This window comes from Euprymna scolopes, chromosome 2 (assembly GCF_053919585.1).
Source record: "Euprymna scolopes isolate OS-2025 chromosome 2, ASM5391958v1, whole genome shotgun sequence".
In the NCBI taxonomy this organism is placed as follows: Eukaryota; Metazoa; Mollusca; class Cephalopoda; order Sepiida; family Sepiolidae; genus Euprymna; species Euprymna scolopes.
Genome location: NC_136483.1, coordinates 34,917,988 through 34,990,076, shown reverse-complemented (window position 1 = coordinate 34,990,076; position 72,089 = coordinate 34,917,988). Strand labels below are relative to the sequence as shown.

At 33.2% G+C, this 72,089-nt stretch overlaps 2 protein-coding genes across 2 annotated transcripts in view; both read right to left on the bottom strand.

Moving 5' to 3' along the window:
• Nucleotides 1-14,734: 14,734 nt before the first annotated feature.
• Nucleotides 14,735-46,171, bottom strand: LOC145290890 (uncharacterized). The gene is made up of 7 exons (XM_080136523.1): nucleotides 46,017-46,171; nucleotides 36,654-36,798; nucleotides 28,666-28,794; nucleotides 26,031-26,238; nucleotides 21,357-21,459; nucleotides 19,452-19,550; nucleotides 14,735-16,455 (listed from the first exon to the last, which is right to left on the bottom strand). The coding sequence occupies exons 1-7, from the start codon at nucleotides 46,034-46,036 to the stop codon at nucleotides 14,880-14,882; spliced, it is 2,280 nt and encodes a 759-aa protein (XP_079992649.1). The 5' UTR covers nucleotides 46,037-46,171; the 3' UTR covers nucleotides 14,735-14,879.
• A 23,329-nt stretch (nucleotides 46,172-69,500) lies between these two features.
• Nucleotides 69,501-72,089, bottom strand: part of LOC145303486 (uncharacterized) — a 57,451-nt gene continuing 54,862 nt past the window's right edge. Inside the window, exon 13 of the mRNA XM_080144897.1 lies at nucleotides 69,501-69,638. Within this exon, the coding sequence (XP_080001023.1) occupies nucleotides 69,501-69,638 (138 nt within the window). The remainder of the gene's footprint in view (nucleotides 69,639-72,089) is intronic.

Below are 72,089 nucleotides of genomic sequence, written 5' to 3'. Positions count from 1 at the left end.
GTGTTGGCAAACACATCTCTGCAGCTAAAGAAATTCCCGGCCCCTTTCAGTAGCAGAACCATATACTGCGACATTAAACTGAGCCATCCCAGACCTTATATACCTCCAGCTCTCCGGAGGCAGATCTTCGACCATCTCCATGGAATGTCACACCCGAGCAAACGGGCGACAGGCAAACTTATTGCCGACCGCTTTATGTGACCTAATATGAATTCTGACATCCGGAATTGGGTATCAACGTCTTGAGTGCCAGAAATGCAAGGTACACAGACACACAAAAGCCCCACCAGGCACATTCAGCAATCCCAATGCTCGCTTCAGTCACATCCATGTTGGCATAGTCGGACCTCTTCCAATGTGCCAGAATTATCAATAACTCCTTACCATGGTCGATCATTTCTCCAGGTGGCTAGTAGCAGTACCTATCAAAGATACCTCGGCAAAAACTGTAGCCAAGACTATCCTTCAAGATTGGATTGCTGTATTCAGCGTGCCCGGCACCATCACCACAGAGCGCGGTGCACAGTTCCAATCCTTACTCTTTCAAGAATTCACCCAACTGCTTGGCACCAAACAGATCAAGACCACAATGTACCATCCTTGTGGCAATGGCCTCGTTGAAAGATTCCACCGGACACTAAAGGTTTCCTTAACTACAAAATACCCCACCAACAACTGGGTAGATGAGCTACCTCTTGTTCTTCTGTCGATTCGGAATTCTCTAAAAGAAGACTTGGATTGTACCCCAGCGGAAACAGTTTTCGGTACGTCGCTCTCTCTTCCCGGCCAATATTTTGAGGATGCCATGCCCAACCCTATCACCATAAGTCCTTTCACTCAGAAACTACGCCACAAAATGGCCCAACTGAAGTACTCACCACCAAGGCAATCATCATCACCAACCCACATCCCTCACCAGCTACAGGATTGTGATTACATTTTCATCTGTAACGACGCGGTAAAGAGACCACTAACACCGACTTACCAAGGTCCCTTCAAGGTTTTGAAGCACTCAGAAAAGTATCCCACCATTGACCAAGGAAGTTGGACAGACACAGTTTCTATCGACAGGGTTAAGCCAGCCTTCCTTGAGAAAACTCCACAAGGGACAGAACCCGTCTTAACTCGCCCAGACACCAAACCAGCCTCAACAACACCACCATCTTGGACAGCCTGCCAAGAGACAGACCAAACTTCAGAATCATCCAGGCCTCCCTCCAGACATACCAGGAGTGGTATAAAAGTCACCTTCCCAAGTAGATACAAAACATATATCTACTACTAATGGATCATCCCCATGTTATCCAGGGAGAGGGCCTTGTTTAAAAAAAAAAATCATATGTACAATACATCCCCTGCTAGGACTGTACGTTATATTTACTTTCTTTTTAATTGAGTACGATCAATTATCCAGGGAGAGGGCCTTGTCGTCTTCTCCTCACTCCACGGTTTCACACAACAGAAGGACCGACCGACTTTCCAGCAGAGAGAGAGAAACAAGAAGAGGGTACGCAGACGAATAAACTCCCAACAACAAAGCGAAAGCGAGACTTTGTTTCACCTACTTAGGTTTCTTTTTCTACAACTTTCTTTTTTTACAACTTTCTTGTTTATTTGTGTTTTTTACAAATAAACACAAACTAAATGAACAATGGTTTTTCTGTGTCAAGCGAAATCCATGTAAATACAATCATTGTACCCAAAAACGTAATTCGATTGTAGGGATTTCGCCTAAAATTTAATGACCCTCGTCTATCTCATTTTTGGGAGCAACGTCACTGATAAGAAACTTTCGCCATGAAGACAGCGTTCTTTGGACCAAAAAAAACAACTTTGGCTGGGGGCTAAGAGTCCCCCGAATCAGAGATCCACTTCACTTGCCAAAGGATCTCGTGCAGCGGCAGCAGCAGCAGCAGTAGTTCCAGCAGCAACAACAGCAGCGGCAGCAGTAACTCGAAGAGCCCTTTTCAGGGCTAGGTACTTCGAAAGACCTTTCCCCTTTGATTTACTGCTTGTCGCCTCCTGCACTCCCAGAGTTTCCTGCAACCTTCCTGCCAGCATCTGCCTGCGGCCCGGCCTTCCTGCCAGCACCTTTTCCTGCCTGTGACTCCTGCCAGCACCTTTTCCTGCCTGTGACGCCTGCTTGTGACACCTGCCGGCACCTTTTTCCTGCTTGCGACGACTGCCAGCACTTTTTCCTCCTTGCGACGCCTGCCAACACCTTTTCCTGCCTGCGACGCCTGCCAGCACCTTCTCTTACCTGTTCATCCTGTCAGCAGCCTGTGACACCTGTCAGCAGTCCTTTTTTCCCGCATTTCCTGTTACAGTTTGCCGCGGCCCCGGTTCCTGACGTCCGACCTTCCTGTTGGTCCATTTCGTTCCTGCATTGCGTTTCCTCCATCTACCCGGTCCGGTTCCTGACGTCCAGCAGTCTCGAGCACACCAACATCCAACTGATCGGAACAACACTTACCTTGCATATATAAAAACCTTTTTTTTCTTTAACGAATAAAAGGACAATTTTTGTCGTTTAAAAACGAGCATCCCTTGTCGGTCGTTCTTTCTTTGCCTTGTTCACCATTTTCTTTACCTGTGTCTATCTTCTAGTTGTTGGGTCGACTGTCTCCGGACGATCGGCCCTGCAACATGCTGTAGGAAGCTGCGGCAGGCACTGGAAGACTGTAGTAGACGCTGGAAACTGCAGGAGTGAGCTGGAGTGCACTGGTTGAAGAATGGTAGTCTTGTTATATTATGAATAAGTGTATGGTGGCAGGAAAGAACCAGACAAACAATATAATTTTGTGCAATTCATTGCTCAATTGTTTATTTTAAAAACAAACTCAAGAAAAATAAAATAAAGTGTTCTTCATTTCAACAACAGTTTGTCCCTGTTGTTTAGGTTATTCATTTCAGTAAAGTCTTTATCGGCAATTTGCGTCTTTCTTTGTTGATAAAATATGTCAATATTTGTTATTCCTTGTGGTGTTGTTTTCGATAACAGTATTGAAAGATAAAAGTTTGTTTTTCAATAAGAAATGTCTAAGGTGAGCAACACAGCAGATTTATCGTCTACTTGTTATGAAAATGTTGTTCCTCTCATGCTTATTCTTTGTGGTGGGTGGTTTTGATAACAATCTCGAAGAATAAGAATTTGTTTTTCAATAGGAAACATTATGGGAAGCAACTTAGCAGATTTGTCGTTCACTTGTTATGAAAATTTTGTTCCTCTCACGTTTAGGTGGGATGTTTATTCAGCTGTGCTTCACAGCTTTATTGATCCTAACATGGTGCAGATTTGTCGCCTACCAGTCAGCGATATCGAATTTATCTGCAGCCGTCTCATCTCTTGGACAAGCTGTCAAGTTTCCTGATGTACGTAGTCACAGCATCTAGTAGTAGCGCCTTCAATGGATTTGTTGATCCTTAGGCTGGGAATTTGACCAGTGGTCCGGTGTGGAAGTCAGTATTAGCCGGTGGTAGACTGGTGAAGTTGTAGTACTTCTCACCTTCTCATCTCTTAGTGTTAGTCGAGACCTGTGGCCAAACTGGCCTGGGTTAAAGTTAGTTAGTCTCCTTGGTCTTAGAGTTCGATTCTCAACTGGCAGGGATTCATCTGATGTGCACCGGGCTCTATCGAGCCAGTCTTTATCAGCTTGGCTCCTCTCTGTATGTAAATGCAAATTTAGTAGGTGCCCGGCTTCCACGGCAAGTCTTTTCTGATTGGTTAAAGTTGAATTTTGACAGCCAATCAAACTGTTGGAAATTAACCAATCAAAGTTGAGTATCTTGGTATTTTGTAAAGATTTGTAAATGTTGTTAGCTGCTACTGCTATTATTTATCATGGTTGGGGCTGTCCCTTTCTAATTCCATAATGTATTTGCTGTTGCTACTAATTTGTTATTTCTTTGTGAGAAAGTTTCATAAATCAAAATGAGATTTCGCACTCAACTTCGTAACAGTCTCAAGGAACAGGCAGGCAGTAGTAGTTGCATGGTTGTAGTGGATCACATGAGAGTAGTTTGTGAATCGTATAATTAATGTGGAAAAGGTAGCCCTGAAAAAGGCTAGCTCTGAAAAGAGCTGTTTGAACTATTACTGCTGTGACCCTTCAGTTGCTGGAAATGTCGCATCTCAGGAGGCTCCCTGCTCCCTTGCCTTGGTGCCATTTCGTCCGCAGAAGTGCTGTATTTATGAAATAGCACAGTTACAACAAGCGTAAATAAACAAATGAACAGAATTAATTTCTCGCCGAATCAATCATGATAGGATTTCCAATGTAACTTTATTGTGTTTATGTTCGATTCAGCTTTCAATCAAAGTCTCTTCCTTGCTGCTTGATAGAGAAAAGGTTGGATTTAGGTTTCTTTCTTCTCAGTTCGAAATAAGAAAAGTGGATGTTGCTATTTTTAGCACAGATCAGTAGTTCCACTTGTTTTGCCGCTAGGCGGTGTCTGTGAAATTGTTTACCATTAAAAAAATGGCCAGCGTATTAAAATAAAAATCACGACATAAGCGTACTGCAACAAAATAAATAAAATGCTGGCAGTATAAAATAAACTGTAGACAATGCATGACGAAGCGGACATCATGGCAGCTGATGCAGAAATGGTACTGCGCGTTCATGACCAAAAGATGGTGAATTTTCTTGTGTCGGAAGTCTTTGTTTTAGAACTAAACAGATTTCTGCATGTCACTCATTTCACAAAAAGAAGAGGGAGAAGAACTAGGACATGATCAAACCAAAAAACTGAAACACAAGCTATCATAGCATTATGGCTGAAAGAAGGTTCAACCTAAAATTTATACTGGAATATGACAGAGCAACGTCTATTGTGGACTGGTTGGAAAGAGTGGACCTGATTTGAAAACTGTGGAGAGTTGACAGGACCAAGCAAGTAATTCCCTTGCAACTAGTCAGAAGGGCCTTCGACATTTACCAGCAGCTGTCAGATACAGATAAGACCAAAGTGACATGGATAAAAAATGCGTAGCACAGGGTGTTTACGTTTAACACCTGTGAAGCATACAAACAGTTTTTGAGATGTACCTTATACTTAGACGAGTCGGTAGATGAGTTCTAGGCTGTATTGATGAAACTCTCCAGCCTGTTCGGAGGAGACTCCAGCCAGATACTGAAGTATGCATTCATGGCCAGACTGCCTGCCCATACTCAGGAGTTGTTGTATGCATCTTCCGATATTGACCACATCCAAGCAGAAATCATGCTCAGCCAAGCAAAGACCGTTGGAAACAATAAAAGGGTTGCTGCCATAATCAAATGATCAGTCACAAAAATAGCCTGCAGAGAGCTCACTGCATTGCTTTAATTGCTTCGGACCCAATCATCTGACTAAGCATTGCCAATTTGAATGACTGAGGCAGTGCCATCAGTCAGTCATTTGATATTACAGATGTCAGAGGGAGAGAGGTACGTTGCATCAAAATGTTCAGAAAACAGAGACAGGGGTGATATGTGTGCTACTTTTGTCACAGGAAAATGAACACCAACCTGTCAGTGATATGTGATGCATTGATCGACTTAAGGTACACAGTCTCTTGTGAAGAATTCAGTTAGTGGTTCACCAAATGGGCGCAAGACAGAGGTGCTGATTATTGATGAAAAAAGCATAACCAGCAGCAATGGAGCGATTGAGGTCAATCTGCAGGTGAATAAGAAGATCCCTATAGTGATGGAGAAGCTGGCCATGGATAGAGATCTATTGGGGTTCAATCTCCTGCTCAGACTTTACATCATTCATCTGTTAGTGTTCATATAAATGAATATGGTGAGGCCAGTTTTCCAAATTAAGTTACTTTTTTTTTTTTCATTTTCGTTCAATGCTTGGTATGGGGCAACCAAACCAGCTACCAACATTGCCCTGCTTTTTATTGAAAGCAACCGATAGCTCTTTTTAGTATCCTCGCTGTTCTCTTAAGTGCAATTGTCTGGATCTTTTTTGCACTTGGTTCATCAGGAATATTAGTTAGGTAGAACTTCAGGTTCTTCTTCATAAGCCCTGTAGTACCTATAATAACTGGTATGATTGATATCTCCCTAAGATTCCAGTTTCTTTTCATATCATGCATGAGACTTTGATATTTGGTCTGTTTCTCTCTTTCAGCTCTGTTCAGCCCTCCATCATTAGGGACACTCACTTCAACCAAGGTTGCCACTCTTTCTGACTTATTTCATATAACTATGTCAGGTTTGACATCAGCATTTTAAAGGTAGGTGGCTGTAGGGATTACATGGTCGTAATGTATGGCATATAAGTCATTTCCAACTGTTCTTTCAGGTTGATGTTCCCAAGACTTGCTGCTACACTGGATGTTTAATTTTTTACAGATAGTCCAGTCGAGGTACTTACATACTCCATCATGTCTTGCTGTATAGTAGCCATCCCCCAAAAGAACCTTGCAATTTGATATCAGATGACTCACACTTTCCAATTCTGAATGGCAGAATCTGCATCCGACAAGCAGCAAAATTCCACCCTTTCACAGTAGAGATCCCTAGATGTAAGAAAGCCTTTTACTTCAGTAGTTTCTTCCCCGGAACCGCTAGACTTTGGAATTCCCTGCCAGATCCCTGCTTCCCCAACTGTACTGACATGCAGAAGTTCAAGTGTAACGTTGCTGCCCAACTCCCTACACAGTACCCCTGATGCTTATGTACCTGATAGTAGCTCCCTACAAAGTGGCAATGTGCCTTGTTTGGGGTGAAAATGCAATGAAAAAATTTTTTTTTAAATTACTGATACCTGCCATCTTCTTGAATGCATTGGTCATCAATCCCTGGTCTTGAGCAGCCATTATAATCCTTTCCTGATTGTGGTGGAGAGCTCCCCTCTTGAGCCAGTCCAAGGAATCTTCTTTGTCTATGTATTCCTGAGAAAGTTCCTCCCAAAAGTACTTTGCACGCTGATGTTGGTTCCATTCTTTAAGGTTCATCCTTTGAAAAGTCTTGGCATATTTGTGCTGGCTCTTTCTTGCTATTTCTGTGGCAGGTTTGTTTGGTGCTTCATCTTCATCCGTGAGACAGCATTTTGGTCAACGACTGAGCCTGTACCTCGGACCTGTGCTGTGAGGAGGGATGAAATGACAAGTAATCAGATCATGGAAGTACGTAAGAATAGTGGACATCTAAGCATCCAACGTCCAGCGTATTTCACCTGATGGGTTTGTCCAATGATTACCAAAGTTGATGCGCGATTGGCGCGATTAGAGCATGTGAATAATGTCAGATGATTGATCCAGCTCGGGTTCATTGAACAAAAGGGGGATTAGTGGTAAGAGCTAATTGGCAAAGGCTGTGGATGGATATAACCCACTATAACACAAACACTTTCTGACGGTCACAGATTATGGTCCAGCATATTTTACCATTTGGCAGTCGTTTTCGCAGCAGGACTCCAGAAATACTCTTCAACATCTTAAATCAATATTCTTTAAGCGTGACCCACCACAGGAACTGCTTACTGACAATGATATTGGATTCATGAGTGGGGAATTCAGGGAGTTTACTGCATGCTAGGAAGTGCGCCTGCAGTTTCAGTGTGCCTACATGTCAGCAGGCTAGGCACTGCAGAACAATGCCACTGCAATATTATACCGATTGCAGCTAGAAAGCGGTGCTCTGTTTAGGAAGCAGTGTATTGGTACATCACACTCAAGGATGATACATCATCGTTGACTGCATGTGCCAACAGGATCTACAGATTAGGATGAGGAATATCGACTTAGTGCCCGCAACATTGGCTTTCGCACAAAACCAGTATCATTGAGGCAACTCAGTATGCATATGTCTAAGTTCCAAAAAGGAATGGTAACAAAAATGATTGGTCTGCAAGCCGATATTGTCAAGGGTGCCCCGTGTCATATGAAGAACGTGCAGCCTCGGACAAATGCCATCCCGTTTGGCAAAGCAGATGATGAGATTTCAGATGACACTGGGTATATCACATTGCCTGACTGATAGACAACACAAAATGGAGAAATCTCAGTATCATTGATGCGATGAAGCACATGCCGCAGATTACCAGTGCAACCTTGCACGTGCTGTGATCAGGAATCAGGGGAGAAGTGTAGACAAGGCATGATGAGGCAAATCTCATGGCAGTCAATGCAGAAATGAAATTGCACATGCACGACTGGACTGAAAGTGAAGTTCATACTCGTTTGCATACGTGTTAGCTTCAGCGGCATAAAAGATGGTGAATTTTCTTGTAGGGGCAGTATTTGTTTCAGAGTCAGACAGATTCACGCATGTTTGTTCATTTCAAAAATAGAGGGGGAAAAAGTAGGAGATGACCCAAACAAAAACCTCAAACACATAAGCACATCAGACATTTTTTTGCAGGCCAAAGTACTCTTCCACTAGGGCATTGTCTTTTGAAATCTCACTTTTCCCAACCTTGTGTCACATCTTCCCATCATGAGAGAGAGTTAAACATATGCCACCAATCCAAGACATTGTTAAGGTGGCTTCCTAACAATGCCTACTCACCCTTTGAGAAGAGGCTAGCTTATTGCTAATCACTAGGCCTATGACAAGAGAATATTCTTTTCATTATTTTGACTCTAGTATCAGTTAATATCTTATATGTTTTTAGATAGAGTGATGTGGTTCTCGATTGATTAACTGTGTCGGATATATACTCAAGTCAAAACAATGATAAGAATGTTCTCGTCATAGCCCTACTAATCACCTGTGGCACCTCCCCCAAAGAATGCTAATGGGGCTGCCCAGGCATTTTTATCAAGATGAATAAAATAGATGACAAGAGACAGCATTGAAGGTTAAGAGAAATACCTTTTATTTTGGACTATGCTGAAACGAAATTCAATAAGTGTTTTTCTTTTATTGAAATCACTGCAGACAAGGCATGAAGCCACTTGATGTAAGGAGCTGAAACTAAAAAAAATACTACCTCAATGTCAAAAAAACCACCCAGCGGTAAATGTTAGATGGATAAATTTTGACCCAGAAAACAGCAATTCTCCCCTCACCTCCAACCCTGCTTGTCAGAAACATGATTCGTGGAATGTGAGGACTAAACCAAATAAAGGAAGCAAGAGGTACGGGGCTGAGTTAAAAGTCAATTTTTACAAAATGGCGCCACACAAGGCTGGGAAAGTCAACGACATGTGTTATTTGTATGCCATCTTCTTGCCTATTAGGCAGTAAATACCAGATTGTGTGAGCATTGCAAGTAGTCCAGCAAATTCCTGTATTTCTATGACAAGACCTCTAATTAGTCAGAGGGTCAGCAGTAAACGAAAAACAACAGTGCATGAAAATATGTAACTAGTACAACATTTTGTGATTCCATGTCAGCAGACACTTCTGCAATTGAGCATATAACATAGGTATGTACAAACATAAAAAAAAATTCTTTCATGTCATATTTTCAACATGACTTGTGAAAGTGAATCAGGGCTGCTAAGCCATTTGCATGCCTGCAACAGGCACTACAGTCTTGTAGGGATGGATTTATTCTGCGAAGAAATGTTACCATACATGTGCATATCTTTTCTATTATTTCGTTATGTTCATAGCAGGTGCTCGACTGAGCTTAAATCTATGGTCAGCCCCTCCCTCTCTTTGGTATGTAATCTTACCCAACACGTTGTAACCTCAGTCGCAAAGTAGACAAAGAATAGAAAAAAAATTTCAGCTCACTTTATTTGTTGTACATTTATTTCCTCATTATCCCGCCATGTGTGACTTCTCATTACGGCTGTGATGTCTCTCACGTGATTGTCTTCTGGAACGTGCTCTGTCCTTTTTATAGTCTTCTTTTTTCTTACCATGACATCATTTTTGGTATTTGCAGATAGCCATCTGTCTTTTCTCTCTCTTTCTACCTAAATTTAAACAAAACTTCCATGAGCAAAGTTTCTTCTTTTAGAACTGTCTGTGGAACATAATACCACTGGGTTTATTCTCAGCTGATTACAACATGATTGTTTTCAAGTCCAATGTGAACAAATTCTTTTTGAATTGCCCTCTTAAATAACTAAAATTTGCCCAATCAGCTCTATCATAATCAATCATCACTGCCATGATGTATCACCATCTATCTAACACTCATTTAACCCTTATCCTCGAGTGACTTTTAGGCCTTAATAAGTGATGACTCCTTAGTAAAAAAAAAAAAGAAGAAGAAAATTTGTTCCTCCCAAGATTTAACACAGTAACAGCAGTGAGATTTTTTGGGTGATTTCACGCAATTTCTTTATTAAGTTCCTCAGTATCTATGCATAAGCCAAAATTGTTACTACCTTTTCGAATTTATAACAGGCTGTTGACTCATTTGAATGGTTTACTTATTTTGCTGGTAATGTTTGAATATATTTTTAAGCTCTGCGTTTATTGCATCCCTCGTGTACATGCGGCATTTTCTGTGTAGGTGGATAATAGGCTGTTTATCTTTTTTCAGGATAATATGGAAGACTCCTGAAAAATTCATGATGTAGTCAGTACATGTTGATCAGACCTCTTGCAGACTCGGTCTAAACTGAGACTGTTTATCAGCATTATCATCATCATCAGCAGCAGCAGCAGTTTAGCATGTTTTACATGCTAGCATTTGTTGGATAACTTAGAAAAAATTGGACTGACTCTGATACCTTAATTGTTCTACATCTACTAACAAAAGAACACTAATTCATTCTTTTAATGTGGTCATACCATCAGAGTTTACTGTCCTGCACACATCTCCACTACTGTCGTGATTTCATCTTCCTCTGGGCTCTTTAGATCTAAGCTTGTCTTTAAGACTCATATTAAACATCCATCATATTATTCTCATATAATTTCTCTCTATAAAAATGTATGTCATTAACTCTCACTATCTTTATTTCCATATATCATCACACTACATACTAACCTAACAGATTCTTCCAAGATCAACTGCTGATGTACTGACTGTAATATCACATAGGATCAGTAAATTTATTGATGGAGACTTCATCTCTAGAATAATAGCTTTGGACATAGCTAAGGCTTTGGATAGGGTTTGACAGAAAGGTTTGCTTAACAAGCAAGCTAACTATGGAATATCTGAAAATCTCTTTTCGGTGATCAAATCCTTTCTCTCTGATAGGTTTATAAAAGTAGCTGCTGATGGGCAGAAGTCTGAAACACATAGTTCCAATTCCGGAATACACCAGAGACATATTCTAGCCCCATCCATTCCTGATCTTCATCAATGATCTCCCAACTCAGATCCTAAATTTATTGTTGACATTCATGCAGATGACACAAACTATCTATAGCAACACTTTGAAGAGCATTAGTGATAAAGATCTCTCTGTTTCTCTTTCTTCGGACCTGGAGCATGTGGTGCAATAGGAAAAAAATGGCTGATTAATTTTAACGTGTCTAAAACCAAGCATCTTTCCTTTCATTATCAACACTCCACCCTTCATTAGAAGCCGCCTGTTCTGATAAGCTCTCAGAACTGATGTTCATACCAGATCTCAAATGGAAGACTTACATGGTTGGATCATTCTACTGCTCCAGAAAGTATCTACTTGTATAAGAGTCAAATGCGTTTTAAGAATTGGTACAGAATTTTGAATGGAACTCTTATCCACGGAGGTAGTTTGTTCTTATTACATCATCCATGACCAGGTAGATGTCATAAATAATTTAGAATTGTATTCTTATTATTGTTCACACTGAGGATTGAACCATCAACCATCAGAGGATTGTCACTGGTCCATAGCGTAATCGATAAGTGATTGCTGATGAAATGAGAGCATGCTACTCCTTGTTGATTAAATAAAGGGTTACATTCAAAGTCACGTGCAGATTCTAGAGTTAAACAGAACGATTCCCGAGTTTGACTAGATACACTTGAAGGTCAAAGGTTACATCAGCCAAAACATGAGAATAACACCCAAGATGAGAACAGTCGTCCGAATAATCTGTTATCAAGCCTCATCTAACAAATTCTGAAACAATTGAAAGCAAAACTTCCAAGCAATAACAGTTGAAAGAAATTTACTTGCAAATCTTACAGTAAACATAGCCTGGTAGCTCTTAGCAGTTGTATTCAGATGTAAGCGTGTGGTGACTTGATTGCAAAGCAATTTCTATGAACAATAAAAAGCAAATGGTTCCAATTGCTACACTTTTTTTCTCTCCACTTTGTTGGAATTCGCTTTCCTCTTCACTCCTCAAAACAAGGAAGTTTTCACAGAAATGTGTGAACTCAAACTATTAGCAACCAACGAAAATCATTCCAAACCTCAAAAAAGTAACACACTTATGTGAAAGTAGTAAAGCAGTGCGAACTCAGAAATTCCTGAAAGACTTAGTTGAAAAATCAGTTTTCTCCAGAATCCTTAAGCTGATGCACCTTGAACAGGGCTCCAAAATGTCTACTTAACATCACTCCTTCCAGCATTTGGCCAGAGGAGGCAGAAAGGACTCAGTCACTTATGTTGAAGCCTTCATCAACTTGCATCTATCGATACATGCTCTAACAATGACAAGACAAACCAACATACACACATACAGAATGCCATGCTGTCAAATACTCGCATATTATTAACATACACATATCCACACGATCAACATTGACTTGTGACTGCTAACCCAACTTTCATTAATCAAACATGTTTGTATAACTGACTGAAAATAACTTTTATATTCTTGTCTCTTATATAAAAATATTTTGTTATAAAACTTTTTTCTTACATTATAAAAAAAGTACTTTATTCAAACTCTTTGACTGAACATTCACAAGCAACATGAATTGGAACAAATACACTAAGGTCATTGCTCAGACTGCTGTGAAAAAGGTGGGCTCTACCATGCTAGAAGATTACTCACTCCTGTACCTAAACAAAATCTTCTACTCAAATAGCTTCTTCCTTCAAACTGCGAGACTTTGGAATTCCCTCCCAGATCCCTGCTTCTCTGACTGTACTGACATGCAGAAGTTCAAGTGTAATGTGAACAGACATTTCACTGTTCAACTCCTTACATAGTATATCTATAAATTTAGTCCCAAATAGTAGCCCCTGCATCAAAGTGGCACTGTGCCCTGTTTAGAGTGAAATAACAATAAAAAGAAAAGCCTTTCAACCTTATTCAGGTGTATCTTGTCAAACTTGGATATCTGCGCAGAATTTCAAATGGACCCTTTATTTAATCTATAGGGGCAGCATGCTCTCGTTTCATCAATCATGACCGAGTAAAAGTTTTATGTAATTTTTCAATGGTATTTTTGAATCACCCGCACTCAGTATTGAATCTTCAACCTCCAGGAATGTAATTTTTACAAGTGAATTTTAACAAGTATTCTATCCGCTGCACCACTGGTCAAAGTATAAAAATAATAATACGAAAAATCAAATTTGATCAGTAAATGATTTCTAGCCTATATTGTGATGATTGGGATATTTAAAGTATGTCTCCTGGTCGATTGAGCTTAATGTAAGCAGAAAATGGCAGATGAGACATTTTGCCATTAAAATACATTTTTTAAATACTTCATGAATTTGTGTAATTTTTGGTGTAATCATTTTTAAACCTAATACATAGATGCATAATATAATTTTATGCCAATTTGTTTTCTTCTTACAAGCAGTTTTTAATATTGATGTAAAATTGGATAAGCGCTTATTTTCTTATTTGCACCGATGTGTCTCACTTAACAATTAGCCACCTCCGTTTCAAATCTTTATACACATGCACATCTCACTCACATTATATACAGCAAAACAAATGTGATTAAGAATGTTCCATTGTAAAACAGCATTTTAGAGGATTTTTAATTACTTAATGACAAGACTACACATTTTTTTTTAAAATGATACTGATTTTAGAAATGTTGTTCGATCTCCTGTTTACCCCCCCCCTCATCACTGGCAAACAAAACTTAATTTTCAGTGTACATATTGTTCCCTCCTTTACCCTCTCCTTTTGCTTATGATACTGGTTTCATGTTTGCCAACATGTCTCGGAAAGGTGGAGGGGGGGGGGTCTTAAATTTTTTATAGCAAACGATAGGTCTAATTATATATTTGTTGTTAGTTTGGGATATGTATCTATGTATGATATTTCTTATGGTTTCTTCTTCTAATTTAAAGTTACATTTTATTGCAGTAGAATATGTTAATACCCCCTCCCCCATCTAAAAACATAACTACTCCATCCCGTCCAAAGTCAGACAAATCTTAGTCAAATAAAAAGATAATACATCACAAAACAAATGTAAAAAAATTGAAGCCATTTACATAAAAAGCCTAAAGCCTACAATCAATGCCGTTATGTTACACGCAAGCACAAACATTTTAAAATGCTTATCGTAAAACCTTCATCCCTTCCTCCTCCATGCGATCTAGTTACTCACCCCAATATGTAGCTCACTGGAGGCCTCCCTATGGAACCTAGCAATCTGTGATACTACGCTGTCACTACAAAAACTGCTTCATTGTCTGTCTTTTATAGTGTATCACTCACGCTCTGAAGATTCCAAAGTCTGTTCTTGGTGAAAAAATTTGAAAAGGTACACATGGAATTTTTATCAGCAATTTTGATTCCCATACAAAAAAAAAGATAAGAAAAACGTAAGAAAGAAAAACGATAATTAAAATACTTAAACAGAAGCTTAGTTGTTTTTAATGTTGGTTTAAATGAAAAAATGCTGCTCATATATATATATATGTAAAATCAAGTAATAAAATTTTTTAAAGAATAAGAAAAAAGGCAGAAACTTCAACACGATAGATTTATGAAATTCATTTTTCTTTATACAATCACATATTTCTCTCACATAAAAAAAAATTGCATAATATACATAATTACTTATGAATATTAAGAAAAAAAATAAAAAACATATTAAAAGGAGGGTAAAATACATCAGTCATTGTCCGCAACAACAATGGCAGGTGCCTGCTGCATTTTCCGTTTGAAATATCTTTGCTGTGCTTCAATAAAAGCATCACCAACCGTACGTTTGGCATATTTTGCAAATGGATCCTTACACGCTACTGGCTTTACAGATTCCTCAACTGGCATCTCGGAAATGTCAAGTTGCTGACCGTCTATTTTTTCAAGATCTGCAGCCTTGCTTAGTTGCAAGTCACCATTATTTTCACTTGTATCAACATTTTGTGACGAGGCATTTAATTTCTTCATTTCTGAAGATCTTTTATCATCTTGACTTTTAGCTTCTCGATTTCTTTGATACTCCTCAGAGTGCTGCGACTGGTTCTTAGAATGCAGATTTACTCTTTCTCGAGAAAGAGATCGAGATTTCCTGTTAGTTCTGTCCATTCTATCTCTAGAACGAGACCGAGATTTCCTGTTGCTTCTGTCAATTCTATCTCTAGAACGAGATCGAGATTTCTTGCTGCTTCTGTCAATTCTATCTCTGGAACGAGACCGAGATTTCCTGCTATTTCTGTCAATTCTATCTCTGGAACGAGAGCGAGATTTTCTGCTGCTTCTGTCAATTCTGTCTCTGGAACGAGACCGAGATTTCCTGCTACTTCGGTCAATTCTATCTCTAGAACGAGACCGAGATTTCCTGCTATTTCTGTCAATTCTATCTCTAGAACGAGACCGAGATTTCCTGCTGCTTCTGTCAATTCTATCTCTAGAACGAGACCGAGATTTCCTGCTGTTTCTATCAATTCTATCTCTAGAACGAGACCTTCTGCTACCTTTGTCCATTCTATCTCTGGAACGAGATCGAGGTTTATTGTATTTGTTTATCCTATCTCTAGAACGAGACCGAGACCTTTTGTTGTATCTCTCTCGACGATCTCTGGAACGAGACCGGGGATTCCTGTTAAACCTGTTCCCTCGATTTCTGTCCCGTAACCAAGATCCTTGGTTAGGTCTATCATATCTGCTTCTCTCCCTTGATCGAGAACGTGATTTTCGGTTAAATCTATCCCGGGACCGGGATCTCTTCTCATACCTGACACCACGATACCGATTGTCACGGAAGCTTTGTCTAAAGTCCTCTCTCGATCGGGACCTGGAGTATCTGTCTCTGGATTTTTTATAGGAAGGCTGGGGTTGCCGTTCACGAGATCTGGATCTTGAATGGGAATATTGGTTTCTCTGACTGCGGCTTTTGTTTTCTAGATAGCCAGACTTTGTGGTAGCAGTTGTTTTTCTTTTCTTAAATTCCTGGTCACTCTCGTCGGAATCAGATTGGTAATGCTTCTGACTCTTCAACGGTCGCTTTTTACTATCTTCCCGTATTGAGTGTTGGTTATCACTGGGTCTACTTGATAAGCTCTTCCGTCTGTTGCGCTGATCTTTCTGGCTGTCATTTGAGGAGGATGAGGATGAGGATGACGACGAGGAAGTTGATGATGATGAAGATGATCTGTGTCTTGAACGTTTTTCCCGTCTTGAGTCATCTTCAGAATTATCGTTAGAAGAAGTCGGCTCTGTGTTTTGATCATTTTTCTCCTCATACCTACAAAAAAAAAAAAAAAAAAATCTTTTTATCACCAAAATCATATTGCTATAGCAGTTGTTCTAGTAAGAACATGATTATAGCGCGTGTGAGTGGGATGGGAGGCAATGTTAACAAAAAAGAATCAAAAGTCAAAATATTGTAGCTCGCCAATGGATATTTATTGTCTTATTTATGAACAAAACATGCATGAATTTAGAAAAATAACACATACAGTTGTTTTCTGAATGAGTGTATGTATGCAAGTATACAATGGATTATAGTTATCCTACTCGTCTGTGAATAATTAGCTAAGTCTGTTAAGTCAACATTGGAGATGTATATTTTATTTGAATCTATATATAGCAATACACATGGCCGTTAAAACACTTTGGATAATCACAGATTTCAAGGGGTTTCTGCTAAAATAGTCATATTTTAAAAACCAAAGCACTTTAAGTTTTCAAAATACCACCGTTTTGTTCAGAAATGAATATACTTTCAAATGAATTAGTAAATAATAACATACATTATATATTTTTAGAGTTTTAAGCAAATAAAGTGATAAAAATGTGAACATCATATAACAGCATTTTCGGTAAGATTTTGTAACGACCCCCCCCCCCCATTTCTAAACATTCGTACCGTGTTTCTGTTAAAATTTTTTAAAATGAAATTTGGAAATAAGCCAAAAGAGATGTCATTTGAAATAATTTTGAGTGTCCGAAATTCATTTGACCACTCGTTTTTTTGTTGTGTTAAAAAAAAGATTTCAAAATGATGAGTATCGAAAGTTTTTTCAAATATCTTTGCACTGATCTTATGTGCTCTTGAATTTATATCCAAAGGTAAAAAAGTAAACAAATGTTGGGACTTTCTGAGATTAGAAAATCGAATGTGTTTTCATGTTTCAAAATAGCACATACACTGCGTTCGCATAGAAAATTTACCCTTAGAACACTATAATGCGTTTAGCAGACACATTTCACCAGACGTGAGTACATTTGAAAATAAACTAGTATGACAAGATAGAACAAGGGCCAATATATGCCTGATTCAGAGTCAATACTTTATACTTCATTAAACAACTGGATCTCAAAAATAAAAATAAAAATAAAAAGTAAAAAAAAAATAAATAAGTATTAAAAAAAAAAAATATTAAAAAAAACCTAAATCTCAACGTAATGGAATTAACATTAAAACTTTTACAGGCTTGACAAAATTTGGAAAAACTGTTCATAGAAAAAGCAAAGATTCCACTTAAAGTCATTCAAAAAGCAACTGGAAGTTGGTGAGATCGTCCATGTTGTTGTGCTGCGCAGAAGGCACATTGAACGTCTCATCGAATATTTTTGTTTTTCTGCTGGTTTTGAATGTTTCTTTTAATCAATATTTGTTTTCTATTTCTAACAATTAGATACATGGAAATTATTGTGCTACATTTCCTGCTTTTGTGGCACACTCTAAACTTTGTCAACGATTGAAGTAAAAAGTTCAGTTTTGTTTTATAATATACATTATCCAATCTAAGATAAAGACCGAAAAAGTATTCAAGTGTGAAAACTAATGAATTTAACAAATGCTCAATAAAAGAAGAGCAAGAGACACACACCCACCCACACTTTCATTTGTCATGCAAAAGTTAGTAAATAAAGCATAATTCTTTTTTCTAGCCTCAAAGGGTGAAATCATTTCAAAGGGAAATCAAAAAAGTCAGATAACCACTAAAATTTAGAAAAAAATCCTTCATTCTATAAAAAAAAAAGGTAAAAAAATGAGTGTTTTTTTATGTTTAAAACCTGTCTGAAACCACTATCAGTAATTTTCCCCACTCTTTATCTGTGCCAAATCAAATGTAGATTTCATGAACAAAACTTCTTTCTTAGAAGTGTACACCTGTGAAACTCTCTTCCGTTTGCCTGTTTCCCACCTGACTACAACTTGGATGTCTTCAAGTCCAACATAAACAAGTTCCTGATAAACCGCCCCCTTAATTAAGACACTTTATCAGATCTCCATTACTAGCGATTACTACGATATTATTCCATGGATTACTGTATACGCAATAACCCTTATCCCCGAGTGGCTTCCGGGCCTTGAAAAGAAAAAAAAAAAGGTCATCAGAAATTTATACATAAAAATAATTTAATTCAATTCTTTTTATATGAATATTTAAATAAAATTTGCATGAAATAAATGTAAGACAATAAAGATGGATAAGAATTTAGATGTGGAAAAGTATTTTTGGATGATGAAACTGTTGAGGTTGTCAAGATATTTTGTTACATTAATGATATCATTGGAGTACAGAGTGGAGCAACTGCTGGTGTGATTGCAAAAGTCAGGAGTGGATCGAGTAAATTCAGAGAACTTCTGTCATTACTAATCAGCAGAGCATTATCACTATTGATCATGAGAACAGTTTAGTTTATCAGGCATGTATACACAATGTGATGATGTATAGAAGTGAACATCGCTAGTTAAGGTTGAGGATATGCGCTGCATGGAGAGAAATGAAATGATATGAGAATAATATGATGGATGTTTAATGCGAGCTTTAAGGACAGACTTAGATCTGATGACCTTAGAGAAAGATTAAATCTGGAAATATGTGCAGAAGAGGAGATTTCAATGATATGGCCATGTTGAAAAAATGGATGGGATTTCTTGGGTTAGCAGATTTAGAACAGTTGCAGTAGCAGATTCCGTTCATAGGCATAGGCCAAGGTAACATGGGAGAAAGGGATAGGAATGAACCCAAGGGGAAAGAGGCATAAATAAAGACCTGACCAGAGATAGGTTAGTTTGTAAATCAATTTCTTAAAGCTATTCAATACATGCCAGGATGTAAAAATAAACGTTTGAACAAATATGATGAGGATGATGATCAAGATAAATAGTGCGAAAACTGATGAAGTATAACAGTCATTTTTCATGGAAGATGTTCACTAATTTATGCTATATCAAGATTTATTTTATACTTAATAAACTATGAATAATATTTCCATCAAACTTACTTTGGTAAAATCTTCTTGACATCCTCTTCTATCGTAATGACTTCCTTCTCTTCAGATGAAGCCTTTTCTTCCTTCACAGCGACAGATGAGGATTTTTCGCTACAAATACAGAATAAAAAAAGGGTTCATAAAAATATTAAATGAGTAAATATTATTTTAGATATGTCATTGCATCTCTATGAGAAACTGTGTCCGTCCAATCAGTCAATTACATTTCAGTTTAAAATAGCATTTTCATTGCTGACTACTTGACCCTTTAGCTAAGAACAAAATGTAGAATTTGTTGTGATACTTCATCTTTTCCATCTCCACTCAGTTAAGGAGAAAACCTTCCAGTTTGAGACAATTTTACTTAAGGAAGAGATCACTATCTACCCCATTCGAATCTTTTATGCTAGCCATTGTCTAATCTGTCATAAAAAAAATGCACTTGTTAATCTTGATCAAAACTTTCAAATTCCAATTGATAAATATCAGCATATTGAAATTATCCTACTTTATGCTATTTATTACTTAAAACTTTTCTTTTCCAAATTTACATTCCATTTATCTTGTTAAAATTAGCACACACACATATATATATATATATATATATATATATATGTATGCTAGCAGCGGGGGTACCCGGCTTTGTCCGGGCGTAAAATACGCTTGAATATATTTTAATTTGTCCAGATTTCATATATATTATTATAGAGTCATGATTTCAAAAGTAAAAAAAGCTAGAATTGAAGCCGAAAATGTAGCATTCAAAGCTGGTAATGTTACCACTGTACCAACATAAGCATATGAACTGATTAAAAATTAAAAATAAACTAAGATGAATGTACAAAATGTATATACATGAGAGCTCATTCTTGAAATTCCTTGGCTTAACATTCACAAGCAACAGGAACTGGAACAAATACATTGAGGACATTGCCATGGTTGCTGTAAAGAAGGTGAGCTCTCTCTACTGTATAAGAAAATTATTCACACCTGAGAGTATCCTAGATCTCTACAGAGACACCATTCACCCACACACAGAGTATTGTTGCCACATCTGGGATGCGGCACTTCTCATTAGTCAATCGTTTTTAGACAGGGTCCAAAAGAGTCTCTAACCTACTAAGGTTCCGCACCAACCTCTGTTTCATCACTCCAATGTTGCATCCCTGTGTCTGTTTTACAAATATTTTGATGGAATGTGCTCTGATTAACTCATTGACACACATACCCCCCCCCCCCCGATAAACCTGTTCAGCCTCTCCCCTTTACTGTAGTGATCCCTAGATGCTGGAAAACCTACTCTAATAGCTCCTCCCCTCGCAGTGCTAGACTTTGGAATTCCCTCCCTGTTTCCTGCTTCTGATTGTATTGACATGCAGAAGTATAAATGTAATATAAACCAATCTCTCACATATCTAACATAATTCCCTGTAAACATGGTCCTAAATATTAGCCCCTCACGTTAAAGTGGCAATATGCTTTGCTTGGGGTGAACAAGATTAAAAAGAAAAAAAATTTTTCTCCCAACTCAAAGTGCCCTTTTTTTGGAAATTAGATTTTTCTCACATTAAAATACTGCCTCTATGTCTTACCCTTGTAAGTAAATTATTACTAAATGCTTAGATTGAATGAATGTATCTTATTTAAAAGGTGTCCAATCAACACTATAAAAAGCTGTCGGTTAGTCAATCAGCTCAAGTCTGAAATAGCACTTTACTCGGCCAAACGTGCAATATCATCTTTCAATACATTCGTACATATTTAGAAGAATAAAAAATATTTGCATGAGAAATAAATAAAAAAAATAGATTATAAAATATAATTAAAAAAAGTGATGAACCCCACCAACCATAGCAACCATTGCTGATGTCATAGTCCTAATCAATGCCATAGTCACAAGAGTTTACAAAAACTTACCTTTCCTTTGTTTCTTGGGGGTCAGTTGAATCAGCTGTCTGCTGATGGTAAAGATATCTATAGAAACCGCTCATGTCTTTCTGCTTGGTTACATCCAACAGTGCTAAAAAAGTAAAATAAAAAGAATGTCACTGAAATAAAACTAAGGCAATAAAACATATTTTTTAAAAATAAACAAAAGTATAAAAATAGTTTTAGAGTAAATATTGTCCTTTGAAGTATAGCTGTTTTCTGCAGACAAATTTTGTATTATATAAAGCTGGGGGTTTGTATTACTGTACACATAGATTCGAAAAAGTTGTCAAAAAACAAATATAGAACAAATAAATGTTATCAAAGGCAAGATAAGTTACTTTTCTACCTAACTGGATATAATTCACGTGTTTTTATTCAGTGTAACATGTTTATTCAGCTCGAAAAACATGCAATATTTACCGATGTATTGGAAAATTCAAAATGGCAGCCGACTGTCTCTCGGAGAGGGTACGTTTGGGAAAAGGTATTATAAATAATAAACTAGACAAAATACTGTTAGAAATTCGCTCAATATATGTTACCGTGACATAAGTTGACATATATTGAGCGAATTTCTAACAGTATTTTGTCTAGTTTATTATTTATAATACCTTTTCCCAAACTTACCCTCTCCGAGAGACAGTCGGCTGCCATTTTGAATTTTCCAATACATCGATAAACATTGCATGTTTTTCGAGCTGAATAAACATGTTACACTGATTAAAAATACGTGAATTATATCCAGTTAGGTAGAAAAGTAACTTATCTTGCCTTTGATAACATTTATTTGTTCTATATTTGTTTTTTGACAACTTTTTCGAATCTATGTGTACAGTAATACAAACCCAAAGCTGGTAATGCCAAAATCTATATAAATAAAACATAGATGTATGTATGTGTGTGTGTGGATATGTATGTAAATATTTAGCCCATAAATTTTTAAACTACTGGTCACACAACATTGAAATTAACAGTGAATAGCAATCATACACCAAGGATGGTTGATAACGAGTAAAGTTTGGATGAATGAATAACACATCCAGAAATATGTCAGCAAGTTAAATTTCAAAATGTTCATTTACAACTTGCCAACATATTTTTATTATTTTATGCCTGCGCAAATTCAAAGATAACTTGAAATGAATTAATTTTAAAGCTTTCTTATCTGTCGGGTTAACTTAAATGATAGGAATGCAGCTGGAGCATTAAATGTTTTGGTTTCGATTCTAGTTGATGATACTCAAGTCATTTTCTTTTGAACTTTTGAAATCAGGACTATATATATATATATATATATATAATATTAAACAGAGAATTGGCTCTGTAATAACGAATACAAAATCTGCATGAATTAAACTATAATATTTAAGCATATTTCATGACCTGGCATCACAACACTAGTTCTAAATAAAAACTTCATAAGTTTCTTGTACATTCGTTTTCATTCATATAAATAAATGGTAATATATTTATTATTTCAATATAAATTTATTTCTTTTAAATAAAAATGTAAAACAATGGGAAGAAAGAAGAAATAGAGTTGGGTGTGTGTGTGTGTGAGAGAGAGAGGGGGTGTGTGTGTGAGAGAGAGAGAGGGGGTGTGTGTGTGTAAGAGAGAGAGAGGGTGTGTGTGTGTAAGAGAGAGAGAGAGGGTGTGTGTGTGTAAGAGAGAGAGAGAGAGGGTGTGTGTGTGTAAGAGAGAGAGAGAGGGTGTGTGTGTGTAAGAGAGAGAGAGGGTGTGTGTGTGAGAGAGAGAGAGGGTGTGTGTGAGAGAGAGAGGGTGTGTGTGTGAGAGAGAGAGAGAGGGTGTGTGAGAGAGAGAGAGAGAGAGAGAGGGCGTGAGAGAGAGAGAGAGAGAGGGCGTGAGAGAGAGAGAAGGCGTGAGAGAGAGGGGGGGGGCGTGTGAGAGAGAGAGAGGGCGTGTGTGAGAGAGAGAGTGTGTGTGAGAGAGAGAGTGTATGTGTGTGAGAGAGAGAGAGAGAGAGTGTGTGAATGAGAGCGTGTATGTGTGTGTGAATAAGAGCGTGTGTGTGTGAGAGAGAAAGTGTGTGTGTGTGTGTGTGTGTGAGAGAGAAAGAGTGTGTGTGTGTGAATGAGAGTGTTTGTGTGTGTGTGAGAGAGAGAGAGGGGGTGTGTGTGAGAGAGAGAGAGAGAGAGAGGGTGTGTGTGTGTAAGAGAGAGAGAGAGAGGGTGTGTGTGTGTAAGAGAGAGAGAGAGAGGGTGTGTGTGTGTAAGAGAGAGAGAGAGAGGGTGTGTGTGTGTAAGAGAGAGAGAGAGGGTGTGTGTGTGTAAGAGAGAGAGAGGGTGTGTGTGTGTAAGAGAGAGAGAGAGGGTGTGTGTGTGTAAGAGAGAGAGAGAGGGTGTGTGTGTGAGAGAGAGAGGGTGTGTGTGTGAGAGAGAGAGGGTGTGTGTGTGAGAGAGAGAGGGTGTGTGTGAGAGAGAGAGAGAGGGTGTGTATGTGAGAGAGAGAGAGAGGGTGTGTGTGTGAGAGAGAGGGCGTGAGAGAGAGAAGGCGTGAGAGAGAGGGGGGGGCGTGTGAGAGAGAGAGAGAGGGCGTGTGTGAGAGAGAGAGAGTGTGTGAATGAGAGCGTGTATGTGTGTGTGAATGAGAGCGTGTGTGTGAATAAGAGCGTGTGTGTGTGTGAGAGAAAGTGTGTGTGTGTGTGTGTGAGAGAGAAAGAGTGTGTGTGTGTGAATGAGAGTGTTTGTGTGTGTGTGAATGAGTGTGTGAATGAGAGTGTGTGTGTGTGAATGAGAGTGTGTGTGTGTGTATGTGTGAATGAATGAGAGTGTGTGCGTGTGTGAATAAATGAGAGCGTGTGTGTGCGTGTGTGAATAAATGAGAGCGTGTGTGTGCGTGTGTGAATAAATAAGGGCGTGTGTGTGCGTGTGTGAATAAATGAGAGCGTGTGTGTGCGTGTGTGAATAAATGAGAGCGTGTGTGTGCGTGTGTGAATAAATGAGAGCGTGCGTGTGCGTGTGTGAATAAATGAGAGCGTGCGTGTGTGAATAAATGAGAGCGTGTGTGTGCGTGAATAAATGAGAGCGTGTGTGTGCGTGAATAAATGAGAGCGTGTGTGTGCGTGTGTGAATAAATGAGAGCGTGTGTGTGAATAAATGAGAGCATGTGTGTGCGTGTGTGAATAAATGAGAGCGTGTGTGTGCGTGTGTGAATAAATGAGAGCGTGTGTGTGCGTGTGTGAATAAATGAGAGCGTGTGTGTGCGTGTGTGAATAAATGAGAGCGTGTGTGAATAAATGAGAGCGTGTGTGTGCGTGTGTGAATAAATGAGTGTGTGTGTGTGCGTGTGTGAATAAATGAGAGCGTGTGTAAATAAATGAGAGCATGCGTGTGCGTGTGTGAATAAATGAGAGCGTGTGTGAATAAATGAGATGATGTGCGCGTGTGTGAATAAATGAGATGATGTGTGCGTGTGTGAATAAATGAGATGATGTGTGCGTGTGTGAATAAATTAGATGATGTGTGCGTGTGTGAATAAATGAGATGATGTGTGCGTGTGTGAATAAATGAGATGATGTGTGCGTGTATGAATAAATGAATGAGAGTGTGTGTGAATAAATGAATGAGAGTATGTGTGAATAAATGAATAAGAGTGTGTGTCTGTGAGTGTGTGAAAGTGTATGAGCGAAAGTGTGTGTGTGTGTATGTGTGAAAGAGAGAGAAAGCAAATAAGTAAGCAGTCATCCTCACCTTAATAAAATCTTTCATTTTAGTAAGCAATGTTGATTTAATTTAAATTACCACATGTGAAAATTTAAATTTTTGATAGATTTTTCATTTTTTTTTTTATTAAATCACTTTAATTACTGTTAATATTCATAAATCTATTGCATAGAACACCAAATAATTCAAATCGGTAGAATTTTAGAAAGCTATTCTTAACATAAGGAGGATCGTGGGAAAACTCACATTTGCTTAAAAATGCAAATAATATAAACATTAGTATAGTATTAATATAAGTATAAAAATTAAACATGATTTTTTGGCATACAATATTATCTTTTCATCAGGGGGTACATACATTATATAGATTTTTCTGGGTTTTTTTTTTACCAGGGGATTCTAGGCAAGCACCAAATTTTTATGCTGCAACTTTTTATACTGCAATATTTATTTATTCATGGTGTTTGTTCATTATTGGGTTTCACAGCATCTCAATCTTGTTAGCTCATTTTATAGCTAGGTTTTCTATACAAATGGGTTGTAGGAGGAGATTTAGTACATAATCCTAATTGGTAACTTTATCTATGTCCTCATGGGGAGGCAAGTAAATAGGGATTAATGGCTGCCACAATGAATAGTCCTCCAAGTGTAATCTTGGTAAGCCACTAGTTTTTCTCTTTCCTTACAGTCTACTGTAGCAGTCAGTGATTAGTCATTGATAGACCTTCAGCAATTTACTGATGGCAAACCACTTGTTTTATCAGCAGTCCCTGAGAGAGCTTCTAGCATTTTGCTCATCAGTTTCCCACTGAAAGCAAATCACTGTTGGTCATTGATGAACTATGGCAGTTTATCCATGGCAAATCAATTTCATGGTAGTCCTTCAGAGAGTTGCAAGCATTGTGCTAATTATTGAAAAGCAATTTAATAAATGAATGAAATAAAAATGATAATTTAAAAAAAAAAAAAAATTACCTTCCATTTCTGCTTCTCTTCTTTCCCTTTCTTCCTCCTCTTGTACTTCCAACAATTTCTTTTTATAAGCAGATGTTACAAATTCTTCTTTCTCTTTGAATTCTTCACCTTCTGCCTGACGTTCCAATTGAATTTTCCTTTCCATTCGCTTTTCTTGTTCTTTTTTTCTCTGGTTGGCAGACTTTAGCAAACCTTCAATATATTTGGGCTAAAAAAAAATAAAAATTATCTCCATAAAGATATTCTTAAAATTTCATTAACATAAGAAAGCATGCTTGTACTATTATTTGATAAAGTATTAAAAAACTGAAAAAGAAAACTTACATCTATCAGTTATCTGTGGAGAACTATCTATTATTATACAAAAACTGAATTTGTAATCGTCTCAAAACCTAATGACATAATTTCTAGCAAACTTTTCAAACTTAATGAATAAGGCAGGAATGGTATATGTTTTGGTTTCAATTCTAGCTGCTTTCACCCAAGTCATATTTTTAAAAAAATTTTCAAACCAATACTATATATTGGGTATGAGTATTTGTTCTATAATAACAAATACGAAATCTGCATACATCAAAATATCATATCATAGCGTATCTTACATCTCAGTCATACTGGGGGGGGGGCACTATTATATATTGGATACAATATAATAATCAATGGAGTATTGGTTCTATAATAATAAATACAAAATCTGCATACATTAAAATATCATATTTAAGCATATTTTACAATCAGGCAATGCTAGACGGCCTTTTAATATTATATTTATAATAAATAATTTATTACAGAAAAGAAACAATATATTACAGTTTCTGGAGATGGGTCATGGTTTCATTGTCTTGGATAAGCCTTTATTGTTTTAAAAATGCCCTTTAGAGTTACAAAACATCCTCAACATTCTATGAAACAAAATTTTAGCTCTTGCATTCTTAAAATCATTGATTTCTTTCACTCTAAGACAAAATATATAAAAGTTCTAGAATCAGACTTGATACACGACACTATACATTGTATGCTATCTAATAGCTTTCAAACAGTTTTGGCAGCCCCAATTTTACACACAAGGTTCACACATTTATAGACATACATACACAAGTGATATCTTCAAAGCAAATGGAAATAAGTCAGGGAGTGACTCACACATAACTTAGTAAAAAGTCCTGACTATAAGAAAGGAATGTTGGATGAAAGGAAAAGGAAATTTAAACCTAAATAATCTAGAGTGTATGAAATTTAATTAAAAAGAATCTAGAGTGTATGAAATTTAATTAAAAAGAATCTAGAGTGTATGAAATTTAATTAAAAAGAATCTAGAGTGTATGAAATTTAATTAAAAAGAATCTAGAGTGTATGAAATTTAATTAAAAATAATCTAGAGTGTATGAAATTTAATTAAAAATAATCTAGAGTGTATGAAATTTAATTAAAAATAATCTTCGGATTTAAAGTGAAAGTTTATACTAAAATGTATCAACTCAAACTTTCTGAGGTAAGTATTTTTAGATTTGTGAATGCACTTGTAAATGATTATGAGAATCATGCAATTTCCTGTCTGGACACACGCATATTAAAAAGTTGTAAAAATTATGACAACCAGATTTTTAAGTTGAAGATCAAGAATAGTTGGTTTAGAAAATGCTGCTAGTGATAGGCAAATAACTGAAGAGTATTTTCTCTCTCCTACGGCAGAATGATGTGACAAGGATTAGAAAGTGAGATTTGAAAGAGAGAGCATTGGCCTGCAAAAAATACCTAGGCAGTCCCGTCAGCATTCTCTGGTAAGGGATGCCTTAGGCAATTAGCAATAAACTAATCCCTTTTCAAAGGGAGAAGTCAAAGTCTGGGAGAGTAGACTTACTAGAATCGTACTGAGACATTCCGCAGTCAACAAGACATTTCAATAATAGCCTAGATTTTGTTGGCTTTAGTGACGAAAAAAAAAAAAAAAAAAAAAAAAAAAAAACAAGCTTATGGATGAAAACCATCTCCATGGTAGGCAAATAACTGAAGGTTACAAGTGGAGGAGAAGCAGCCACTCATTTTACTATTTAAAGGGTAAAAAAAAGATTTTTCATTAGTGACACCCTAACTATGGTTAAGAAGGTAAAATATAATGGGGGAGGTCATGCTGAATATCTATAAAAAATGAAATGACTTGTAACTTTATTTTATTTGCTATATAACTTAAAAATTAAAAATAATATAAATAGTAATATGAAGTATACAAAGATCCTAATTAATTCCAAAGAAATGTCAGGATTTCACTGATAGTTACGAAATCAAAGAGAGCAGAAAGTGGATCTTGAGTTTCAGCAACCTTGTAATTCATTGTTGGTTTTGACCTTGAAATAGTAGGGTTTTTTTAACTCCTTACATCAAATGATTTCATTCCTTGTCTGGAGCGATTTCTATTAATGAAAAAAAAAAAAAATTGTACAAGCACTGTGGATTATTCCTTTATAATCTTCTGCCGAAATGATTCCTAAGCTTGCATTTCTATTTAACAGTTTTACACATGTTTGTTAACTTTTTTCTATTCTTCCATACACATATGTTGCTCTCAATTTCCCTTTTTCAGAAATTCCATCCGAGAAAGAAAATTAAGGAGGAAAAAGTAAAAATAACTGCTTACCTTTTTATCTGCCTGATTCTTCAGGCGAACATCAGTCTTTAGCTTTTCCGCATGGATATCGTCGTAAATATTGTCGTACTCATATACATTTGGATCGTCATCTAAAGCCTTATCAATTTCTAGTTGAGTCTGAAAAAAAAAAAAAAAAAAAAAAAAAAGTTTTTATTACAAGTTTTTTTATTTATCAATTTTCACCAAAACAAGGCACAGTGCCACTTTGAAGTAGGGGGCTGCTATCGGGGACATAAGTTGCAGGGACATGATGGAGAGAGATGAGTCGTAAGATGTTTGTCTACATTACACTTGAACTTCTCCATATCAGTACAGTTGGGAAAGCAGAATCCCAGAAGGGAGTTCCAAAGTCTTGCAGTTCTGGGGGAGAAACTATTGGAGTAAAAGGCTTTTTTACACCTAGGGATCTCTACTGTAAAGGGGTGGGACTTAGTTGATTGTCAGGTTTGTCGGCGGTAGTCACGTTGGGGAGGTACAAGGGCTTGTAGTCCGTCAGAGCATTCACCATTAAAGTATTTGTAGAACAGGCAGAGGGATGCAACATTTCGTTGATGGGACAGAGGCTGAAGCCTAGATGACAGTTCAGTACCTATCAGATTTGCAACTTTTTGTACTCTGTTCAGAAGCGAGAGACTAGTAGCAGATGCATTAGCCCAAATGTGACAACAATACTCCATACATGGGCGAATGGTGGCCTTGTAGAGATACAGGATACTTTCAGGCATAAGTAACTTTCTAGCATGGTAGAACGAGCCCACCTTCTTCGCAGCAGCCCTAGCAATGCTCTGTATGTATCTGTTCCAACTCATGTTCCCTGTGAAGAAGTTTGAAAAGTACTTTCAGATAATGTGTCTTTAGCCATAGCTATTTGTGGTTGAGAAAGTTTGTTGTAATTATTGAAGGAAACAAGCTTAGTCTTGGCAGCATTGAATGTGACCATCCATTTTTGTCCCCATTCCCTTTCAGATTGGAGAACTTCCTCTAGTGTTTCTGCCATTTCCTTAGATATGTGTTCATTTGTTTTCCCTTTGTGCCTGTTATAAAGTGTAGTGTCATCAGCAAATATACCCATTTCGGAAATAATTTTATCAGGGAGGTCCTTTATGAATATTAGGAATAATAACGGTTCAAGGATAGACCCCTGAGGTATACCTGCATTTATATCATATTGTTTAGATGTACGACCGCCAAGGAAAACTTGGATTTTTCTCTTACTTAAGAAGGATTTAATTACATTATGTATTCTTCCAGTGATACCATATGATCTAATTTTCCTTAGAAGACCATTGTGCCATACCCTGTCAAAAGCCTTAAATATATCGAGGGCTACCAATCTACCCTCCCCTGTTTTGTCCAGAAAAGGGCATCCCCCACGAAGTCTATTTTGTACTCTGTGAAGGTAGGATAGGCTGTTTTTAGCAGTTCCTGCCCATATGTACTCCATCCTTGGACGTACTTGGCTTTTATACAGATAGAGAATTGCATCAGAAGTGAGATATCTTCTGGAGTGGTAGAAGGATCCCACCATTTTTCCAGCGACCTTGGCAACAGACTTGATGCACGTGTTCCATTTCAAGTCATGAGTAAAGGTCAAGCCCAGAAGCTTATCAAAACATGGGGCTTCCCCTAGATGAGAGCCATCCATTTCAATTGATGCCAGATGGGGATCAGAGCGTTCATGATGTAAATATAGGAGCTTGGTTTTAGATGCATTAAAAGTAACCAGCCACCTATTCCCTCACTGTACCACGCGTTCAAGATCAGAGGAGAGAGAACTTTGTCATTTACAGCCTTTGATGTGTTGTCATAGATGGTTGTGTCATCAGCATACATGTCAACGAATGATTTAAGTATGTATTTTGGGAGATCATTGATGTAGATCAGGAAGAGAGTTGGGTCCAGGATGGACCACTGAGGGACTCCAGCATTAATACTGAAGGCCTCTGATTTCTGCCCACCAAGCACTACTCTTATGAACCTATCAGAGAGAAATGATTTAATAATTGAGAAAACATTTCCAGTTATACTGTAGCTGGAAATCTTGTGAAGTAGGCCCTTATGCCATACCTTATCGAAGGCTTTTGATATGGTAAGAGCAATTGCCCTAGAGAGGAAGCCTTTGTCAAGAGATTCACTAATCCTATGAGATATAACCGTTAGCACATCTGTTGTAGATCTGGCAGAACGGAAACCATATTGCATGTCACTAAGAAGGTTATTTCTGCTGAGGTGTTTTTTTTTTGTTTTTTTTTTTTTACACAGTGATCACCACTTATCAAGGCCCGGAAGCCACTCAGGGATAAGGGTTATTGCAAGTACATTACGTTAGTGTGGAGATTTGATGAAGTGTTTAATTAAGGGGGCAGATCATTAGGAATTTGTTAACATTGGACTTGAAGACATCCAAGTTGTAGTCCAGAGGGAAGCAGGCAGACGGAACAGAGTTCCACAGGCGTGCACTTCTAAGAAAGAAGCTTTGTTCATGGAATCCGCGTTTTGGTTTAGGCACAGATATAGAGTGGGGGAAATTTTTCACAGTGGATTCAGCTAGACAGGTGTTTTTCGTGAAAGATTGGTGAGGGGGGACCAGAGATTGGAGTTCAGACGAGCACCTGCCATGAAAATAACGATAAAACAACGATAGGCTCGCAACGTCTCTTCTGTGGGAGAGAGGTTGCAGGGTAGAGAAAAGGGCATCCCCACTAAGCCACGAAGTCTATTTTGTACTCTGGCAAGGCATGATAGGCTGTTTTTGGCCGCTCCTGCCCAGATATGGCAACAGTATTCCATCCTTGGACGTACTTGGCTTTTATATAGATAGAGAATTGCATCAGTAGTGAGATATCTTCTGGAGCGGTAGAAGGATCCCACCATTTTTCCAGCAACCTTGGCAACAGACTTGATGTACGTGTTCCATTTCAGATCAGGAGTAAAGGTCAAACCCAGAAGCTTGTCAAAACACGGGGCCTCACCCAGACGAGAGCCATCCATCACAATTGATGCCAGCTGGGGATCAGAGCGTTGATGATGTAAGGATAGGAGTTTGGTTTTGGATGCATTAAAGGTAACCAGCCACATCTTCCCCCACTGAACCACGCGCTCGAGATCAGAGGAGAGAGAATCAGAGAGAACTTTGTCATTTACAGCCTTTGATGTGTTGCCGTAGATGGTCGTGTCATCAGCATAGATGTCAACGAATGATTTAAGTATGTGTTTAGGGAGGTCATTGATGTAGATCAGGAAGAGAGTTGGGCCCAGGATTGACCCCTGAGGGACTCCAGCATTTATATTGCAGGCCTCTGATTTTTGTCCATCTACCACTACTTATTATTGACTACTTCTCCATTTAATATGGATTCCAACAACTTACTCATGACACACAGGAGACTTATTGGTCTATACTGAGAGGGAGACAACTTATCACCTGAATTCTTAAATACAGGGCATACTGATGAGGTTTTCCAGGGTGTTGGAAAGCACTTTTCCTTAAGGCAATGCTTAAACAGTTTTGTAAGTATGGGAGCAAGTTCTGGTTGAAGCTTTTTCAGCACTATAATTGGAATGCCATCAGGGCCAGTTGCTTTACTGGAATCAAGGTTCTTGATTAGCTTGGTGACCTCACGCACAGATATTTGTATGTTTGCTAGCATAGCATGCCTGCTGGCAGTAGATCACGTTTTGCAAATAAGCGGTCAGGGTGTGTTCACATAAATACTCGAAGCGGAAGTTGTAACCATCAACAACATTTCTAGCTGTTTTAGCTAATCAGGGGAAAGAATTGTCTTTGCAATGGAATTTGAACACAACACATCTTTCCAGTCAAAAGTTAGAATATCTCAAAGTTGACGCTTTGTAGTACAAAGATAATTAAAGATAGAAACACTGTTTAAACACTATTTGATAGTGAATATATTAATTTCTTTTGTCCTAAAATTTGAAAAGAATTGGATAAAAACTTATTATGCACTAATCAATAGAAGTCGTGACAACCGCATATAAACATGAAAATTTTTATGTGCCGAGACGTGCACAAAAAATATGCAAACAAGTGTTTGTCAACTAACTTATAAAGTATTCATTTTATTTTTGTCATTATTTAGAAAACTTAAGTTTTAATTATGGAAAGGAAAAGAATATAAAAAAAAAAGAATTCTTTGAAAAAGAATGACTGACAATGACCATGCTTTTAAATGAGTTAAAATACACAAAGCACTTATCCAGTTAAGTAAAAGAATAACTTTTATTGTGTTTGTTTTGCAATCCACAAAGGTATGAAAAAGTGGTCAACAAACAAATATATAACAAATAAATGTTACCAACTTACTCTTCTACCTACCTCTATAAATTTTTAGTGTTGTAAATGTTTATTCTGTTCAAAAAACAAGTAGTGTCGAGTGTTACATGAGAACAAGAAAAAAATGGCCGCAATGCCTTTTGAAGTCTTGACAAGGACTTAAAAATAAAAAAATTATACAAAATAGTGGTAGAAACTCACCTGATAATTGTCACAGTAACTTGAAGCCGTTAAAATGAAATTTAATTATCCTAATTCTACTTGAAAACATAATTGTAATCTATACAAAATGTCCTTTCATTTGATATGCTACAAGCCATATTTTTTTAATAATTTCTTTGAATTGTATCGTGGTTGCCATCTTGGATTTTTCAGTGTAATGATGACAAATGATAATGTGCATTAGAATAATATTTCACATGATGATAAAGCCTTACCTCACATTTTTTTAAACTGTTTTTTATGATGCTTCTACTTGAAGTCATTAAAATGAAATTTAATTATGCTAATTAGTTTAATTTACTTGAAAACATAAGTCTGATCTGTACAAAATTTTCTTTAATTTGATATGCTACAAGCCATATTTTGTTAATAATTTTTTTGAATCGTGTCATGGTGACCATTTTGAATTTCTCGGTTGCTATCTTGGATTTTTCATGATGTTATAATGGCAAATAATAATGTCCATCAGAATAATACTTCCTATGATGATAAAGCCTTACTTAACATTTTTCTTAGCTGTTTTATGATATTTCTGGAATATGCCAATTAGTCCGTAAGTTATCAAGTGAGATGATTGTAAATAACGCCAACTGAACCTTCATGGTATTATGATAATATGTCCAAAATTTCATCATAACATCTTAAAAAAAGATCTGAAGATACAGCTTTTTAAGGAGGGTTTAGTTTGTAAATTGTACAAATTTCCTATTTTCAGTCACAAGTTTATATGCATTTGAATAGGACTGACTTAAGGCAAAATGTCCAGTGAACCACACATTTTTTTATACTTTTGAACGGTCATAACTCTAGTTCTAATGGCCCGATTTTAAAAAGCTGAAGATAATTTGTTTTTTATGCTCTTTTCAATATTGCTTGATTTGAGTTTATTTGATCTAAAGAAAAAAAATGGTGTGTTATTGCTAATGTGAACAGACATCTTGCTGCTCAACTCTCTACATAGTATTTCTGCAACTTATGGCCCTGATAGTAGCTCTCTACATTAAAGTGGCACTGTGCATTGTTTGGGGTGAAAATGGAATATAAAAAAATGCATTGCAGTACAAAATATGACATAGCTAAAAAAAATAAAAGCAAAACAATACAAAAACTGCTTAATTGTGCAACTGGTAAAACCAAACTGGAAAACCATGTAAAAAAAAAAACAAAAAAAAAACGTAAAAACCATGTAAAAGAAAATAAAAAAAAAAATAAAAAAATGTAAAACCATGTAAAAAAATAAATTTATTAGACTTAAGGAGTCAGATTAAAAACTCCAACTAAGACTTCCGACTCTGCAAACCTGCTATAGATAACAATAAAATCCATAATTTAATTAGAATTATAAATAACCCACATATTATATATAAAAAAACATGCACCTAACATACCTATTTAGTTAAATATCTTAATCGATTTGATCTCTGATAACTGAATAAGCCTATAATACCATTTACCTACTTTAACCACCTTCAATAAAATATCTGCCTAAACTCTGATGTATCTTCACCTAACATGTTCTAGTGGTACCATTATATAACATTGAATAACACTTTTCCTTTTTTTTTTTTTTAATACTCAATATATGTGGATCTAAATAATTAACTAATCATCTCTCCTAGCATATATTGGGATAATACTTAATTACCTGAATATCTCCTGCAATATAATTTAATGAATAAAACACTCAAATGATTATATAGAATTGCTGAAAAAAAATGGCATAAATTTATAAAGATAAATCAGGTTCTCAAAAACAGTACAGTATTTTATTTAGATAAGACTAACTAAAAGTTATTTTAAGTAGAATTTTGGAAATATTGGAAAACCCTCGGAAAACTATCTGAATCGGGATCTTCCCCTTTCATATAAAATAAATAAATCAAAATTTACAGCACAATATATATGTGTGTGTATATATATATATATATATATATATATATATATATACACTAAAAGTTAAAATAAATACTATCCAGACAGAAATTTCAAAATAAATGTATAAATTCATTAAAATACAAATTAAGAAATTTAATTGGATATAACTAAAAAGTATATGAAACAAATACAGCTTAATTTGGACCCTTAAAAAAATAGATTTAAGCATTTAAAAAAGTTGTTGTAAGATTCTACATTGAATGAGTTTCCCCACGACCTTTAAACCATGCTGCATGTTAGACGTGGCAAAATATTTCCTGCTATAAAAATGAAAAAGTTATTGAACTTTTTAATTTTCAAAAATTTTTCTTGCCTGATAAGATCAATAATGATCGAAACAGTCTGCACATCGTAGCAAGACATGACTATATTTACATAAAGAAAATGAAAATGATAAAGTTACTCTCTTTGATTGAGAACTATCAACGACCCTTGTTGGAATTCAAGGATTCTAATCTTTTGGATATTTTCAACCTGGAATATATATATATGATGATGATTGCAACGTCTTGTCAGACGAGTGCCACTTAAAGTCCATGAGCCCAAATGCCTGATGGAGTATCTATAAAAAGATGATACAGAGTCTTAGCTTTGTACGACAGCTAAGTCTCTCTCTCGGTTCAAAATGTTGAGATCCAGCAACAAGCAAGAGCGAGATAGCCAGCAACAAATTAAACTGCAGATCAGCGTAATGTGGGAACTGGTCTCCCGCTTTATGGTTTTATATATATATATATATATATATATATACACATACACACACAGATACTGTACCAGTTAAGGAGATAATCCAGCTGAAGCAGCAGGTGATTTTTAAAGTATTACATAAAAATAGCAAAAAACAACAATTAAGATAAAGCTAATCTTTATGCATAGTTTATAGTTTATTGTTTAAAAGGGAAATGCATTTTTCAGTTTGACTTATTCAAATTGCGAACATTTCTATCATTAGTCATAGGAGAGAACCTCCAGTATTTATACAAAGCTAGCTGACCCGTGTTCCAGAGTTGCCCAGGAAAGTAGATTAACTCAAGAAATTTTGTGCCCAACCTTGAACTAACTAGTGTAAACACAAACCCCAAATGTTAACAGATCCTCAAAATTTTCTATCATTTTGGGTCCATGTTACCTATTATTAGTAATAATATTTTTCAGAAGTTTTCCATGATTATTAAGAAGCCAAAACTAGTATCACTAGATAGTTTTTTTTGTTCAAATGACTTCAAAACTTGATTTTCGGTTTTGCTGAAGCAAGCAACCAAACACTAACATAGGCTCTAATGTAATCCATTTAAGTTATTTCCTGATTTCTTCAATGAAACAAAAAACGTTTTTACTATAATCTGCTGGAGGTCATATTAAAACAAACTATGTAAGAGCATTAAGTGTATCTTTGGTATTTTCCAAGTTTCAGTTGGATAAACGAATCATAAAAAGCAACTTTCATACATATCACAAAATATTTTCTTTAACTCCCGCATCACCTTCCAGTTCATTTTATTTTACCAGCAAACATTTTACTTACCTGCTTTTTAAGTCGGTTTTTAAGGGATTCTTTTTGTAATGATGTAGAAACAGCAGTTTGACCATCTTCATCACTGTCATCTCCAAATATATTGGATTTCCCAGGGACAAATCCATTCTGTTTTTTGCATATGAACAAACCATAACTAAAAAGAGGTAGAAAAAAAAAAAAACATTAAAATTATTCAGATTAAAATACATAAATAAAAATAAAAAACGAAGAAAAAATAAGATTGTATATTCTTAAGATAGGTCTATTGATAAAAATGCTACTTCAGTTATAGTCAACTAACGTACTTCCTAACTTTCAGCGTGGCTGCTACCTGAAGTGTTGACAACGAAAATCAGTTCCTTCGTTTTTTAACAAACTTTTTGTGCATGTACTTTTTTTTTTTTTTATTATGTTTTTCTGATCTTTTTTTCTTTTTAAAATAATCATTGAAAAGCTTTTTTTCGGTCTTATTTTAATTAAGAATTATCGAAATTAGTTACAAATATGAAGACTTATCTCCAAAGAATTCCAATAAAAATAATATATAAGGCAAATCAGTTTCTTTACTTTTATTGTTCTTCAGTATTTTCTATTGTTAAACGATTTATTGAAACAAAATATAAGAAAAGGAAATTTCTGAAAAGTATACAATAAAAATTAATAAAATTATAAAAAGATAAAAATAACACAATTAGTCTTTATTTGCACATTTAATAATGAAATCAAAAAATAAATTTTATTTTATTTGAGACTTTATAAGAAATATGTTTATGAATTTGTAAAAGTACATTTTTGTTTAAATTTAAAAAAATAAGTTTTTTATTTGAATTTATATAATAAATGTACGTTTATGAAAGTATAAAAACGAAATTATTGAAATCGAAATAACAAAATTTCAAACATAAAAAAAGCGTGTCCAATACATAATATTCCCAAAATAGTTTAAAAAGGTTTTAACAATTGTTTTCAATAATTCTTTAAACAAAAAAAAAAGGAAAAAAGAGCGTGAGTGTTTTCAATAATTCTTTAAAAAGAAAATAAAAAAAAAACTAATTTTAGTAATTCTTAATTAAAATTAGACCGAAGAAAAAAAAAACACAAAAACAAAAAAAAAAACTTTTAAATAATTATTAAATAAAAAAAAAAATGACAGAAAAAAGTAATCAAAAAAAAAAAAAAAAAAAAAAAAAAATTACATGCTCAGGGGAGATATAGGTATGACGAAGGAACTGATTTGCCTTGTCACCACTTCCGGTAGCAGCCACGCTGAAAGTTACGAAGTACGTTAGCTGACTATAACCAAGAATTCCAATAAAATAACTTCCTATTAACAATAACTTTCTTCCATTTTCAACTATGTGCATATACTGGAGAACATAATGCTGAAATGTGTAAAGGTCAGATAAAAATACCACAAATAGAGCATCTCAGAAAGATACTATTCCTTTGCAAAGATTTTAGCCATTCTTCGATTTCATCATCATGTTGTTTGGTTTAAGATCCGTTTTAAATGCTGGCATGGATTGGACAGCTTTTAGAAATTTATTTTCACACTTGTTTGGCTAGGTTTTTTTGAGAGTCATTTCCTTAACAGGCAAAATTTTTATAGGCTAGATGTTAGTGATGGGCAGATTCCAATACTCCCCAATCCCGTTCCAATAAAATTGATTCCAATTCTTTATAAATCTCTAAATATTTAACTACAGAATTATTTTTTCTCAGATTACCGCAAAAACACATTAAATATGCAGATATTTTCTCAAACGTAAAAACACACTTATGGGGGAGGATCTATGGAATTTAGTTTTACTGGTAGTTTAAAATCGATAAATATTTATTATTTTATCATTACTACCAGCAGTGGGAGAATTTGTTTTAAACAAAATCAAAAAAAAAAAAACAACAATTAAAGGAATCATTTTTTGGCATCGGAAAACAGGCACAAATTTTTCTGATTCTGATACCTCAAAAGTTTCAATTTTTCTAATTCCGATTAATCGTTCCAACACTATTGAATGCCCTTCCTGACACCATCCCTACACAATTGCTCACCGAGGCTAAAGAGTGCTCATCTGACCGTTGCTGATGTTATAAAACAAACAAAAACAAAAAACTTGTTTTCTTTCTAAATTAATAATACTAATCAAACAAATGACATCCATGTCTAAAAGTGTAAATTCATTTACAACATAGGACATAACACAAAAACAATTTTTAATCAATAAAAATCAAAGAAATAAACCAGATCGTATAGTCAATTTCAGTATTAAAAAAAATATTTTTGTTTTAGAAGGATGTTGTAGTTTTCTTGAAGCACTGTGTGTAGTGTGTAAGTGTTTGAAGGTTATATTAATGCGATTTGTAGGAAACACCATAGACACAAGTTAGCATATAAGAGAATAATGACAATATTAGAAGAAATTTTCAATAATGTTCAATTATATTACAAAATTTGCCAACATAAGGTGTCGTACAAGATGATAGGTGTTGATATCTCTAATTTTCAATAGTATCTCTACCTCAGGGGGCAGATAAAAAGAAATGTGTACAACTGTTTGGCGAGGCTTTCTTTTGTCGATTTTATTTATTTATTATTTTATTTATTTATTTCTGGAAGTCAGTGTCACAGACTGGCTGTCAAATCAATTTCTAGAGAAATTATTGTAGTTTAAAATTTTTTTTTTTAATTCACTTCTACGCATGAGAGAAACAGAGATGCCATAATTAAGGCTGCTTGTGCTATTTTTTCACCCAAAACATCACAAGGCCTTTTCCACAATGACAACTTTTTTTCAATGACATCAACACACAAGCTTGTAACGCTTTTTTAAATCTCTTAAAAATATGACTAGATCACACTCATATGCCTACAAACATTTAGACAATGTGCAGAGATTTCCTTGTCTTTTCATAGACGCACAAAAGCAATCCTCTCTTTTGAAAACAAACACTGGATAAACTTTCATATAACGATTATAATAAATAGCTTATTGTTCATATAGCATTCTTTTTGAATAGTGAATTTTATTTCTATTGCCATTGCGTTGAATTCAGTTTTCTATAGCATCTGAATTGTTGATTCACATCCAAACCTTTTGAAAGGAGAAAACATTACATGTGAACGTTGATAGAGATTTTTTGTATGAGAAGGAATCACAGTGATTTTGAGATCATAAGAAGCATTTAAAGACAACTGTCAAAAATGGCTCGACTATTTCTGAATTTTTGAGATAAGGATTGGTGATTCATATTATTTAGATTATTTAGCTGGTGAGGGGAGCGCATGGGTCCACAAGTATAAAAAATATAAAACAACTCCAAAGACAAACCCGATAGAAAGAAAAGACTCCACCACATTCTGTATATATCGGTTGAGCTCTGGCTGTGTGTGTGACACCATTACGTAAAACGGCCCTCTGATTTACATAATCTGTCGAGGCCTCTTCGTCGTTCTATGACGTCAGCTCATCTCGATCTGCTCTTAGCCAGGACCTACCTTCAGCTATTCCAAAACTGGCAACTCTAAACTGCTGCAAACTTAAAACTGTCCATAAACCTCATTGCCACTCCAAGAACTGTCTGTAGCCTAACTCTAAATATATTGAACTCTATTGTCCGGTTCTTTGTCTCAATCACTGCCACATCTTGATTAACAATCCTATTTCACCTTCATTTGTGTGACTTGGTGAACAACTTTCTCTCCATTGTCTTTCTACTAAGCTCACTCTGACGACCTTTGTTTTTCTGATCAACTTATTTTCTTTTTTGTTATAATTTACTAACACTCAGGGAGGGCGGAACTCAATTGTATCTCACTCATCATCATAAATAATGCAATCTTCTTCAGGTGTATCTTGTCAAACTTAGGAATCTGCATGGAATTTCGAATGAAACCTATTATTTAATCCATGGGAGTAGCATAACCAAGTAGAAATCCTAAGTAATTCGCAATTGTATTCGGAGTATCAGCCCTTCAACCTCCAGAAGAATGTCACTTACAACTGAATTTTACCAAGTGCTTTATCCACTACACCACGGCTCAATTGCAGAAATTCTAGCATGAATTTTGAGAGCCTTAAATCCATTCGTTTTTAGATATACAATTTTACTACTTATCACACACACACACATATGTAACAAAGCCACTGAAACATATGCAAATGACCAAGCCGTGGTATGAGCATGATGTTAAAATGGAATTGGAGAAAAAAAAAGAGAGAAAAGCATGTGGCAGAGAAAGAGAGACTTTTAAGCACGTGTCAACATGGCAGAGTTTTTTTAACCATGCGATGGCTGAAGGAACTTTTAAACAGGATGCAAAACGCGTTTATCCTCTGAACTTTTAACAAGATTTTTGGATGACTGCATACAGTGGAACAAATTCGACATAACAGCTGGTTATATTTGCAGACTAAGAAACTGTTAATTGACCATATTGTCACTGGCTTGGAAAATATATGTCCGGCAGCTTGGTGTGGAAGTGACTGGCAATAAATTGTGACAAACGTCATGGAAACAAGCGTCCAAGGGTGGCGTATGCGTATTGTAAAAAAGTCACTGACACTCAAACTCGAAACCTAACCAATCGGAAACGAAAAGGTGACATATGTAAATCAAGACGGGATCAGAATTTGAGCATATAATAAGTCGGTATTTCTTTCATTGGGAGAACATTCTTTTTTTTGACCGAGTCGTTGGGAAGAAAGAAATATGGATTTTCTACGAATGTCGAAACAGGAAAAGAAAAGATTCTCATTTTTGCATGTGCCAAGAACATTGCAAGCAAAAGAAAAAAAAAATTTTTTTTTTTTACAAACATTTAACGGTTTTCATCAGTTCAAAGGCAAACTTTAATTTCAACCTTTCATAAATGTCTTTTCTTTCAACTGAAAAAAAAACAAACTTGTGTCAAATTTCTTTCCTTTGTTTCTTTGCAAGACTTGCAAGTGTCGGTAATGTGTTAAAATGTAACAGCCACGTTACACATATACCTATAAAGTTGAGTTTTTTCTTGCTCTGACATTAATATTAAAAGCCTACTTTTCTATTTAAAAATTATTAAAACAAAGTTCTTCATAGATATGCAATCAACTACATGAAGGTTAACTAATTTGCCTATTCCTTTGAAAAACGAGCATTAATTATTTATTCATTTTTTTTTTATTTCTTATTAGATTATTGGTTTCATTTCACTATTAGGTTGAATTCTACATTCTGCATAATTGTGTATAAATTAAGATGAAAAGGTTTTAGTACATGGAAATAGTGTTATATATATATATATATATATATATATATATATAAGTGACTTTGTTGGTCTGTGTGTGTGGTGTGTGCAAAGAGTTTCTACAAACTCCTCTCTGAATATTTAGTTTACAGAGTTGAAGTTTGATATATAGGGTATTTGGACTTGCAGTACACTTTCGATTTGGTTTTTAGTCAGCAAAAATGACTGCTAATGGATCAAAATTTAAAACAAAATAGTTGACCTTGGCAGGAGAAGTCGAATAAAACATTACACTTGCTATTACTTTTGTGCATGCACAAAATTAAACATTCATAGCTGTAAGTTGCTTCATTTTTAACCTTCTGTATCCATCTGTCAGTAACTCAGACAGTAACAACGCTGGAGAAATAAATAACAACTAAAGCTAGAACACTAAACGTTCTAGTTTTGATTCTAGCGGATGGTACCCGAGTCATATTTTTATAATTTTTGAAATCATTGCTATTTATTGGATAACAATCAATAGAAAATTGACTCTATAATAAGAAATCTGCATGAATTAAAATATAATACTTATACATATTTTACTATCGGGGAACGCTGGGTGGCCTGCTAGTATATATATATATATATATATATATATATATATATATATATATATATATATATTGTGAAAATAACACTCCAAATGAGAATAGTAGTCCAAATAATCCAAATAACATGATAGCTCAAAACTTTCAAGAGATAGTAAGCTTGACCTAATGGATATCGTAATTAGACTACGGAATTCACTATGGCATGTTCAAATCTTACTGGATTAATTGATCATTTATGGACTAATTAATTCTGGGAAGATGAAGCTGTTCTTGTCATGAAGTACAGATAGCAGCTCTAAAAGAGACCTCAATCCTTTAAAGAGCTCTCAGATATAAATTTAACTCATACCAAAATTAACTATCAGTCCTAGGATAGGGGCTCTCAGTCTTAGGATAGGGGCTCTTTTGATTTTTTTTTAGAACTGAACTGAAATAGCAGCTTGTTTAATTAATTGTATACAATTGTTTGCAAATAGATGTTCGAATAATCCAAATTGGGTCAATGTGTTATAAATCTGACAAAACCAAACCATCAAAGCTTTTCAGATGAATGATTCCATATTTTATGGTTTTTACCAGAGGTTTAAATTTAATTACTATGTATTACAAATTCTATAATGTATTTTGATAATATTACAATACACGTTTTTTCACTAGTTGCCCTTGGCAACTACTTGTAACAGAATACACACGACAAAACTGTTGCAACCACGACCAGATTATTTATAGGCTACGCCCACAACCTTGAATGTTTACCTGAAAGAGCTTGAAACATGATATAGTATCATGCTAATACGTTCTGGGGCAGACAATTCACAGTAAATGATGCCGAGATGTAATAAATATTTGTTTAGCTATGGCAATATATCTTTATGAAATGACTAATGATTTAGGAAGCACCAACATTAAGAAAAGGAAATGAAGTGTTAGTTCAACATCTCGGTTTTACTAGTCCCTGAAAACTTTGGCAAAAAAAAAAAAAAATTAATTAAATAAATAAATAAAAATAATAAAAGTTATTCCGAGATCAAGTCAAGTTGAAAATATATGTTCTATTGTTTTGTTTACATTTGTTTACAGAAAATATGAGATTTTTTTTGTAAATTTTTTCTTACCGTTTTTGGCGGACCCGAACGAGACCCCCCCCCCATATATTAGTGTCCAGATAATAATAATCCATTGAAAAAAAAAACAAAAAACGAAAGCTGTTCTTAACACGGGGAGGTTAGGAGTGTTTATTCCGAAAGCAGTTCACAGGGAAGGTGATTCTCGTTCAGATCCGCCGAGAGATCTTTTAAAAGATTCTAACCGTCTCTTTAAGTGCAACTGTTTGTATCTCTCTTGCACTTGGTTCACCAGATATATTTGTCACACATTTTTTTTTATTTTATAATCACCATGTATTGAAACCTAACCGTTGCATATCAACCATTCTGGATAATTTAATGCTGCAAATATAATTATAGTAAAGGATTTATTAACCATAAGCCGGTATTTTTTTTTGAGGAGAGGTGAGGTGTTCATAGATTTTTTTTTTTTTTTTTTACAGCAATAAAGAATCTTAAGGCATAATGCTAAGTTCCTAGTAGATAGAGAGAGTGGGGTTGAACCAGCTTCCTCCTCCGGAGGAAATATCAAATGTATATTTAATTCACAAACTATCCCCCAGTTCAGTCATGGAGGATGACGTTAGATTTTTAAGTTACTTTTCTATCTAACTGGATATGTTTTCAGTGTTTATATTTAATGTAACATGTTTATTCCGCTCGAAAAACATACTGTGTTTATCGATGTATTGGAAAATTCAAAAAGGGCGCCCGACTCTCTCTTTAACACGGTAAGTTTGGGAAAAGGTGCTATAAATATAAAACTAGACAAAATACTGTTAGAAACTCGCTCAATATATATTACCGTGACATAGGTTGACATATATTCGGTGTTTTTTTTTTTAATAGTATTTTGTCTAGTTTATTATTTATAACACCTTTTACCGAACTTACCGTGTTAAAGAGAGAGTCGGGCGCCATTTTGAATTTTCCAATACATCGGTAAACAATGTATGTTTTTCGAGCTGAATAAACATGTTACATTGAATAAAAACACGAAAAATATATCCAGTTTGGTAGAAAAGTAACTTATCTTGCTTTTGATAACATTTATTTGTTATATATTTGTTTTTTTGACAACTTTTTCGAATCTATGTGTGCAGTAATACAAACCCGTTACTTGCCTCCTCACGAGGGCAGAGAGTTAGACACAAGGTCGGTTTTTAATGCGAGGAAAATTCAGCTCCATTAAAAAAGGGGATGGGTAAAAGATCGACGGTGTGAACATACCACGATAAAAAAAAAATGTGTATAAGTGATACGAATAGTTTCGTTTTTTATATTATTATATAAGGGACCATTTCGAGTTATTAACTATGTAATCGGAAGAAAATCACGCATGAAAAATATGCTACAGTAGAACAACGGGATACGGCATTAAAAATTAGCAACAATACACACATGTATATAATCAAATAAGATTATAAATAACACCGTAATGTGGGGGACAAATGCCGTAACCAGGAGTCGGGAAATAGTATTCCACATCGTAACCTAAAAAAACGCATTCTAGGGTCACTGTATCCCAAGGTACTACTGTACAAGGATCGTGATCGTTTTACAAAATTGAATCTTACCACATAGTTATAAAAAAATCGGGCGCTAGTGAGTGCACTTACTGATCCGCGTTATTTTTTAAATCGTATTTCCAAGTTTGATTAAAGTTTGTTTTTTTATTATTATTCAATTATATGGTTAAAGTATAGAATAGGTAAAAAACACTCTCCCCTCTCCATGTTAAGAATGGCTTTTTAAATAATAACGTTATTATTTCAGCACGGATCAATAAGTGCACTAATACAAAAAAATCGATCTGTCGACCCTCTTAACAAGCACGGATTTCTACTTTACTGACCGAGGGCAGAAAAGATAAAGTGCATTATTAGAACGGATACTACACTTTAATGTGATAATTAAAAAAAAAAAAAAAAGATTCTCGTAGTTGTGAGAGAAAAAAGATACACATGAAGTAATAAAGAAGACCAAAAATAAAGGTTTCAATATGCAAAGCTGGCACGGTTAAATTAAGAACAGAATTATTATTTCACAACAAAAAATAATATTATTACACTTTAATTGCTTTAATTTCGCTTTGTGTTCTTTGATGACGATTCGAATGCACGTTGTTACACGCCAACTTTTTGATTTATAAATTTAAAAAAATCATTTGAATCACACAAGTTAGTGAACACACGTTACACTTTTTAGAAGCTTCTGCTTATATCCCCCCCCCCTAAAGATCACAGGTGCTTCTTCTTCTTCTTCAAAAAAAAAAATTAACCTCAAACATTACGTTGCCCATTAACAATACGCTTTATAATAAAAATTTAACCTTCAGCTGCATAAAACGTTAACAATACGTAATGAGTATTAATCTACAATAAATATAAAATTAATACTATTAATAGCATTAAGCTAAAATAAAATCTTAGAAATTACTTACGGTTTCTTTGAATCCGCCATTTTACCTAATCCGGGGCGAAAAAATACATCAATTTGATTGGTTGAAAAAAAAAACAACAACGGATGGGTGCACTTGAATTAACTATGTAGATTATTTCCTAATATACAAAATAATGCAAACTACCTTGTAAATTTTGCATCAAATTAATGTGTTATCTATAAACATTTTTTAAAAATTACCAAAATGTTTGTTTCATGTTTGCATCAAAATACGAATCTTTCCAGCGTTGTCCCAAAAAATGTTTACAGGGCCTTTGGGAGAGAGAGAGAGAGAGAGAGAGAGAGAGAGAAGTGCTGTGGTGTGCAAGACTTTTTTTGTCCTCCCCCTTTTCCAACACTGGTCATATCTAAATAATTCAGTTGCACTATAGTATATATTCTGAGGGTAATTAATATCACTAAATAGGGTTTGTGGGTAATATGAGAAAATAAGTCTGTGTAGACATTAAAAATGTTTCTTATCTTAAACATTAATACATGAGAAGTCATTTCAAGTAAAAAGTTCCATCTAAACTCGAGAAATGCACGGCACGATTAAAATGTGTAAACATTGAATGAGTAAAAAAATCAAAGTGGCTGTCACTTGCAATTTTCGTAGAGCAAATAGCAGTCTTGACTTTAAGATCAAAAACTAAGATCGGGCTTCTAAAATTGATAATCCCTTGACATTTTTTCTTTTTTTTTTTTTCAACCGGTCTAGGGTGAATGCCGATGGTATGGCATAGAACTGAAATCAAAAAAAGCCTTATATAGTTCCATAGGTACTGGCAAAAATGGCCAAAGAATGGCGGAAACTGATAGGAGGATATGGTTTTGAAAGCTGGCTTATCATATATATATTTTTTCATAAGTTTCTGATTACTTTTTGATTGTATTTGAAAGATTAAAACCTAAAGTTAATCTCTAAAAGAAAAAAAAATATATTTAAAATAAAATACATATGAGATACATTTGAAAGCCAAATTTCAAAGCAAAATTATGAAAATAAACAAACATTTATTTAATTTTATTTATTGCAAACTATTATCATCTTTCTTAGTTGTTGTTTCACAACGTTGCAGCCAACTATTCCTTTGAACTTCGTCAGGTGGTAACATGACAGGATAGGAACAGCAAATCTCCTAACTGCATTTTCAACAATTACTGCCATCCATAGTTGTTGTCTTCTCACCACGTATTTGGCCAAGTAAGCCTCTGGCCGGCTTTTGGGTAGGATTGAAACCGCTATCTTCAGACAATTCTCATCTGGAACTGTAGAGATTCAAAGTCTCTATACACTGCGCCACAGGCCCACTAAGGGCAATCAAGGTTGGAGTTTTTAGTCTTATAAATCCAAGTTTATTTATTATCTGATCTTCCATGGTCGGGATATATATGCATGTTTTGTTGAACAGCAGGGATAATTCCTGTTTGTTTTCCTTGCAATCCATTTTTTCCTTTTGCCAGGCCAATGTTCAAAAGTCCTGTCCAAGTGTAAAAAATAAATTTGCCATAGTTGCAAACGTTTTCAACTTTCATGAGTCGTCTTCAGGCGAGTGATGAATTAAAAATTGCGTTTGGTGAATTTATTCAAAAGTCGATTAAAATCATTTAAAATCATTAAAAGTCGATTAAGCGTACCTTCCCCCTCATATTGATTGGTTTGTTCATATGAATGAGTAGAGCTTCACTGATTGGGAGGTGCAGATCACAATGTGAGACGGCTAAAATGGCTGTGTTTTTAATTAATATGGTCCTAAATTCGTTTTGAGGGGGTGTCATGTGCTGTAAGGTGTTGATAAATAAAGCTGTTTGGGGAAGATAGGTGTCATGTTAGCTGGCAAGATACTGGTTCTAGTCATGCCAATGTATGTGTTGTTTTTTTGAGACATTCTCCTATAGGACATTTAAAAACATATGGTATTTCTAGTTTGGAGTAAATTGTCATTCTTATTAGTAATTGTTATACTAGCCTTTCTTGAACAGAGGAATTTACACCGATTAGCATTATAGAAAGCGCTAGTAATTCCAACACCAGTGAGAGAGATGCGACTGCACTTCAACTGTTAGCCGAGTGCCCAGCAGATATACATGCTTTCCTATCTTTGTACATTATTGTTAATACACTTGTTCCTTAACCGAACCTCGACTTGATTGTTCTTATTTTCACTGTTGTTCCACGACACAACAGATTGGCGACAAGGAATCGAAACGACCATCACTGCAGAGAATCACCAAAAGTGATTGAAATAAAGATTCGTAAAATCTTTACGGCAGAACACCTTCATCATTTCAACAGATATTTGGATACGCAAGGATTAACAGCGAATCAATTACTACAATAGTAATTTGGCAACGGGAAAAAACTTGCTACCAAAATCTACAGTGAAAAACGCGAATGTTGTCAATTATTTAATAATAATAATACTTACCAAGTGTTTTAGACAGGGAAAAAGAGTTCATTTTTTCTTCACCAGAAGCCATTTTTCCTATGGTAAGAATTTTCTTCTGCAAAGTTAAATGTCCAAAACCAGCTAGCAAATACCGTGTAAGCTTATCGTTATTTCGATAACATCTGGGATTTGAAAAAAAAAACACGCTTGACTTTGTCAAGAGAAAAGAGATAGACCGTGAAAAATAATTATTCGCGTACGTCATTTGTGCTTAGCAAACACGTAAAGAATCAAGTCATTTTTTGCAAAAGGCAAAGAGGGTAAAAAAAAAAAAAAAAACAAAAAAACCTGAAAGTTTCCCATATGAATTCGTCGGATATTTAAAGCAATGGATTTTATTTTTGCTACGTAAAAACGCGTGCAAATAAAAAAAATGTTAAACAAATGTTATTTCGCTGAATTGTTTCTAGTAAGACAAGAAATATAGCGTTCAACAAATTAAGTTACAAAAGGATTGCTAAACTGTTGTTCTTCAAACAAAAGAATTAGGAAAGAAAACTTGGTTGATTTTTTTTTTTTTTACTAAGGAATATTTCTTTAATACAAGCGTAAATTGTAAACTGAATTTGTATGATGGATGTGAAATTCAAAGATTCACTGTTGGAATACTTCCAATTCCAGGCAGAGCAAAATCTTGCATTGCAAAAGCAGCAAATTCAACAACAAGTAGAAAGAGAAGAGTGATTTAAACAAGCATTTGAAGAAAAAATGCTTCAACAACAGAAACGCTTCGAAGAAATATTGATGAAAACACAGGAGGAACAAAGAAAAATTCTGGAGGCGACACAGTTGACTAAAGCGGACGATAATTATAACGCATTTTCTCAAACAGCTGTGTGAGCCGCTATTGAAAATTTCAATTATAATCCAGAAGACGATGTCATTTTCGTCCAGCACTATATACGATATGAGGATATTTTTTATATCAGATTGTAGTACCTGGTCAGACGCAAAAAAAGTTAGGCTTTTGCTAAGGAAATTGGGAACAGCCGAGCATACAAAGTTGGTGAATTTTATTCTTCCAAAAAAGACCAGTGAGTTGAGCTTCCAAGAAACAGTTACGCTACTTACAGAACTGTTTTCTACATCTCTTTTCCATAGGCGATATAAATGTATGAATGTTACTAGAAGAGAGGAAGACGACTACACTACTTATGCAAGTATAGTGAACAAGCATTGCAACGATTTTAAACTGGAGGAATTATCAGCAGATAATTTTAAATGTTTAATATTTCTGCAAGGGCTGGTCTTAAATAAAGATGCTGAAATCAGGTGTCGTGTTTTAAATAAACTTAAAAACGAACTGAATTTAAAACTACAAAACTTAGCGGAAGTCTGTGAATGGTTTATTGCGTTGAAACAAGACAGTCATGACATAGAGGAAAGTGGAGTGTCACATATTAAAAAGATCCATCAAAAGAAAAATTTTACTTCAAAAAATAACCAGAGAAAGAAATAGGGAAAAGATCCACCTGGAGCATGTTGGAGGTGTGGAAATAAACATTGGTACAATGAGTGTCCCTACAAATTCAAACAATGTGACAACTGCCACCAGAAAGGGCATAAAGTATCGGATTGTAGAAAAAAATCTGGTAGAAAGACATCCATTAAACTTACAAAAATTGAACCTGAGGAACAAAATATCCGGAAATATGTACAGGTCAAAATGTTTAAAAAGAAAGTAAGGCTACAGCTTGATAGTAGGTCTAACATTTCCATTATTAATGTATAGACATGGAAGAGGCTTGGGAGACCCACTATGATTAAATCACATAAAATGGCAAGAAGCGTCAGTGGCGAAAAAATTACTTTCGAAGGAGAATTATTGACAAATATTTTTTTCCAGAACAGGGTTGAAAAAGCAAGAATTTTTGTCATGTGAAAATCAAACAACCTCTTTGGAACTGATCTGTTCGAAAAGTTTAGACTATGGGATCTGCCTTTAAGCTCATTTAGCCAAAAGGTTGAGGATTTGAATGTGGAGGCAGAAAAACTTAAGAGGGAGTTAAAAGAGAATTTCCCAGACGTATTTTCAGGCAGTGTTAGAAGGTGTATAAAAGTGGTAGCAAAATTTGACATAAAAGTAAATGAACAGCCAGTGTTCAGAAAGAAAAGAAATGTTCCATACGCTGCTATAGAACAGATAGACGGTGAATTGGAAAGACTCGAAAACATGGGTGTCATCGGAAAAATTGATCACAGTGAGTGGGCTGCACCAACGGTTTACATCAAAAAGAAGAGTAAGGAGATTCGGGTTTGCGCCGACTTTGCAACAGGCTTAAACATGGCATTACAAGATCACTATTATCCTCTTCCGAGCCATGAAGAAATATTTGCAAAAATGAGTGGAGGGAAATATTTTTCTAAAATCGACCTCAGTGACACGTACCTACAAGTTCCAGTCGATGAGGAGTGTTCCAAGCTGCGATGTATTAATACCCATAAGGGATTGTACAAGTTTAACAGAGTTCCTTTTGGGGTCAAAGTTGCCCCTGCGATTTTTTAGCAAATTATGGACATTATGTTAAATGGGTTGGATTTCGCAGTAGGGTACCTGGACGATGTGTTAATGAAAAGCGCTAGCTCATGTGAACCAAGTATTCAAAAGGATCCAGGATTATGGATTTAAAGTAAAACAGGAAAAAATGTACATTTTTCATGGAGAAAATAAAATGCTTGGGGCAAATCATCGATAAACATAGAAGAAGGCCTGATTAAGATAGATCGAGTGCAATAAAGAATATGCCTGCTCCAGAAAATATTGCGCCTTTACAAAGTTTCTTAAGTTTGGCAAATTACTACAATGTATTTCTGCCAAATATGCATAAACTAAGGTCGCCTTTAAATGAACTGTTAAGGAAAGACCAAAAATGGGTCTGGATGCGAAGAAGCATTTTGGGAAATTAAAGGGACTTTAACGTCTGACTTGTTTCTGGCACATTATAATCCAAAGCGTGAAATTATAGTTGCAAGCAATGCCAGCTTCTATGGCATAGGAGTATGCATTTTACACAAAATGGATGATGAAAAAGTGAAACCCATAGTACATTCATCCCGATCACTTTTGCCAGCCGAAAAGAACAACTCACAAATTGAAAAAGAGGCATTAAGCATTATATTTGCGATAAAGAAATTTCATCGTCTCCTGCACGGTAGGCAATTTCTGTTACAAACAGACCACAAACCATTATTAATGATTTTCGGATTGAAAAAGGGACTACCACAACATATGGCGAATAGACTCCAAAGATGGGGTACCATACTTTTGAATTACAATTTTCAAATGGAGTACGTACCATCTAAAAAATATGGTCATGCAGACGGGTTATCGAGGTTAATACATAAGCAGACAGAACCATTGGAGGATATGGTAATAGGAGCCATTCAACTGGAAGTTGAAGTAAAAAATATGTTATGTGACACAATAAGAGAACTTCCAGTAACGCTTGATTAGATTAAGAGTAAGGCAGAGGTGGACAAATTTATTATACGCACGAAAGAAAGGATCAACAATAATGAACTGGATGAAGAAATTTATTCAATTTGCGATAAAGTCCTGTTATATAGCGACAGGGTCATAATTCCTGCGACATTACAGAAAAGAATGCTCAAGGAATTCCATGTAGGACATTCAGGTATATCAAGAATGAAAAGCCTTATGTGCTCTTTCGTTTATTGGCCAAACATGGATAAGGATTGTTATGACATATCCCAGTCCTACTGGGGACGGTAGAGATGGGTGACATAACGAAATATATAAAAAAAAGAAAGTTTTCCAGGTTCCTTGATAATGCGTTGTTATGGGAATGGGACAACTGTTCTGAAGACAACAATAAAATGAAATGTACTGGACAACGAAATCACATAAGAAATAACGAGGACAAATATCATCGAAAAATTAACAAACTTTTATTTATATAAAAAAATAAAAATAAAATTCAATTCAAGAAAAGAAAATTAAATATGCCTAACTAAATGAAATGATTTAATGAATTCAAATCCTACCGAGAGAAAAATATATCAACAGTCAATGTTCACATAAAACAAGAAATCGTCTGCTCAATTAGATACAGGGTGAGAGAGAGATGTTGGAGAAATGAAAGTTTTGATTGAAAAACTCACTTAATGTCCTTGGAAATACGACCTTTCTTTTGTCTCCTTTTTTTTCTTTTTTATATAGATCTCTTTCATGTAACTTGTTTATGTTTGATTACGTGCACGCAAGTTAATTTTCATATTTTTGTCTTTCGGATGATTTATGTTTTATTATGCACGTGCGTGTTGATTACTCCAAGTATTTGTTTTCCGAAACTCATCCTTGATTTACAGTAACAGTTTCACTGATCTATGATTCCTTCCTTCACTGGGTTCATTCTTTTATTCGGTCAATATTTTAACTTTGACCGCTGATCATTTGATGTTGTTGATATTTACCTCCGCAACCCGCTACCACGTCGTCGCCTTTCGCTGGCTTCGCCAACCTGACCTTCGCTGACTTACGTCTTATCGCTTTTAAGCACAATGCTCCACTGCCTGCTGACAACTTTCTTCAGGCCCCTCTCTCTATATATACGGTTTATTTCTCTCTATCTTTCTTTTCTCTTTCCTTTTCCACTCTTCGTTCACAGTATCTGTCTCTCCCTTCTCCTCCTGTTCGCAGGCCTCCTCCTCCCGCTTTTTTTTCCTTCTGTTTTGTTTACAAAATTTGACCGAGCAGACGTGAATTGAATCCTCGGCGCGAAAATGATACAGTGAATAAAATATACTGAAAATATCTTCTCTCGGCTAAAAATCAATAAAATAATTTATTATACATTTTAATAAATGTATCACAGGATATAGAAGGAAAAATCAGGGAGTATAGAGGATGTGCATTAGCTATGAAAGCTCCTCCGACTCAATTCGGATCGTGAGCAAAACCCGACTGACCTTGATCTAGGATTCATTTAGATTTTGCAGGACTGCTAGATGGGTTCTACTATCTCATTGTTGTAGACAGCCTATCTAAGTGGCCGGAAGTATTAAAATGTAAGAATCCCACATCCGAGGTAACTATTAACTTCCTGTATGAACTATTCACTAGGTTTGGAGTAGTAGACTGCATTGTTACAGACAATGGAATGCAATTTACGTCTACCGAATTTAAACATTTTTGCGAGGATCATCTAATCGAGCATATAACCATCCTGCCATACCACCCAAGAAGTAATGGAAAAGCAGAGAAATTCGTTGACACATTCAAGAGAGCTCTGAAAAAAGCTAGTGGGTCACCGACGGATAAGTCAATCCAACAGTTTTTACAAGTCTACAGAGTCACTTTGAATGCAAACATCGAAATGTCGAAGACACCTGCTGAGGTTATGTTCGGACGCAAGGTTAGATCGATTTTTCGCAAGTTGTTACCAAACCAAGATAGGTCAAATCTCAAAAAGTCGATAACAAAAAACGGTATAAAGTTGACGAAAGAGTCTTCTACAAGATTCACAAAAATAATAAGACTTTCTGGGAGTCCGGCATTGTTGAGAAACAAATAGGCAACATGGTCTACATGATTAAGGGACCAGACTTCGTGCACAAACGTCACGCTAACCAAATTCGGAAAAAATACTCGAACAGTGAGGTGACCAGATCGCCCAAGAAGGACATCATGGACACAGTGTTTGATACTTTTCAAGTGCTCATACCAGAGACAGTTCTGGAGAACAGAAGATCAAACAGAAAACAGAAATCAACAGAATTGATTAGGGTGAACCCAAAACAAAAATGTTATTAATCCCAGACGGGACATTTTCAAAGGGAGGGGGGGTGTTATACGGGCCTTTCTTGAACAGAGGAATTTACACCGATTAGCACTATAAATAGCGCTAGTAATTTCAACATCGTGAGAGAGATGCGACTGCACTTCAACAGCTAGCCGAGTGCCCAGCAGATATACACACTTTCCTATCTTTGTACATTATAGTTAATACACTTGTTCCTTAACCGAACCTCGACTTGATTGTTCTTATTTTCACTGTTGTTCCATGACACAACAGTAATTGACTTGTTTTAAATTTTTTGTGATAAATAATGAGTCTAAGTTTAGAGTTTTTTCAATGGTTGAAATGTGTTTATGTATGATATTTCTTCTTATTTTTTCGTCGATTTTATAATTAGTATGCATCTGGTTACAGTAGAATATGTTAATATTGTTATTATTATCGTTATTATGAGTGGTTTTTGTAATCGTAGCTAGAGTGTGTTTAATGTTTTGATTGACAATATAATTTGGGAAGTTGTTATTAATGAGGGTTTGTTTTATGTAAGAGAGTGCCTTATAAAATATTTTGTTAGTGGATGAATTACGTTAGGCTTGGTAGATAAGATTTTTCACTACGGCCACTTTAGTGTCACATCCACTTTTGCAATTGAAAAGACATGATTCTTTACTGGTAGTTTTTTTTTTGTATGGGTAGGTAATAAATCTATAGGTGTTGGCTTTAATTTCTATATCAAAGAAGGGAATAGTGGTATTTATAGTTATTTCATGCGTGAAATTTAGTACCAAATTATTTTTAAGTGCAGTTTTGATTTTTGTTAGTTCCTATAAATTTTCTTTTGAAAGAACTGTGATTGACGTGCCTAATGTAGATGGATAATTTAGGTATGATATTAAAGATTTTAGTTCTTAGGTTGGTCATTTAAAATTTGGAAAACAACAGGCCTAAAGTTAAAGTCATTGAAACTCCATTGACCATTAGGGCCATAGAAAGGGACCTCAGTGGTACAGGAGAGTAATAATTTTCTTAGTGTGTTCTGGTTGATTTTAAGTGCGGGGAGATTGGGATTATTATATATATTGTTAATTATTATTTCTATAGTTTCGTTAACGTTGTAAAGAGACTTTCAACGTCAATTGAAGTTAGAAGTTTAATTTTTGAACTTAGGCATGAGCTCATTTTCCTTATTCTGCAAAGGTCGACGTCAAACTCAATGAGACATGTAGAGCAATTACAAGCAACCTGAAATTAACTAACCTGCCATATGTCTACAGGATGTCTTGAATTGCTCCACCACAGATCTATTGAGAGACAATAGTGAAGGAAGAGCATGGCAAGTAGAGAAACAACAATCATCCTCTCTTTGGACACCAAGAGGTGCCACAGCGATTACCATCCTGCAAGAGCTTTGTGACTGTCACAAGTCTTGGACGAACAACACCAGCATCCTTCCGCTTGCATTGGTGGAATAAATCCTTCAAAGACAACAAAAATGAGGCTCTTCTGGCATCAAAAGAAGATCATCCAGCAAGCTGTAAACTCCTCCAGAAAGAGTGAGTAACACTCAACTGGACCCGAGTGAAGGTTGCCAAAACATAGAACAAAACTTTAGATATAAGGCAATCTTTTATAATTGAACACTTGGTATCAGAAGCTAAAACTTTATGCTGGATTGATAGTAGTTTGTTTTATAGTCTTTTCACATGATAATCTTATAGAGATATCATAGAATTTTCATATTTATCATCTTCTTCAAACATTTTTGGTACTGAAATCAAGAAAGGTAATCAATACATAACATAATTTTATTTAGAACTCTATAATTTTTCTTCATTTCTAAATGGTTCATCCTAATCAGGTGCAAATTGAGCCTTATCTGAGAAATATAGACATGATCATTTATGATAAAACACTGACATCAACTTTCTACTTCAAATTCTAGACTGCAACTAATATATTTGAAATCATTTATTATATTTTTTAACTAAATCTTTATTATCCTTTTAACTAACAAAGTAAAACTTTGAATAACAGTTTTTTGGGGAAACTTTAGGATCTTGACGATATCAAAAAAGCCCCCCCCCCCAAAAAAAAAGATCTTAAAAAATTCAAAAATAAAAATAAAAACAAAACAAACAGAAAAAGAGAAACATTTTTATTAAATACATAATGATTGATACAGAGAAAAGAAAACAGCAAAAAAAACAAACAAACAAAACAAAAAAAAAAAAAACAACCGTTAATTTTGGTTTTTCTTTCATTTTTAAAATAAAGTGTAATATGTTTGAAATGAAGGAATTATTTTAAATCCAATAAAATGCAAATTATTGAAAACAAAAAAAATCTTGGAATGCATCAGTTGTCACCTACATTTTTAGAAAATGAAAGATCTTTAAATAATAAAAAAAACAGTTTGAAATAATGATAACAAACAACAATAATGATAATAATGGAACTGAGGAGAGATCGCACTAACCAGACTTCCATTGGATAAGTGCAAAGAGGACTGGAAAATTGAGGAGGCTTATTACCACTCAAATTCCAGTGAAGACTAATGGTTTCTGCCAGTGGCTGTTTTGATAATGCAAATACATTTGCAAAGATTATCAAAAAAAAAAAAAAAACTGGAAAGGACTGAAATCTGGGGAGATTTGTTGTTACCCGGATTCCAGGGAACACCACTGGTTATTATCAGTGAGTAATCCCTGATGATGACGTGTGTGAGAACATATAATGAGTAATAATAATAGAAATAAATAAAGTATGTTCCAAGCTGAACCCAATGATAGCTAGTATAACAAGCAATCTGAACTTTGGAACATTAATGCTGACTGAGTGGTCAGCCATTTGTACCAAAGATCCTAATTTTTGGAGAAATTTTTTTTTTTTTTCATTTATTTCATTTATAAACTCAGAGACTTTAACTGAAGAAAGTGTTTCTGTAAAAACATTGGTGTATCGAGATTTTATTAAGTTAAGAAACAAATGCATAATTGAGATTGAACGCATTTATTATGGAATAAATATCTGTATGGACTGTGTTAAGGAATCTTTTTTGTGTGATTGAGAGGAGATAAAACAATTGTTTATTCTGGGACTCAGATTACTGTTGGTCTGTCCAAGTTCTTGTACAATAGGGCAGCGTTCAGTATGTTATGATTTAAAAATTTAGTAGGATTTTAGATGTGAGAAATTATATATATATATATATATATATATATATATATATATATATATATATATACACACATACAATTCTGTTTACATTATGTTATGTACATTCGAAGCAACAAAAATATCAATTGTTAAGGCATAATAAGCTTTTTATATTTATTACAAAATTTAGAATGAAACTAATGAATGAGGAAGGAATACAAAATAATCACTTCTGTACATTTCAACTTTTATTAGAAAAAAACTTTTAACACAAAACAAATAAAAACAAACATAACCATAAACTCAAATGAAATTTGTGAGTTAATGACATTACAAATTGCATAATCTGTATATTTTGTTTAAATAAATAAGATATATTTTTTAAATAATTAAAAAAACTTGTCAAAACATTAAAATTTAATATATAAACAGCCATATGTCTGTAATTCTGTCTGTTGGTCTGTCTGTCTCCATATTTTCAAACTATATCTCCTCTGAAACTAAAAGTTGTAGAGTGGCACTAAGGGTCTCAAATGATTGGATTTTTTATGGTTCATTCTTTTATAGGTCTTTAGCCGGTTAAAATTGTTTTTAAGGGGTTAAAAATGGCTCAAAATTGAAAACTTTGTTAAACATTTTGTACATTCTTCTTAGTTTAATTTTCATTTTTAATCATTTCATATGCATGTCATGTTGGTACAGTAGTAATATCAGCAGCTTTGAATGTTACAGTTTCAGTTTCGATTCCAGCTAATGGCCCCTAAACACATTTTTTTTTAACTTTTGAAATCACAACTCTATAATAATATATACGAAATATAGACAAATTAAAATATTATATTTAAGCATATTTTATGCCCGAGCAAAGATGACCCCTCCCCCCCGGCTAATATGCGATAACAAAAATTGCAATAAATAATGTGTTTGTATTATTTAGGTTTTATTTAAATATTCAAATATATTAAATTTTGTTTATAATGTTCAAATTGGCAGAGGAGTTTGGTAGAGTTTTCAAAGGTCAAATCATTGAACTTTGACCTCTTGATTGGCCGAAAATCGATTAAAAAGATTTTCCCAAATCTCAATACACCTTATGTCAAATCTCGAGTCTGTAGACTGGTAATTGACAGAGTAATTTGGTAGGGAAATGTACACACACAGACAATTTCACTTTTATAGATTTATAGATTATGAACTAAACCTACGCAATAACTCTGTCAATTTTAAGTCTACAGACTTGAAATTTGATATACAGGGTATGGAGATTTGGGAAAATCTTTGTGATCGGTTTTTGGCCAGAAATTTGTTGATTAAGGGGTCAAAGTTCAATGATTTGACCTTTGAGAACTCTACCAAACTCCTCCGACAATTTTGGGTCTAAACACTTGAAATTTTAGATATAGGTTCCTTGGACATGTATCTAACTTAATAACTTGATTTGAGCCCAAAAGAATAAATGTTAAGGAGTCATAATAGGGGTCAAAGTTTAAAAAAATTGACCGCTTTTTTTTTTTTGCTCAACATACACCTCCAAACACCCGAGCAACGCCGGGCTGAAATACTGGTATATCTATCTATACTACTATAAATTTGTTTCTCTTTTGCATGTATTGATATTCATATTAAAAACCCTCTTTTCTATTTATTTAAAAAGAAAATACAATTTTCTTATGTATGGGTTGTGGAATTGCATTCACTAGCGAAAGATCTAGTTAATTTGGATATTCTTTTAAACATTCATTTTAGTTAATTCCCTATTAGTTGCTTCGATTTTCTAATGGGATAATCATCTTTAGTTAACTATTACGCGTAATTATATTCATGCAGATAGTCTACATAATTTATACTTGCATAATATTTGCGTAAAAAGTTTATAGTAAACACAAAATTGTTTCCATATATATTTATGTATACGTATATATTTTTGTTTAACAAATTTTGCCTACTAAACTCCTCCTAGAGTTTTTGGTCTTCATATATAAGGTATTTGAATCCATCCAGAAAAATCGGTGCAAAAGTGTGAAAATTAAAAAAAAAAGAAGAAATTTTCCAGGTGAAGGTCAAACTCCTGCATTACAAATGCGTAATGTAGTAGCTATTGGTTCATGTTTTAATTTTGAGCCTTGCAGTAAACATGTTTTCATAACTCAGTCATTGACAGCAGAGGCAAAATAAATCCTAAGCTGAACGTTTCAGGTTTCGAATCTCGGTGAGCTGAACGTTAAGGCTTCGAATATCGGTGATGGTGCATGAATCTTTTTTTTGTTAAATATTTTTTAATTCGTTACTATATATTGCATCCAATCTATCTATCTATCTATCTATAAAAGTGAAAATGTCTGTCTGTCTTTTTTCTTTGGTAGTTAAGGAAGACTATTATACAAAAGGCATTACTTTACATATTCACACTTTTTAATATATACATATGCACATAAACTTATGAACAGTACATAGGGCCTGAGCAAAGCCGGGTGGAACTGCTAGTAATATCTAAATAAGTTTGGTTTATAATATTACAATAGTTAAGTTCAGTTTATAATATTAAAGTAAGTTAGGTTTTGTCTGATATTAAAATTAATTAGATTTTGTTAATGATGTTCAAACAAGTATGGTTTTATTTAAAACATTTAAATAAAATAGGGTTTAATTTATGACATTAATATAAGTAAAGTTTTGTGTATGATATTAAATTAAATATAAAATTTATAATATTAAAATAAATTTTATTTATATAAAAAATTAGCTTTCATAATAATATTAAAATAAATTAAGCTTTGTTTATAATATTAAAATAAATTAAGTTTTGTCCTGTTTTGTTTGTGATATTAAAAATGTTAAGTATTGTTTATGATATAAAAATATTAGTTAAGTTTTGTTTATATGATTAAAATAAGTTAAGTTTTGCATATGATATAAAATAAGTTAAGTTTTTTTCATAATATTTACATAAATTAAGTTTTGTTTATCATGTTAAAGTAAATTTAAGTTTTGTTTATAATGTTGAAATAAGTTAAATTTTGTTTATAATATTAAAATAAGTTTTGTTTATATATTAAAATATGTTAGATTAGGTTTTATAATATAAAAAATAGGTTTTGTCTGATATTAAAAATAATTAGTTTTGTTAATGATGTTTAAATAAGTAAGGTTTATTTTTGACATTCAAATAAAATAGGGTTTAATTTATGATATAAGTAAAGTTTTGTTTATAATATAAAAATAAGTTTAGTTTTGTTTATAATATTTAAATTAGTTGAATATTATTTATAATATTAAAAAAAGTTAAATTTTGTTTACAATATTAAAATAAATTATGCTGTGTTCATAATATTAAAATCAGTTTTATTTAGTCTGATATTAAAATAAATGAACTTTCGTCCATTATTTTAAAATAAGTAAGGTTTCAATTAAAACACTAAAATAAAATAGGGTTTAATTTATGACATTAATATAAATAAAGTTTCGTTTATAATTATAAAATAAGTTAGGTTTTGTTTATAATATGTAAATAAATAAAGTTTTGTTTATAATATAAAAATAAGTGAAGTCTTCTTTATGATAATAACATAAATTAAGTTTTGTTTATCATATAAAATAAGTTTTGTTTACATTATTCAAATAAGTTAAGTTTTTTATAATATATAATTAAATTTGGTTTATAATATTTAAATAGTTAAGTTTATTTTATAATATTCAAATAAGTAAAGTTGTATTTACAATATTAAAATAGGTTTTGTCTGATATTAAAATTAATTAGATTTTGTTAATGATATTCAAACAAGTATGGTTTCATTTAAGGCATTTAAATTAAATAGGGTTTAATTTATGACATTAACATAAGAAAGGTTTGTTTATAATATTAAATTAAATTAATTTTTTTATAATATTAAATAAATTAAGTTTTGTTTATAATATCAAATTGAATAAAGTTTTGTTCATAATATTAAAATAAATTGTTTATAATATAAAAATAAGTAAAGCTTTGTTTATAATATTAAATAAGATGAATTAAAAAAGTTATGCTTGGCTTATAATATTAAAATAAGTAAGTTTTGTTTATAATATTAAAATATGTTTTGTTTATAATATTAAAATAAGTTTTGTTTATAATATTAAAATATGTTTTGTTTATAATATTAAAATAAGTTTTGTTTATAATATTAAAATAAGTTTTGTTTTTAATATTAAAATAAGTTTTGTTTTTAATATTAAAATACGTTTTGTTTATAATATTAAAATAAGTTTTGTTTATAATATTAAAATAAGTTTTGTTTATAATATTAAAATAAGTTTTGTTTTTAATATTAAAATAAGTTTTGTTTTTAATATTAAAATAAGTTATATTTACAATATTAAAATAATTGAATTTTTTTATAATATTAAAATATATAAGGTTTTGTCTGATCTGAAAATGGATTTGGTTTTGTCAATAATGTTCAAATAAATAAGATCTCATTTAAGGCACTCATATAAAAGGTTTTATGACATTAATATGAATTAAGTTTTGTTTCTAATAATAAAATAAGCTAGATTTTGTTCATAATATAAAAATAAAGTTTAAAATAAGTTAAGTCTTGTTTATAATATAAAATAAGACATGTTTATAATATAAAAATAAGTTAAAACTTGTTTATAATATAAAAATAAGTTTTGTTTATGATATAGCCATAAGTTTTGTTTATAATATTTAAATAGGTTAAATTTTGTTTAAAATATTAAAACAAGTTAAGGATTGTTTATAATATTAAAAAATCGTTTTGTTTATAATATTAAAATAAGTAAAGTTTGTTTATAATATTAAAATTAATTAAGTTTTGTTTATAATATTAAAATTAATTAAATTTTGTTTATAACATAAAAATAAATTAAGTTTTGTTTACAATATAAAAATAAATAAGGTTTTGTTTATAATATAAAAATAAATTTTATTTATAACATAAAAAATAGTTTTGATAATAATATTAAAATAAATTAAGCTTTGTTTATAATATTAAAATAAATTAATTAAGTTTTGTCATGTTTTGTTTGTGATATTAAAAATGTTAAGTATTGTTTATAATAATAAAATAAGTTAAGTTTTGTTTATATGATTAAAATAAGTTTTGCGTATGATATAAAAATAAGTTAAGTTTTGTTCATAATATTTACATAAATTAAGTTTTGTTTATCATGTTAAAGTAAATTTAAGTTTTGTTTATAATGTTGAAATAAGTTAAATTTTGTTTATAATATTAAAATAAGTTTTGTTTATAATATTAAAATATGTTAGATTTTGTTTATAATATAAAAAATAGGTTTTGTCTGATATTAAAAATAATTAGGTTTTGTTAATGATGTTTAAATAAGTAAGGTTTATTTTTGACATTCAAATAAAATAGGGTTTAATTTATTATATTATAAGTTTTGTTTATAATATAAAAATAAGTTTAGTTTTGTTTATAATATTTAAATTAGTTGAATATTATTTATAATATTAAAATAAATTAAAGTTTGTTTACAATATTAAAATAAATAATGCTGTGTTCATAATATTAAAATCAGTTTTGTTTAGTCTGATATTAAAATAAGTGAACTTTCGTCCATTATTTTAAAATAAGTAAGGTTTCAATTAAAACACTCAAATAAAATAGGGTTTTATTTATGGCATTAATATAAACAAAGTTTCGTTTATAATTAAAAAATAAGTTAGTTTTTTTTATAATATGTAAATGAATAAAGTTTTGTTTATAATATAAAAATAAGTTAAGTCTTCTTTATAATAATAACAACATAAATTAAGTTTTGTTTATAATATAAAATAAATTAAGTTATGTTTATATTATTAAAATAAGTTCAGTTTTGTTTACAATATTAAAACAAGTTTTGTTTATAATATTTACAGGAATTAGAAATTAAAAATAAATTAAGTTTTGTTTGTTATATTAACATAATTTAAGTTTTGTTAAATTTTATTTATAATATTAAAATAAATTAAGTTGAGTTTATAATATTTAAACAAATTAAGTTTTGTTAATAAAATTGAAATAAATTAAGTTTTGTTAATAATATAAAAATAAATATGTTCTGTTCATAATATTAAAATAAATTAGGTATTGTTTATAATATCAAAATGATTTAAGTTTTGTTCATATTTAAATAAAGTTTTGTTTATAATATTAAAATAAGTTAAGGTTTTATTATAATTATAAAATAAGTTAAATTTTGTTTCTAATATTAAAATAGTTAGGCTTTTGTCATAATATTAAAATAATTTAGCTTTTGTTTAAAATATTTAAATAATTTACGTTTCGTTTATGACATTCAAATAAGTTAGATTTTGTTTATGATATAAAAATAAGTTAGATTTTTTTTATAATGTACAAATAAATTAGATTTTGTTTATGACATTCAAATAAGTTAAGTTTTGTTATATTATAACAGAACAATAAATTAGGTATTCTTTATAATATTAAAATAAATTAGATTTCATTTATGACATTCAAATAGTTTTGTTTTATTAATATTTTCAAATAAGTTATGTTTTGTTTAGAATGTTAAATAATGTTTTATTTAATATATATAAGGAAGTTTCGTTTATAACATTTAAATAAGTTAAATTTTGTTTTTGATATAAAAATGTTACATTTTGTTCATATTAGAATAAGTTAGATTTTGTTTATGACATTCAAATAGGTTATATTTTGTTTACGATATCAATATAAATTAGTTTTTTATGTTCAAATAAGTTACGTTTCATTCATGACATTCATTCAGATCATTTCATTTATGACATTAAAATAATTTAGGTTTTGTTTATAATATTAAAATAAGTTAGGTGGTGTTTATAATGTTCAAATAAGTTAGACTTTATTTACAATATTAAAATAAGTTAAATTTTGTTTATAATATTAAGATAAATTAGATTTTATTCATAATATTAAAATAAATTAAGTTTTGTTTATAATATAAAAACAAGTAAGGTTTTGTTTATAATGTAAAAAATAAATTCGCTATTATTTATGACATTAAAATAAGTTAGGTTTCAATTAAATAATTTAGTTTATAATAAATAATAGAATAGGTACATCAAACAAATATCCATGTCATTTATTTAACAGTTTTACAGTTCTGTGCCACGTTTGAAATAAAACATTCAAAGCAGGAATTACATATTTTAACTGTTATTTTGTACTCCTCTAGAACCCAGACGTTTTTGGCAAACATATGAAATTGCTTGAGTGTTTTCAGCAGACACATATTCAACATCTAGTGACAGAGAACAGCTATTGACACTAAGATTCTTATTAAGGCAGAATGTCTGAGGACTAAGTCTCTTATAACAGCTTATCAATTGTACCGAGTTAGACATGTGATTTTTATGAATGATGATAAACTCCTGAAGGCACTATTTTATAGTGAACTATACATCCAGGAAAGTATCTTTAACATAAGACAGAAAAGAAATATAAGGAAAACATTAGGAATAAGTTCTGATGATATAGACAACTAGGAAGAGATAGCTGTAAGTAGAGCTGAGTATAAAAGACAGTTGTGGAACTTTCAAAGAATATCATCAGAAACATGATCATCCAAGCATTTATTTCAGAACGGTGGAAATTGTGGACATCAAAAGTTGAATGAGTGAATTCTGTCAACATATACTTTGCCCATGTAAATCATCTGAAGATCCACAAAAGAACAACCACTAAAAATATTTCTCAAAGACATGGTGAGGCAATGTGCATAATGTATAATAAGGTTTTTAAAAACAATTTTGAAATGAAATGGCATTATATGATCGTACAAAGAAAACAGATTTCATTTTGTTATTTGTGCTGTTATAAGTCATGTAGATCTGCAGCTGTTGTACAAAATCACAAACAAGAAAGGCATCAGAGTGGAGACATGTGATGACATGACAATCATCTATGAGGATGCTGCTAAGCATCATTAAAATAATTGGCAGAAAATTTATTGGAGGAAAAATTTTTTTGTGGTTCTTAAAACTTTTTAACAAGAAAGAGATATTCATTCTATTCTGAAATAAGCTTTCAAGAAATACAGAAACTCAATACTACATGAAAGACATCCAAAGTATGCCTTTTTTTTTAAGATAGAAAAAAGTTTTCTGCTGGAAATTACAGGTCATTTAATATCATATGACTGAAAACAGTCTCAAACTGATTATAATTTCATTCCTCAAAAATCAGCAAGATTAGTTTTGTAAGAAAGTATCCAGGACAGTAATTGAAAAGAAAAGACGTTTGACAGTACACAGGCCAGGATCAGAGTGTAGTATTTGTTCTGATGCTACACTTAATTAATTTGTCCTTAGTCAATGTAAGGGAAACCTTTCTATACTAAAGCAATTTTTATTTTTGCCTACTTCCAGAGTGCCCCTTTTTGAGGAGCTGGTTTTTCTCCACATTCAAAAACGACCTTGTGTCACATTTTGCTTTTGTGGGGAAGCAAATAAATACCTACACAAGGATTGGGCACATTTTACAATTATTGAAGAGTCTTATATGCCATACTTGCAGGAAACACTAAATGTATGAATGTGACATTAAGAGCCACTTGAATGCTCATCGAGCTCAGTACCAAACTGATGAGATGACCTTCTATCAAAATGTATTGGTCATTATTATTTTATATCTATCTTTTGTATATGAAGAACACAGATACTACACCCTGATTCCAAATAGAGTACACTGGAACTTTTTTTCAATTTTGACTCCTTAAAAACAATTTTAACCGGCTAAAGACCCATAAAAGAACAGCCCGTAAAAAAATCCCTTCATTTGCAGCCTATAGCGCGCACTGCGACTTTTAGTTCCAGAGAAGATAGAGTTTGAATATATGGAGACAGACCAGCAGACAGACATATAGACGTTTATATATTAGATAAATATTAAAAACATTACTAAACAGAAGTCCCAGATTGATCAATACATAAATGATAGTTGTCTGTGTGCTTGTATGTCTGTATATCCAACTAAAACTTCAAAAAATACACAACAAACCTCTACAAAGTTTTAATCCGCCTAAACCCAGAAAAATAATATCTAAAATTTAGAAAAAAAAAAGAAGATTTATTCTTTGGGGATCAAATGGCCATTTGTATCATTTAATGTTATCAAACACGATTTTGAATGTTATCATGTATTATATTAATACAGCTCAGGAAATGAGTCATCATTTTTTCAAATTGAAAGATGCTATCATTTATCATTTCTTAACCATTTATCATTTCTTAACTATTTGTCATTTCTTTACAAGGAAAGGGGAGAAGAAACTTAGTTTTAGATGTGCTCTGGAGGACTCCTTAATCTTATTTAGTGCCTTCAATAGAGTTATTGAGTTTTAATTTTTCACTTCTCACATTAAAAAAAATAGAATTTCTTTTCTAAGAAGGTGAGGTGATAAAATTTAACACAATTTAACATCTATTTAGCTTTTATATGGCCCTAGGCAATGCTGGGTAGCTCTGCTAGTCAAATATAAATATTAAAGAACATTACCATACTTTGGGGTAATTGCACCAAGTCTGGGGTAATTTTGTCAATTAACTAAAAGTGCTCTTTTGGCAACCACGTATATAAAGAACACTTTTTTTTTTTAGCTGGCGCAATTACCCCCGGATTTGGCGCAATTACCCCAAAAATAGAAATTCCAGATTTCTATCATATGGTGATCAATACATTATGTTATTACTGTTACTAGTACAGGTTTAATCTTTTCCATTATTAGCGTGTGAAAACATACTATAAACATAAAGGAAACCGGTCCAAATTAAAATAAGAGATTACCAGATCATCTGTGGAAAGTTTGTCTAGAATCTAAATACATTATAATGATGGATAATATTCAATTTTCACTTAGACTAGATTGATTTTACTAAAAAGAAGAACAAGTGACTTAAGTAAAACTTTAAAAATAATTAATAGCATTTATGGCAATGGTGGACATTTTATTTATTTATTTTTTTTTAAATATTTCTCTTCAACCGAGAAGATTATCAAGGCTGATTTCCAAAAAGTACATTTATTAACAAAGTGAAATAAATTTTTGTTTATAATATTAGATGAATATTTCTAATAGAGTAATATATTTTTAGAGCAAGTTGCCAGATCATATTAAGAACATAATTTTAAGATAAATTCATAAATAATCGTAAAAATAAAAGAAATTAAGGAAATATTTTTGGAACTATCAGATAGAGTATTTAACAGAATTTAATCTTCATATTGATATTGTATTGATAGTGTAAATGTCTGCAAAAAAAAGTTTAATTCACAAGATTGTTGAAAAAGATGTCGAAAAAGGAATAATAAGCACATTGGAATCAAGTGGAAGACTGAGATTATACAATAGATATTAATGCTGAAAACAGCTGAAATCTTAAGGAAAATCCTTGAATGTGGAACCTAATCCACATGAGCTACAAACGTTAACCAGTTATATGAAAACTGCAACAGAAGTAAAACAAAAAAATAGAGTAATACCACATGGAACAAAGAAAATTGAAACTGCAAAATTCTAAGTTAACTATCTCCCTCTCTAAAAAAATATGATAGTGTCAGCTTAGACTTGTGCCACACTAAATAGTTGTGAGAAGTCAAGGAAGATAGAAAGACTGAGGAGAGAAAGTACTGAACAGATCTCCATTGGATGAGTGTGAAAAGGACTAGGACCTTGGGGAGGCTAGTTGTTACCAAAATCCCAGTGAAGACCAATGGTCATTGTGAGCGAGAAGTTAATGGTAAGCAGCTGTTACGATAATGCAAAAACATTTGCAAAGCTTATCGAAAGCAGAGACTTATTGTCACCCAGATTCCAGGGAACATCATTGGTTAATTATCAGTGAGTAATCTCTGATAATGACCTGTGTGAGAACTCCTAGTGAGTACAAATAATAATAATAATAATAATAATAATAATAATAATAATAATAATATAGGCATGATCTGAGATTTAATCTAATCGTATAATAATACATGATAAGTATTGTTTTTAATTTTACTTATATCTTTGACAGGTTATTTCCTTCTATCTTGTGCTTCGCTTTTGTTTTTACATACATTTCTATTTTAGCTATAGTATTTATTATTTAGCTCACTAATGCAAGTGAAAAACCAATTTAACCTCATAGATAACAGATTTCATATTTACGGACATATAATACATCCGCTTTTATTTCATTTCTGTGCCCTAATATTACCCTCTTGATTTCTAATGCTTTGAAATCTAATTCTTTACAAGATATTTAAGTTTTCTTGCTCCACGTAATACGGTTTATGGAGTTTATCTGATGATGTAGAGTTTAGCCCCCCCCCCTTAAATTATAACCAGTACATTAACCAAACAATTATTTCCATTTCATTTAATTCAGATAATTATATGTTAACTTGCTTTGATTATTTACTGTTAAATAGGCTGTAAATTATATCCAAACGTGTAGAGATAAAATAAGTCTACCCTTAAATTTAAACTGATCATTAAACTGAGCAATCATTTAAGATCTGTTAATGGTCTGTAGAGTGTATCCAACATACTTAAAAAAAAAAAAAAGTAAACACAAGGTAAATATTCCCGGGCAATGACAAGACGGTATGGCTAATAAGTTATAATTTTATTCTAGCAGAGTGATCTTTGATCATTCCACTAGAAAAAAATTATTTTTTTAAAGATATTATATCATATACTTTAACATGATGTAATGACTCATTGTTAAGGTATCAGTCATTAGTAACATATGATTTAGATTCGTAAATTTATTTTGTCATTATCAATTTAGAAACCATTATAAAGATTACTGTGTAGTGATTGAAGCTTATAAAATGAGTAAATATTCATCAGTAAGAAGTTGCAAAATGGTTGAGGACACAAATCATGCAATAAGAAAACCAAGATTAAATCCAATCATATCTATTATGTTTACTTATGTACTTATACTGTTGGGAAATTATTGGATAAAATAGCAATTTGTGTTCAATGAATTATGTACAATAAGTATTGTACTTTAGTATCAACCAAGTTGGGGGGAAAAAAAGGGAAAAATCGTGAGTACAAAGATATCCATCTAAAATATATCAAAATTGTTTGCATAATGTCACAATATATTTTCAGTTGCTGTATCTATGCTTGGAAAGATTTACCAGGGTGGATCTCAATATCATTCCAAATTGTTTCAATCGGTTTGTCATCACATTCAGATTTTATGGTAGAAACATCAAATTCCATATTTTCAGCAGTTGCCATATTATTAATCTCATACTGAAACAAACAAAAAGATAACAATAATAAAAATGAATAAGACACAATACTTTGTAATATGCACACACACACACACACACACACACACACACACACACACACACACACACACACACACACATATATATAAAGTTGAACGTCTGTGTGTGTGTCTGGTCACGAATAGGCTCCTATATGGTTGACTATTATAGAAAACTGATCACATATAATGATAGAAGATATACTGAGACACAGGAATGGGTATGTTTGATCTGGCATAATGATGATTCATTAAAATTGTGGGGTCTGCGTACGCACCTGGTCCACAAAGTATGGAAATAAAAAATTAAAAAAAAACGTTTACAAGGGTTTTTGATATAGATGTACATAATAATACTTTGATAAGTATGTTTTAACTTAAATGGGGATGGTATAATAAAATTGTGGGGTCTGCGTTCGCGCCTGGCCTCTATAGAATGGAAATAGGCACAAACTTTAATAAAGACTTTTCATATCTATCTGCGTAAGTATACTTTGATAATTATGTTTCAGTTTGAAGAAATATGGTATAATAAAATTATGGGGTGTTCGTTCGCACCTGACCTCCATAGAATGGAAATATGTCACAAAGTTTAACAAGGTTTTTTAATATAGATCCATAGAATATTATGATAAGTGCTTCAGTGTGAACAGGTATGGTATAATAAATTATGGGGTTTATCTATTTTATTTTTACTTTCATCATATTTTTCTTTGGTTTTTATACCCCCAAATTCGAAGCTATCTCTTTACAACCCTTCCTTTTCATAACCTATCATACTTTAATAAATCAGAGTTCATTTTCTGCAGACTGTTTTTGAACCCAGTCAACGATGGATACTACTTTTGCTAGTATATATATATATATGTATATATATATATATATATATATATATATATATATATATATTATTTAGTTTAGATGAACATGAAATGTATATATATTTTATTTAGTTTAGATAAACAAAATCACCATTAGTCATAATATCATAACAATAAATCTACTGTTTCAGCCTAGAAAGACTTCATCAGGAGACAATATGTATATATATTGGTGTGGGAATGATTAATTGGAATTGAAATTGGGAATCATAAAAATCAGAATTGTTCGGAATTGAAAAAAATTGTGCCCATGTTCTGATGCCTAAAATGATTTGTTTAACTTTTTTAACTTAATTTTCCAGTAGTATTAACAATAAAATAATAAATATTTATTGATTTTAAACTACCAATTAAAATCTATAGATTACACACCCCTGACAGGTGTAGTTTTGTTTGCAAAAATATATGCATATATTTAAGCACATGGAGTTTAACCATAATCCAAAAATTAAAAAAAAAAAACAACAACAACTCTATAGCTGAATATTTAGATATTTTTAAAAAATCGGAATCATGAATTTAGAACAGAATCGGTAGCTGTATCAAAATCAAGAAAAATATTGGAATCATCTCATCACTAACATCATACTGAAACAAATTTTTGGAACTACATTTCTGAATTTTTGAGATAAGGATTGATTATTAAGTTTTTTTGTATTCTTCGAACTAGTGTTCTAATTTTGAGTATCATTCTTACACTGTTTCAATGTAATCTCTGAGCTTCTGTTAGATGTACCTTGTCAAATTTATGACTCTTTTTGTCAAACTTGAGAATCTGTGCAGAATTTCGAATGGAATCCTTTATTTAATTCACAGGGGTAGAATGTTCTCGTTTTGTCAACCATGACTGAGTAGAGATCCTAAGTAATTCACAATTGTATTTTTGGTTGCTCACACTGAGGATTGAACCTTCAACCCTCAGAAGAATATCACCTTTACAACTGAATTTTTCCACTGTGCCATAGATCCTTACAAGCTGGAGATGGTGTAAGAACAATAATCTGTTGTCTTTATTTTTCCCGTGTTTTTTTTTAATTGGCTTTATGAAAAACAATTGTTCCCAAATCAACTGAAAGATAAAACTCCCAAATCACTTTGATTGACAGATAAAAGAGTTTTTGTTTAAATTAAATCAATAAATTCAAAACAAAATCACTTAATCAGGGTTTAATTAAGAAACTATGTTTTTGAGAATTATGATACAAATCTTTTTTTATTTTTTATAGACAGTGACTTCAAACATAACCTAAGCATCATAATATTGCAGCCATATAAAAAAAAATGTCAATTCCTGTCCAGAATTATCCCTATATTAAAAAACAAAAATAAAGAAAAATCTATATGATGTACATACTCGGGACAAAATGAAAATATATTCTAAAAATCATGTAAATTGATCAAGTAGTTTTACTTTTATAAAGAAAATCATTTTAAGTGATTAATGGGAAATCATAAGTATTAACACAAAAATCTCACAATTTTGAAGTATTATTATTGAGTTATCTCCCTTTGATTCTTGACATTGTTTTCAAAATGTTGACATGAGACAAT

Bases quoted from the DNA above. Each gene is read 5' to 3' on its own strand.
- LOC145290890 (XM_080136523.1), bottom strand. From the start codon at position 46,036: ATGGCGGATTCAAAGAAACC. The intron at 28,795-36,653 runs GTAAGTAAAATG...TTTTTTTTTCAG, and splicing joins AAAACCGACTTAAAAAGCAG to ACTCAACTAGAAATTGATAA. The intron at 21,460-26,030 runs GTAATTTTTTTT...TTACTTTTTTAG, and splicing joins AAGAGAAGCAGAAATGGAAG to CACTGTTGGATGTAACCAAG.